The sequence below is a fragment of the Ipomoea triloba genome, chromosome 6 (assembly GCF_003576645.1).
Source record: "Ipomoea triloba cultivar NCNSP0323 chromosome 6, ASM357664v1".
Taxonomy (NCBI): domain Eukaryota; kingdom Viridiplantae; phylum Streptophyta; class Magnoliopsida; order Solanales; family Convolvulaceae; genus Ipomoea; species Ipomoea triloba.
The window spans coordinates 6,766,215-6,837,222 of record NC_044921.1 but is presented as its reverse complement, the minus strand read 5'-3'; the positions used below and the strand labels follow the sequence as shown (position 1 = coordinate 6,837,222).

At 35.4% G+C, this 71,008-nt stretch overlaps 8 protein-coding genes and 1 pseudogene across 11 annotated transcripts in view; 4 read left to right on the top strand and 5 right to left on the bottom strand.

The window, feature by feature from the left end:
- Positions 1–874: 874 nt before the first annotated feature.
- On the bottom strand, positions 875–2,158 carry LOC116023421 (annotated as a pseudogene).
- Positions 2,159–3,021: 863 nt separating this feature from the next.
- Positions 3,022–3,621, bottom strand: LOC116023420. Its single transcript, XM_031264420.1, has one exon. It carries the CDS (start codon positions 3,619–3,621, stop codon positions 3,022–3,024), a length of 600 nt encoding a protein of 199 aa, XP_031120280.1.
- Positions 3,622–17,806: 14,185 nt separating this feature from the next.
- Positions 17,807–19,644, top strand: LOC116021905. Its single transcript, XM_031262428.1, has 3 exons — positions 17,807–17,990; positions 19,048–19,126; positions 19,284–19,644. The coding sequence occupies exons 1-3, from the start codon at positions 17,839–17,841 to the stop codon at positions 19,347–19,349; spliced, it is 297 nt and encodes a 98-aa protein (XP_031118288.1). The 5' UTR covers positions 17,807–17,838; the 3' UTR covers positions 19,350–19,644.
- Positions 19,645–23,273: 3,629 nt separating this feature from the next.
- On the top strand, positions 23,274–49,701 carry LOC116022199 (thylakoid lumenal 15.0 kDa protein 2, chloroplastic-like). 2 transcript variants are annotated; one of them, XR_004099156.1, is made up of 7 exons: positions 23,274–23,537; positions 23,767–23,870; positions 24,799–24,889; positions 24,973–25,041; positions 25,147–25,256; positions 25,491–25,791; positions 49,581–49,701. XR_004099156.1 is itself a non-coding variant. In XM_031262801.1 (6 exons), exons 1-6 carry the CDS (start codon positions 23,312–23,314, stop codon positions 25,581–25,583), a joined length of 693 nt encoding a protein of 230 aa, XP_031118661.1. In that variant the 5' UTR covers positions 23,274–23,311; the 3' UTR covers positions 25,584–25,935. The 2 variants fall into 2 exon arrangements, 1 of the variants encoding a protein (XP_031118661.1); XM_031262801.1 differs by lacking the exon at positions 49,581–49,701 and having other exon boundaries at positions 25,491–25,935.
- LOC116022197 (protein SIEVE ELEMENT OCCLUSION B-like) lies at positions 29,630–33,923 on the bottom strand. Its single transcript, XM_031262799.1, has 7 exons — positions 33,710–33,923; positions 33,528–33,596; positions 32,429–32,883; positions 32,255–32,337; positions 31,991–32,175; positions 30,981–31,523; positions 29,630–30,476 (listed from the first exon to the last, which is right to left on the bottom strand). Exons 1-7 carry the CDS (start codon positions 33,896–33,898, stop codon positions 29,823–29,825), a joined length of 2,178 nt encoding a protein of 725 aa, XP_031118659.1. The 5' UTR covers positions 33,899–33,923; the 3' UTR covers positions 29,630–29,822.
- On the bottom strand, positions 35,302–40,771 carry LOC116022198 (protein SIEVE ELEMENT OCCLUSION B-like). The gene is made up of 7 exons (XM_031262800.1): positions 40,552–40,771; positions 39,818–39,895; positions 39,263–39,726; positions 38,789–38,889; positions 38,024–38,160; positions 36,841–37,341; positions 35,302–36,090 (listed from the first exon to the last, which is right to left on the bottom strand). Exons 1-7 carry the CDS (start codon positions 40,726–40,728, stop codon positions 35,425–35,427), a joined length of 2,124 nt encoding a protein of 707 aa, XP_031118660.1. The 5' UTR covers positions 40,729–40,771; the 3' UTR covers positions 35,302–35,424.
- On the top strand, positions 47,244–49,577 carry LOC116022200 (thylakoid lumenal 15.0 kDa protein 2, chloroplastic). Of its 3 annotated transcripts, none has more exons than XM_031262802.1 (6): positions 47,244–47,462; positions 47,664–47,767; positions 48,605–48,695; positions 48,779–48,847; positions 48,953–49,062; positions 49,294–49,577. In XM_031262802.1, the coding sequence occupies exons 2-6, from the start codon at positions 47,708–47,710 to the stop codon at positions 49,384–49,386; spliced, it is 423 nt and encodes a 140-aa protein (XP_031118662.1). In that variant the 5' UTR covers positions 47,244–47,462; positions 47,664–47,707; the 3' UTR covers positions 49,387–49,577. The 3 variants fall into 3 exon arrangements, with proteins under 3 accessions (XP_031118662.1, XP_031118663.1, XP_031118664.1); XM_031262803.1 differs by having other exon boundaries at positions 47,632–47,767; XM_031262804.1 differs by lacking the exon at positions 47,244–47,462 and having other exon boundaries at positions 47,624–47,767.
- A 3,742-nt stretch (positions 49,702–53,443) lies between the features above and the next one.
- Positions 53,444–57,094, bottom strand: LOC116023418 (protein SIEVE ELEMENT OCCLUSION B-like). The gene is made up of 7 exons (XM_031264419.1): positions 56,906–57,094; positions 56,715–56,783; positions 55,718–56,172; positions 55,566–55,636; positions 55,298–55,479; positions 54,333–54,890; positions 53,444–54,242 (listed from the first exon to the last, which is right to left on the bottom strand). Exons 1-7 carry the CDS (start codon positions 57,092–57,094, stop codon positions 53,640–53,642), a joined length of 2,127 nt encoding a protein of 708 aa, XP_031120279.1. The 3' UTR covers positions 53,444–53,639.
- A 7,555-nt stretch (positions 57,095–64,649) lies between these two features.
- Positions 64,650–71,008, top strand: part of LOC116023417 — a 6,437-nt gene continuing 78 nt past the window's right edge. Inside the window, exons 1-4 of the mRNA XM_031264418.1 lie at positions 64,650–64,674; positions 65,368–65,651; positions 70,079–70,368; positions 70,799–71,008. The exon at positions 70,799–71,008 is cut by the window's right edge and continues 78 nt beyond it. Coding sequence (XP_031120278.1) covers positions 64,650–64,674; positions 65,368–65,651; positions 70,079–70,368; positions 70,799–70,979 — 780 coding nt within the window. The 3' untranslated portion in view covers positions 70,980–71,008. The remainder of the gene's footprint in view (positions 64,675–65,367; positions 65,652–70,078; positions 70,369–70,798) is intronic.

Below are 71,008 nucleotides of genomic sequence, written 5' to 3'. Positions count from 1 at the left end.
AATGGAACTTCAAGCATAAATTATACCCAATTTACAAACCTTAACATCCACTTCTTGGTGATCTCTCAATACAACATGGTGGACTTAAGCAATAGAAGCAGCTGCAAAGGGTAACATTACTTGATTTATTTTTATTTGTTGCATCTATCTTAAATAATTTAATATTAGTTATTTTTTTAATACTTTCATTGTTAATTTATTTTGGACAGTCAATGTATATAAAACATTGTGGTGTTTATGATAAATCACATTATAATTAAATTCAACAAAGACTACTGTAGCAAACAATTAACAAAGAAAAATATTCAAAATCATCAAAGCTTAACATCTAAGACGATGGATGCATGCATGTTATGAATCAGGATGAAATTAAGTAGAAATAATTCGAGCCTCAGTGGCATCCGGTTGCACCCCCATGTGGAAGGGGGTGAGTTCGAGCCTCAGTAGAGGCATTGCTGTCTCTTTGTGCTTCAGTAGGTTGAGAAAGTAGTTTATGAACAGATACTACATTGTAACAGAGTCAATAGTTCAAACTATTTTACCTCTCCTAATAGTTGTAAGCTTTTTCTCATTTTTTTTGTGGGCCCTAATATCCACCTCATCATCCACTATCTCACTCAATCACAAAAACTATTCCCCACATTAGTTTGAAACTTTTTCTAAGTTCTTTATGGGCCCACCATTTTATTATCCTATATTTTAATTATTTAATTTATAAATTCATTTTTAAATTCATTTCTAATAAAAATTAAATATTTGTAATTTGAAGTTTTGACATACATACTGCCAGCATTAGTTTATTTTAATAAAAATAAATTACAAAGCAATTAAAAATAAATTAAAGTACATAAAAATAAACTAAAAATTGATTAAGTTAATTCCTGTTGTTGCTCCATATATGCTCAACCAAGTCCGCACGAAGTTGATGATGCAATTACGAGTCATGTAACTCGGAATTTCTTTGTAAATATTGTTGAAACTCTTCGGTTGAGCCTTGTGATGCTTGTGCCGTTGCTACATCTTCTTCGTTCACCCAAGTACTTACGTTTTCACCTTCATCCTCAACAATCATGTTGTGTAAAATAATGCAAGTATGCATTATTTCTCTCAAGTTTTCCCGGTACCAAAATCGTCCAGGACCTCTAACCATTGCCCATCGAGCTTGTAACACCCCAAAAACCCGCTCTACATCTTTTCTTGCAGCCTCTTGTTTTTGTTTAAACAATATTCTTTTAGGATCTGCTGGACATGGAAAACTCTTCACGAACATCAACCATTGTGGGTAGATACCGTCTGTGAGATAATAACCTCTTTTGTAGTCAGTACCGTTCACAGTAAAATTAACCTCCGGTGCATATCCCTGCAAGACATCATTGAATAAAGGTGATTGATTTAATACATTGATATCATTCATAGCACCTGCGACGCCGAAGAATGCATGCCATATCCATAAGTCTGTTGATGCGACTGCTTCTAGCATAATGGTTGGAACTCCATGATCGCCTCTTGTAAATTGACCTTTCCATGCCACCAGGCAATTTCGCCACTCCCAATGTATGCAATCAAGACTCCCGAGCATTCTCGGGAAGCCGTGTTTTTACTCATGCATGTGAAGCAATCGGGCAATGTCTTCGGCATTTGGTCTTCTCAAGTATTGAGCTCCAAAAACATCAATGACACATCGGCAGATGTTAAATAAGCATTCTATGGCGGTTGTTTCACCCATGTGTAGATACTCATCCATTGTGGCAGCTGGTGTGCCATATGCCAATTGTCGAATGGCCGCGGTGATCTTTTGTAGTGGTGATAAACCCATCACTTTAGCAGCACTCTGTCTTTATTGAAAATATTCATAACGAATTTGCAATGCATTGACAATGCGTAAAAATAATTCTTTCCTCATTCGAAAACATCGACGAAAGATGTCTTCATGGAACACCGGCTCATCAGAGAAGTAATCAGTGACTAAACGATTGTGGCCTGACTCATGGTTCCTATCGATATATCTCCGTCTCTTTCTCGGTTGGGAAGAATTTTGACGTATTTCGACTATCTTTTGAGTCAACCACATCATGCTTGCCATCATTTGTTGTTCAATTTCCTCATCACTAGTATCATTATCATCCATGGGATCCCAATTAGGAGGGAATGATGACATTTTGTGGTAAGAAAATTATAAATATATGTAGAAGTGTAGTAAAATGTAGACATACACACACATATATAGGCACAAAAAAAGTTCTGTTGCCGTAGCTATCCGTTAGACACTGGAAATGTAGGCTACTGACTAAAAGCACTTTGATGCCATTTTGACCAAAAGCACTGCAAAAAAGTTTTGATGCCATTTTGAACAAAAGCACTGCAAAAGCATTCACTTTAAATTGGAATTTGATGCCATTCACTGGAAAAGCTACATTTGATGCCATTCACTAGAATTTGATACTATTCACTGGAAAAGCTACATTATATTTAACGTATATATATAATACAATATTTAAATTATAATAATTATAATTTAAGACTAAAAAAGCTACTGACCATTATTTTTTTTTTGAAGATAGCTACTGACCATTATTAAAATACAATTTTTAAATTATAATAATACTTTAAATTGCAATAATTAAAATATAATATATTAAAACTAATACAAGAACTTAAAATTACAATAATTAAAAGTACAATAATTAAAACTAGTAGAATTTAAAAACTACAAATACAAGAACTTAAAATTACAAGAATTTAAAACTACAATTAAAGTTTCAAACATTTTTTAATTTCTTTACAATATGCTAGGTGTGTAGCAAGTTGGCCCTCCGTCATCTCCGACGTGTCTTTCATCAATATATTATATTGTTGAATCCGAAGTTCTTCTTACTTCCTTTGATCACGTTCCAATTTCATTTGCAAATGTTTTTCAAACATTTTCGTTTGTTTTTTTAACACTTCTTTGAAATCATCTTCATCATTATTGCCAGTGTAGCACTCTTTAGCTTTTCGCTTCGCTGCATTTCTCCCCATTGGTCAAGGAAAAATTTCTTCGCTACCGCCTTCATTTCCTTGTGAGCTACCGCCTCCACTTCCTTCTACACTACCTCCTACACTTGCGCTGGATATTTGATTGGTGGATGATTTACTTAATGAGGCTTGGCGAGCTACAAATGATGGTTGCCAGCTTGGAACGTCTTTGCAAATGGCCCATACGTGTTCGTAGCCAAACTTGTCTCGACCATGTTTTACTTTATATTCTTCCGTAGCACGAACAATAATATCGGCATCATTAGCATCACTAGGCCGCATTCCTTGTAACCTATAATAAATAGTATGGAAGTCATAGGTTAATCTCTTAACTAGAGTCCAATGTGACTTTAACCTATCGACATTTCTTTTTGGCCTATCATTTCCCACATTGGCGTTGCAATACTCTTCAACGCGCTTCCAAAATCTTGGACCACTTTGCTCATTGCCAATTTTTGAATCTTGTGAAATCGTGTAATAAGAGTGTGCCAACATCTTGTCATCTTCAATGCTCCATAATGTTCGACGACTACTTCCTGTGTTGGTTGGTGGTGGAATGATTGTTACATCATTCTCGGATTGTGTGGAAAATGGGGAAAATTGCATGTTGCCGGGCAATTGAGGACTTTGCATGCTTCCCGAAAATTGGCCAGCTTGAATGTTGAACAGAAATTGTGAAGCTTGTCTAATTTGAGAATTTTGAAAACTGGTTGCAAACTGTGGAAATTGAAAGTTGGGTGGAATTTGAGAATTTTGGACTTGTGGAAAAAATGAATAATTTGGTGTAGAACTAAAATTTTGTGTAGATGGTTGGGAAGAAGAGAAATTGAGTTGTGAAGTACTAAAATTGGGTTGAGAATGTTAACGTATATATTAACGTATATATTTTACCTTTCCTTCTACCTTATTATTTTACCATATCTTCTACCTTATTTAGCTTTGTATTTTTGGTTAGTTAGTATTCTTATTGATTGTCTTGATTGCCTTTCTTTTTCTTTATCTTATAGGTCGTATATATATAGGAGTTCATACTTTGTAATTGCATTCAAGAAATATACAGTTCATATTTTTCCTAACATGGTATCACAGCCTTAATATTTTTTTTTTCTTTCTGGTTTTGAAACTGATGATGCTCTCCCCGTTAATGTAGCCTGCTAGCCTCACAAGAATATCCGAAGAACTGGAGAGCTCCCCATCAGTGTAGCCTGACAACCTCATCAGAATATCTAGAACTTTCAATCCAGAATCCGTTGCGAGGTAGCGGAGTCGAAGTCTGGACGCATCTCACTGCCTTCACCAGAAATACCTCTTCTTCTCTCTGGCCTGTAATTCTCGTTTGAATTCGTTTCTTTGCTGGTTGTCTCGTTGTTCAGTTGTTCGGATGGTCTGGTCAGCAATGGTGACTGGTGAGCAAGGTCAGAGACAACAGAGTTCATAATAATCAGTTCGTAATATTCATTTTTTTTCCTGGTTTATTATTTGCTTGGAAAATTTGTTCATCTTGCTTCTTCTCTCCCTGCTATGGATAAAAGTGAGGTTTCTCTTCCTATTGGAACCATTTTGGATGGTACCAATTATACTCTATGGTCTCAACGCATGAAGAGTTTTTTGATTGGGCGCAAGCTTTGGCGTATTGTTACGGGTGATATTGTTGAACCAACTCAGAATGTTGGTGTTGAAGATGATGATGAATATGTTGACTGGTTTTCTAATACCTCTATTCCATCCATCCATATACAATTTGCAAAATTTGATACTGCAAAACAAATATGGGATCTTTTGTCTAATCGATACAAAACAACCGGGCTTGCACACTACTATCAATTGCTCACCACCCTTAACAATCTTAGACAAGACTCGGGGCAATCTGTTAATGATTTTCTTGCAACCATTCAGCCTATATGGGATCAGTTGGCCCAAGATACGATAAGTGATGATCACCTTCATCTGATCCAAGTTCTTATGGCCCTTCGACCTGAATATGAATCTGTTCGTGCCGCTCTCCTTCATCGTCATCCATTACCGACTTTGGATGGTGCAATTAAAGAACTTCTATTTGAGGAGACTCGCTTGGGTTTAATCAAGCCTTTTTTGACAGATGTTGCTCTTGCTACTACTACATCGCACTCCCTACCAAGCTCTCGATTTTGTAAGAACTGTCGCTCTACTGGACATATTTTCTCTGCTTGTCCTACTGTTGAGTGCAGGTACTGTCATGGACGTGGTCATATTCTAGAAAATTGTCCAACTCGCCCTCCGCGACCAAAAGGAAATTCAAAGAAAACTCAGTCATTCTCCAAACCAGGTTCCACATCTGTTGCAGCTGCGACTGCTCACTCCTCTTCCCCCATTACTATTAGTGATCTAGAGACACTTCTCAAACAGGTGATGTCCCCTAGTTCTTCCACCTCCGCTGCTTTCTCTGCCACTCNCATACTAAACTTGAACCTCGTGCTCGTCTTTGTTGTTTCCTTGGATATGGGATAGAGCACAAAGGCTATCGTTGCTGGGATCCTATTTCTGGTCGACTACGTATTTCTCGTCATGTTACTTTTTGGGAACACACAATGTTCTCTACTTTGTCCAAATTTCATGATTCATTGTCTACTATCCACCCCTTCTTTACTGATTCTTCCAAAGATTTGTTCCCTACAGATTCTGGCACTGCATATACACACCTTCCTACAACTGAGTTAGTTTCTACAAACTCCCCAGTTAGGTTCCATTCTGAATCTAGCACTGCACATGTTCCTACAGTTGAGTTTCTCCATACAGACTCCAATACACATGTTCCTACAGTTGAGTTTCTCCATACAGACTCCAATACTGAGCCTCCTTCTGACTTGCCATCTGCTCCTGTATCCACGAATTTGGCTTCTTCTGATGATCTTGTTCCTCCTCTTCGCCGCTCAACTCGAGTAAGAGAAGTTCCTTTACACCTTAAAGATTATCATTGTTTTTCTACTATTCTCTCTTTACAAGAACCTAATTCTTATCGGGAGGCTAGTACTAACCCTCTTTGGCAGCAAGCAATGTTGGAAGAACTTCAAGCTTTGGAGAAAACTCATACTTGGGACCTCGTAGAGCTCCCTTCAGGTAAAACTCCTATTGGATGTAAATGGATCTACAAGATCAAAACTCGCTCAGACGGTTCCGTTGAGCGTTATAAAGCCCGATTGGTCGCTAAAGGCTATACTCAAGAGTATGGCATTGATTATGAGGAAACATTTGCTCCGGTTGCTCGTTTGACCTCTATTCGGAGTCTTTTGGCTATTGCTGCAGTTAAACGTTGGCCTCTTCTCCAGATGGATGTTAAGAACGCTTTTCTCAATGGCGATCTTGATGAAGAAGTTTATATGCATCCCCCACCTGGATACTCACATAATTCTCAACAAGTTTGTCTACTTCGGCGTGCGTTATATGGCCTAAAACAAGCGCCTCGTGCATGGTTTGCAAAATTCAGCTCCACCATTGCACGATTTGGTTTCACTTCTAGTCCTCATGATTCTGCTTTGTTTGTTCGCCATACTAACAAGGGTGTTGTTTTCTTGTTACTCTATGTAGATGATATGATTATTACAGGTGATGATTCCATGGCTATTTCTGATGTCCAACGTTATCTTAATCAACACTTTGAAATGAAGGATTTGGGACCTCTTAGCTATTTTCTAGGTCTTGAAGTTTCTTCCACTTCTAATGGATACTATTTATCTCAAGCTAAATATGCTGCAGATTTACTCTCAAGGGCTGGTATAACAGATTCTAGTAACACATCTACACCATTGGACACAAATGTTAAATTAACACCTTTTGATGGCACACCCCTTGCTGATCCCACATTATACAGGCAACTGGTTGGTAGCCTTATTTATCTTACAGTAACTCGCCCGGATATTGCTTATGCTGTTCACATAGTAAGTCTAACTCGCCCGGATATTGCTTATGCTGTTCACATAGTAAGTCAATTTATGGCAGCTCCTCGTACAATTCACTTTACTGCTGTGCTCCGCATCTTACGATATGTCAAAGGTACTCTTGTGCATGGTCTTCATTTCTCTGCTCACTCCTCATTAACACTGTCTGCCTATGCTGATGCTGATTGGGCTGGAGACCCTACGGATCGTCGTTCAACGACTGGTTATTGCTTCTTCTTGGGCAACTCACTTATTTCATGGTGAAGTAAAAAGCAAACAGTCACTTCGCGGTCTAGCACTGAATCAGAATATCGGGCACTTGTCGATGCTACTTCTGAATTGATTTGGCTTAGATGGCTTCTTGAAGATATGGGAATTAAACAATCCTCGCCTACTGTTCTTCACTGTGATAATCGGAGTGCTATTCAAATTGCCCATAATGATGTGTTTCATGAACGAACCAAACACATCGAGACGGATTGTCATTTTGTTCGCCAACATATTAAACATGGGACTGTACATCTTACTCATGTTTCTTCTGAAGATCAATCAGCAGATATTTTTACTAAAGCTCATCTCCCTGGAAGGTTTCAGTCTTTACTGCGCAAACTCAAGTTGGCTTCTACTATCCCACCTTGAGTTTGAGGGGGGGTGTTAACGTATATATTAACGTATATATTTTACCTTTCCTTCTACCTTATTATTTTACCATATCTTCTACCTTATTTAGCTTTGTATTTTTGGTTAGTTAGTATTCTTATTGATTGTCTTGATTGCCTTTCTTTTTCTTTATCTTATAGGTCGTATATATATAGGAGTTCATACTTTGTAATTGCATTCAAGAAATATACAATTCATATTTTTCCTAACAGAGAAGAAGAAAAAATAGGTTGAAAATTTTGATTACTTGAATTGCCTTTATCCATTGTTGTATGCAAAAAAAAAATAAAAAATACAATTGCTTTGAAATGTAACAATTGAGAGATGAATGAATTAAGAGTAGAATAAATTGAAAGTATGAATGTAGGATACAAAGTATGGAAGATATAGTATTTATATAAAAAAATATATTAATTAATAATATTAAAAAAAAATAATAATAAAAAAATGGTCGTTGCCATATTGGCAACGACACAAAAATTTCCAGCCGTTGCTATATTGGCAACGACCGAAAATTTGGCCGCTGCCATTGGCAACGACAAGAAAATAACCGTTGCCAATGGCAACGGTCAAATCTGAGAATGGCCGCTAGCTGGCGGCCACTCTCAGTGCCCCAGCGGGCGTGTGTCACTCACGCGCCCGCTGGTTGGCTCCGCATCAACATCACTTTTTTTTTTTTTAATAAAATCCTGACACAGCAGGGGTTGTTGCAGGAGAAATATATCTCCAAAATGAAACAACCCCAATAGTTAAAAGTCAATTGGATAAACTTTAATGTCTAAGAATTTGTGCCAAGATCCCCTATTGGGGAGGGCCTAAGTGCCAGGCCACAAAGCAGCTTGTAATGTAGGGACTTAGTTCATTTATATCAAAGTTTCTAATAGAGTTGCTTTTGCAAGTTGTTCTGCAAGAGTGTGCAAACTGAGAGAGAGAAAAGAGGCATGCAAAAATAGGATTACAACACTCAGTATCTTTGACCTTTCGCGCTGATTAGACGGCCTGGTCGATTAGAAACTGATAAAGTTGTTGGCAAGCTAGGGTCAATTCCACCATCATTCAAATTTCGACCAATCTGTGTCCTCCTACTTTGCACATTATCCTCAAAGTAAAATGATGCAAAATGTGTTGTCTCTTCAACCAAGTATGCATCACATGTCGACCCTTCAACATATCTCATATTCTTCATTTTACATTTGAAATGGTTAATGAACCTTTCAAATGGATACATCCNTATGTCAAAGGTACTCTTGTGCATGGTCTTCATTTCTCTGCTCACTCCTCATTAACACTGTCTGCCTATGCTGATGCTGATTGGGCTGGAGACCCTACGGATCGTCGTTCAACGACTGGTTATTGCTTCTTCTTGGGCAACTCACTTATTTCATGGTGAAGTAAAAAGCAAACAGTCACTTCGCGGTCTAGCACTGAATCAGAATATCGGGCACTTGTCGATGCTACTTCTGAATTGATTTGGCTTAGATGGCTTCTTGAAGATATGGGAATTAAACAATCCTCGCCTACTGTTCTTCACTGTGATAATCGGAGTGCTATTCAAATTGCCCATAATGATGTGTTTCATGAACGAACCAAACACATCGAGACGGATTGTCATTTTGTTCGCCAACATATTAAACATGGGACTGTACATCTTACTCATGTTTCTTCTGAAGATCAATCAGCAGATATTTTTACTAAAGCTCATCTCCCTGGAAGGTTTCAGTCTTTACTGCGCAAACTCAAGTTGGCTTCTACTATCCCACCTTGAGTTTGAGGGGGGGTGTTAACGTATATATTAACGTATATATTTTACCTTTCCTTCTACCTTATTATTTTACCATATCTTCTACCTTATTTAGCTTTGTATTTTTGGTTAGTTAGTATTCTTATTGATTGTCTTGATTGCCTTTCTTTTTCTTTATCTTATAGGTCGTATATATATAGGAGTTCATACTTTGTAATTGCATTCAAGAAATATACAATTCATATTTTTCCTAACAGAGAAGAAGAAAAAATAGGTTGAAAATTTTGATTACTTGAATTGCCTTTATCCATTGTTGTATGCAAAAAAAAAATAAAAAATACAATTGCTTTGAAATGTAACAATTGAGAGATGAATGAATTAAGAGTAGAATAAATTGAAAGTATGAATGTAGGATACAAAGTATGGAAGATATAGTATTTATATAAAAAAATATATTAATTAATAATATTAAAAAAAAATAATAATAAAAAAATGGTCGTTGCCATATTGGCAACGACACAAAAATTTCCAGCCGTTGCTATATTGGCAACGACCGAAAATTTGGCCGCTGCCATTGGCAACGACAAGAAAATAACCGTTGCCAATGGCAACGGTCAAATCTGAGAATGGCCGCTAGCTGGCGGCCACTCTCAGTGCCCCAGCGGGCGTGTGTCACTCACGCGCCCGCTGGTTGGCTCCGCATCAACATCACTTTTTTTTTTTTTAATAAAATCCTGACACAGCAGGGGTTGTTGCAGGAGAAATATATCTCCAAAATGAAACAACCCCAATAGTTAAAAGTCAATTGGATAAACTTTAATGTCTAAGAATTTGTGCCAAGATCCCCTATTGGGGAGGGCCTAAGTGCCAGGCCACAAAGCAGCTTGTAATGTAGGGACTTAGTTCATTTATATCAAAGTTTCTAATAGAGTTGCTTTTGCAAGTTGTTCTGCAAGAGTGTGCAAACTGAGAGAGAGAAAAGAGGCATGCAAAAATAGGATTACAACACTCAGTATCTTTGACCTTTCGCGCTGATTAGACGGCCTGGTCGATTAGAAACTGATAAAGTTGTTGGCAAGCTAGGGTCAATTCCACCATCATTCAAATTTCGACCAATCTGTGTCCTCCTACTTTGCACATTATCCTCAAAGTAAAATGATGCAAAATGTGTTGTCTCTTCAACCAAGTATGCATCACATGTCGACCCTTCAACATATCTCATATTCTTCATTTTACATTTGAAATGGTTAATGAACCTTTCAAATGGATACATCCAACGATATTAGACTAGTCTACCTAGACGTGCTTCATTAGCCAAGTGTACAGGTAAATGCTCTATGCAATTGAACATTGATGGGGGAAAGATACGCTCTAGCTTACAGAGTATAAGGACAATGGAAGTATTCATTTCATTCAACGTGTCAACCTTGAGAGAAGTTGAGCATATATCTCAAAAAAAATATGCTTAACTCAACTAAAACCTTCTAGTGTGATTTTGGTAAAAATATAAAAACACTTGGCAAAAGACACTGCATAAAAATGTGACAATAATGATTTTTCATTCCACTTTTCATGCATAAAAGACACTCCAAAGCTTGTTTGCTTACTGTGGGCACTGTTGCAAAAATCGGTCGCCTAGGCCACCTAGCGCCTAATTCGACCGACTAAGTCGAGTTGGCGGCTGACTCGGTCGAATTTGACCGAGTTAACTCACCCAACTCAACAGAGTTAGCCGAGTTAACTTGGACGATTCAGCCTTGTTAATTTGTTTGTTATATATATATATATATATATATATATATATATATATATATATATATATATATATATTTTTTTTAAAATTTTTTTTATTTATATAAATAAGAGAAGAGATATATATTATATATATATAATATAATATATGACATACACCCACACATGCATTATTTTTTTGTTTTTATAGGTCACCGCCTAGGCCGCTTAGGTGCTAGGCGCTAGTCTACCGCACGACTAGCGCCTAGCGCCTACTACAACCATGATTGTGGGAATAGGTTCACCATGACACATCCATACCCAATAATACGTTTCAAATCCTTTCTTATATAAGTGAACACGGACATGATCAACATATAAGTGTACTGTATTCTTGCATTTACTACAGGGACACCTAATTGTATTTGTCAACTCGTATACATGAAGTGTACATGCATAATTAACAAATTGCACAACACCAGCTAAAAACTCATCAGTGATTCCCTTCTTTCAAAGTAACAATCAATTATACATCCATTTTCGATGTTCTGGTATACTTTCCATATACGCATAGTATTAAAGAACAAATATCTCAAAATCACAAAAAAAAATTATTATTATTATTCGTATTTTAATTTTAACATCAATTAACAATCTGAACAATTAATTAATTTAATATCAAATAAATAAATAATGTAACGAACATAAAAAAAAAAAAAAAAAAAAAAAAAAAAAAAAAAAAAAAAAAAAAAAAAAAAAAAAAAAAAAAAGAACCCAAACACAAAGAATTTGTTACGTAGTCCGGAGTAATCCTCCTACTACGTTTGCGAGGCAACTCAATGTTTACCCAATCCACTAGATGACCACCCAAGATTACACAAGTTGGAATTACATAACCAGGACACACCACGGTTCATCAACCAACATCAATCTTTTCACCTACAATTGGATCTTCAACATTGCATGCCTACAATTGTCACCATAACATCAATATGGAATTCTTCAATTTCTTTGACGTAGCAGCACCATACGTATTTCACAGCAGTAGCAACATGGAACCTTATCAACTTTGTGTCATAGCAGCATCATATAACCCTCAATTTAGCTTCATAATTTTTTCTTTCTAAACCTTACGGTAGCATGGGAGTAATTAACAAAAGTAGCCTTTTAAATTCACAAAGCAAGTGATTCCACATCACTCAAAACCCACGCCCATTTATACTCAAATTGGAAACTTCTTAATTCGAAATATTAGCTCAAACAAATCCTTTATTCATGTGATCCTCATCTGACTTGATTTATTCATCCAATAAATTCAGACCACTTATTTTACCTTATAACATTGAGTGGTCCAAAATACTTCAGGGATCCTGTGTCAGTTACATCTTGTCTGTCTCAGCCTGGAAAAAAAAAACTAAAAACATTCTAACATACCCTAACATTATAATTAATATTTTTGACATATAATCAGCCAACCAAACATAGGGTATGTGTATCATTAGAAACAGATTGCGTACGGTCGAGGTCATAATCAGTCATCATTTGTCGCATCCAAAGTAGTTTGGTACAGCAGCTACCCGCAGGCCGCAACTATATACTCAACTTCAGCCGTACTGAGATATATAGAGTTCTGTTTTTTACTTAGCCAATATACTAAGTTCTTTCCAATAAAGAAGCAGCCATCGGATGTACTTTTTTTGTCATAAGCCAACCCAGTCGGCATCGCTAAAACCTACAAGACTTACACTTGTATCAGCAGAAAACCAAATACCATAATTTAGCGTACCTTTAACGTATTTGATAATATGCTTTACAGCTTTCAGATGAGATTCTTTAGGATTTGCTTGATAACGGGCACACATTCCAACGTTGAGCATAATGTCAGGTCTGCTGGTTGTCAGATACAGCAAGCTGCCAATCATGCTTCTATATAATGTAGGGTCAACTGAAGTGCCTTTCTCATCTTTGAACAGTTTTGTAGTGGTCGAGATAGGAGTCTTGGCATCTTTAGAAAATTCTAAACCAAACTTGGCTAGCAGATTTTTAGCATATTTTTCTTGTGAAATAAATATACCCTCACCTGTTTGGTTTACCTATAAACCTAAGAAGTAGGTTAATTCTTCGATCATACTCATCTCGAATTCTTGTTGCATAACTTTCACAAGCTCATCAGTAGCACCTGTCTTGGTAGATCCAAACACAATATCGTCAACGTAGACTTGAGCAATAGTTAAGTGCTTACCTGACCTTTTAATAAAGAGAGTTTTATCGATTCCCCCTCGGTTATAGCCGTGTTGGAGCAGATATTGAGTTAATCTTTCATACCAGGCTCTTGGAGCCTGTTTGAGGCCATATAGCGCTTTTTGAAGTTTGTTAACATAATCAGGATGGTGAGGATCTTCAAACCCTTTTGGTTATGCCACATAGATATCTTCAAATAGATATCCGTTTAGGAACGCCGTTTTGACGTCCATTTGATACAACTTAATCTTCAGGGTACATGCAACATATAAGAGTAAGCGAATTGATTCTAGACGTGCCACATGAGCAAATGTTTCGTCGTAGTCAATTCCCTCGATCTGTGAGTAGCCTTGGGCTACGAGTCTATCCTTGTTGCGAGCAATATTTTCGGCCGAGTTGGTTTTGTTCCGGAAAATCCATTTAGTACCTACAACATTAACATTGTCAGGTTTAGGGACTAGAGTCCATACCTTATTTCGTTCAAACTGCCCGAGCTCTTCCTGCATAGCCTTGATCCAGTGTTCATCAGTCAAGGCCTCTTTAACAGTTTTAGATTCAATTTGCAACGTGCAGCAAGCATATCTTGCTAGTTGATATAGTCACATTTAGGCTTTTTCCTGGTTTGAATCCCGGAGTTTGGATCTCCAATTATGTTCTGGATATGATGATTCTTTTGAATGCGAGTTGGTATGTCTATGCCACCAGATTCTTGATTCGATTCTTATTCAGAGTCTGAATTAACTGGTGTTGTGACTAGCATAGGTGTAGGTGGTGTTGGCTCAGCAATAGGAGGTTCTAGAGCACTTGCTGAACATTCAGGATCTGGACCTGAATATGAGTTTTCAACTAGATCATCTGGTTGATCATCCACCACCACGTTAGTTGACTCCATGACAGATTTTGTCACCTTATTGTAAACCCGATACGCACGACGTTCTGAGGAATATCCAAGGAAAATTCCTTCGTCGCTTCTTGGCTCAAATTTTGTAGTAGGATATCTATCCTTCAAAATAAAACACCGTGAGCCAAAAATGTGAAAGTATTTCAGATTGGGTTTCTTACCTTTCCATATTTCATACGGAGTATGAGTTGTGCCAGGTCGTAGGTATACTCGGTTAATGATGTGACAGGGGAACTACTTTAGCCCAGAATTTTTGAGGTAGACCTTTAGCGTTTAGAAGAACTCGACCCATTACTTGGATTGCGCAGTTCTTTCGTTCAACAACTCCATTTTGTTGATGCGTTTTCAAAGCAAAATATTCATGAGTGATGCCGTAGTTGTTGCAGAATTCGTCAAACTGGTTGTTATCGAATTCACATCCGTGGTCGCTTCGAATTCGAATGATTGGTTCATTCTTAGTTTTCTGAAGCTTTAGACTTAGAGCTTTGAAGACATCCAGGGTTTCAAACTTTTCCCTAAGAAACATCACCCACGAAAAATGAGAATAATCATCAACACAAACAAGTATGTACCTTTTACCTCCAATACTTTCAGTTTTAGTGGGACCAATGAGATCCATGTGAAGTAGTTCTAAGAAGTGTTTGGTGTTGATTGTGCTATGAGCTGAGTGAGAAGATCTGGTTTTCTTTCCAGCTTGGCATGCACTGCATACCCCCATTGTCTCGACTTTCAATTTTGGAAGTCCTAGAACACTTTCTGTCTTTATAAGTTTGCCGAGAGATCTGAAATTTAAGTGACCCAGCTTTTGATGCCATAGCTCATACTCACCTATATTGGACCTGCAACAAAGAATGTCGTTAGTCAAAATGTAACAATTGTTAGATGAGCGCTTACCTTCCATAACACAATGGTTTTGGTTGTCCAAGACGTTGCAGTTGTCTTTTGTAAAGCAAACGTTTCAGTTCTGGTCACAAAGTTGGCTAATGCTGATAAGGTTGGCGTGAATCCCATTTACAAGTAATACTCGTTGTAACTTTGGCAAGCCTGCAACATTTAGAGTTCCAAAGCCAGTGATTTTGCTTTTTATGCCATCACCAAATGTAACTTCTCCTTTGCTTTCTTTGACATCGCTTAGAAATTTTGTGTTGCCAGTCATATGGCGAGAGCAGCCACTGTCAAAGTACCACTTTTCAGCTTTAATTTAATAAATAAATAATGTAACAAACATAAAAAGAAAAAGAACCCGAACACAAAGAATTTGTTACGCAGTTCGGAGCAATCCTCATACGTCTGTAGGGCAACTCAATGTTTACCCAATCCACTAGATGACCACCCAAGATTACACAAGTTGGAATTACACAATCAGGACACACCACAGTTCATCAACCAACACCAATCTTGTCGCTTATGATTGGATCTTCAACATTGCATGCCTACAATTGTCACCATAACATCAATATGGAATTCTTCAGTTTCTTTGACGTAGCAGCACCGTACGTATTTCACAACAGTAGCAACATGGAACCTCATCAACTTTGTGCCGTAGCAGCATCATATAACCCTCAATTTAGCTTCATAATTTTTTCTTTCTAAACCTTACAGCAGCATGGGAGTAATTAACAAAAGTAGCCTTTTAGATTCACAAAGCAAGTGATTCCACATCACTCAAAACCCACACCCTTTTATACTCAAATTGGCAATATTAGCTCAAACAACTCCTTAATTCATGTGATCCCCATCTGACTTGATTTATTCATCCAATAAATTCTAACCACTTATTTTACCTTATAACATTGAGTGGTCCAAAATACTTCTGGGATCCTGTGTCAGTTACATCTTGTCTGTCTCAGCCTGGAAAAAAAAAAACTAAAAACACACTAACATACCCTAACATTATAATTAATATTTTTGACAAATAATCAGCCAACCAAACATAGGGTATGTGTATCATTAGTACACTTACATATACAACCATGATACAAGATATATAATAGCATTGCAAGAGTATGCCAATATATATATATATATATATATATATATATATTCATTTTTTTATATCCATTTAAAAAAAAATACATACCTGAATGAAGAAGCAAATTTGAAACAAGAGAATAGGGTAATGAAGAAGAAAGTTGGAAAAAAGTGAGCTCAAATACGCTGGACAAATCTAAAATATTGTCATTTCCGTCCAACATGAAGTTGCACGGAAATTAAAATACCTATCATCATTTACTTTTCACCTACCAGTCAGTTCAAATTTACCGACCAACACTACATGTTAGACGAAAATTCATTCTACATAACTTTGGCGGCATAAAGTTGAGATTTTTATTAAAATACCGACCATCATTAATGTTGAACAGAAAACGCGAGATTTACAGCATTGTGTATAGGTAGGCGTTTTTCTTAGAGATTGTGCTAGTCTCATCAGTTCCATTAATATTTGTTCAGTAACCTTTATTAAAAGATCAACGAACAACAAACTAGTTTTCTCACGTCTAGCAGTTGACTCTCATTCTAGTGTAATTATATGGAAGAATACTCCCCCCTGAATGTTTCGTTATCTTTTTTAAGTAATATAGATCACTCGTTTTCTTTAAAAAAAAATTATTAGCTAATTACAAATCATTATTTTGAAATATTTTTCTGAGGAGTATATCTTTTTTTAGTAGATTTGTGTTTGCCTAGTGAGTGAAAAAATATGATTTATCTTTAATGTTGACGAAGAAAGGACCCAAGGGATGAAAAAGAAAATGAATTTTTCACACGGGCTTAGTTTACTGGTTCAGTAGATAATATTTACGACAAAAAATTAGGATTTGAAACTCGACAGTCGCAGCGTGCAGATTATCATAGTTCAATTTGAACCGAACTGGACACTATAACAATTGAACTAAAACAGTAAGAACGATTCTTGTTATGATTCAAAATTTGAATAAAATAAAATAATTGTTAAATTTAAGCTATTTTTAAATAGAAAATAGAATTTACAAAAATAAATAAATAAATAAATTTTGAACCGATGATTCAAACCGAAATTGAAATCAAAATATATGTGAACCGGAACCAAATAGATTTATCATTTACAAATAGTGTGTACAAATATGTTCGATTCTAGTTCACATTTATTATGATTCTAATTTCGGTTTGAACCGCCAATTCAAAATTTATTTATTTATTTATTTTTGTAAATTTTATTTTCTATTTTAAAATAGTCTAAATTTAACAATTATTTTATTTTATTTCAGATTCTTAATCGTAATAAGAACCATCCCTACTATTTCAGTTCGGTTTCTATAGTATCCGATTCGGTTCAAATCATACTACAGTCATCCCTACATATAAACAATAATTTTTTGGAGAAGAAAAATAAATGAATTAATTATTTTAAGGGTAAAAATATTTATTTAATATCAAAAGAGAAAAACTGTCACTTTAAAATAATTGAGAGAGTAAATGTGAATATATGAATAACTCGGGCAAAAATGCTATAAGTCTATAATTTTCCCTTCGTAATTATAATTTGATGGAAAAGCAAGGGTAAAGATGTAATAATACTTCATATTGCTATATATATACATAAACATTCGGATAAACGGAGGAGCACAGCCACACAGCACACAGCACGGGCGGAGATGGAGAAGTATTTCGGAAATGCTTACCGGGGAGACCCGGGAGTCCCCCACTGCAACCCGATGGACTTCTGGGGCGCTTGGGCCGGCGCCGCTGCCTTCTCTGCTGTCACCTGGGTTAATCCCTACATTTGGCATTTCACCACTGATGATAAGTACGCATACGAACCCTAAATTACATTTCATCAGTTTGCAAATAAGAGTTTCCTTTGGAAGATTTATTGACTTTTTGTGCGTTTATTTTTAATTTTTTAAAAAAATTATTATAATTATTTGGGTCTTAGAAGTTTTTATTTACCTAGACTTTGAACAACATTGGGTAATTGGAAATCTGCTTGATCATGCTTTGACATCTGATATGTTTTATCACCTCTGATTCTTGATGGTGGCTAGAGAGTAGTGCTTGGTAGTTATTTATTGAGTAGTCAATCACTAATCGATGTTGATAAGGATCGAAGGGTTGGAAGTTTGAATGGACAGAGGGTGGATTCATAGAGTCCAGGAAGCATGGGGGTTCTGTTGTTACACAGCTGACCAGTGTAATTAGTAAAGAGTTGGTTTGTAGGCTCTTATGGCTTGGAGGATTAGACAATTGCCTCTAAGAACCTCAGTCATAAAGTAGTCATCATACATGGGGTTTTCTACAAGAGTTATACTAACTCCCATTTTCTACTCCCTCATTTTTACCTTCCTGGGTCTTAAAGAAAGTGTCATCTTCATCTTGTGGGTCTTAAAGAAAGTGTCAACATAAGTAAAAGTAAGGAGTATAATTTGGGAGTCCAAGTAGTATTTTCCTTTCTAGAGTGACTCTTGTTTGACTGTATCGAGACGGGTTTGGGTTGGGCCGAGATGTAGTTGTAATACTTATACCAAAAAATGTAATACTAATCAGAAATAAAGTGTCTCTATAAGGAAAATGTTATACTTTTGAGACAAAATACTTTTCATTATAAGTAACAAACACTTTATTCCTTATTAGTATTATGTTGTTCAATAAAAGTATTACATTTTTAATTTTAAGTATTATATTTTCATCTTGATCTGATCCTGGATCTCGTGAGACAGTCTCACACAAGTCTTTGCCTTAATTCAAATGTTTTTGTTTTGACTGATTATTGAGATTGGACGCATGTGACTAATATTTGCAATCCTACCAAAAGAGGAACTTCTGTTCTGGAACTTTGATTAGATGCATTGGCATTTTTTGTGCAGTTATCATGATAAAGCAATGCTTTATGAGCATCATCACTGGAAACGAGCACGCGATAAGAATAAGCCACATAGGTTTGAGGTACACACATGCCATATATGGCTCATATCTAATTTTGTACATTATTTAAATCTCGTATCTTTAAGAGCATGCAGAAGTGAGTTTTATGTTTGTGAGGTGTGGATGGTTTCTTGAAGTCTAGGAAGCATTGATGATGGGGTGTTTTTGTTTTTGGCAGTGGAATAAAACGTCGGAGGAATTTAGAGAGAACTACTACTTCAACTGGCCAGTGTTCTTTAAATAGGGTTCTTGGATCCAAAACAATTTGAGACCTGGGAAACAACTGTTTTGCATTGTGGGATCTCTTTAGTACTAAAAGGTCAAGACAAATACTGTGATGGTTTATGAGTACATTTGTTATGTTGCACTTTTGGCCTCTGGTTTATATACTAATACTCTCTTTTCCCCCCATCTGCTGTCTGCCCTGCACTATTTGTTCTCATGATTGAAGAATTGCCTCAGCTTGTGCTCTAATCAACAATGTAAAGACTGCAGTATTAGTTTGTAGTGCAACAAATAGTACAACATTAGTTTATTAATACATCTACTCTAAAACATTACTAAAGGAATGGAGACACAATGAGAAAACACCTGAAAATGCATGCAAAAGCTTTGAAAGAGATTCTGCTTACTCACCCCATGAATTCTCTGCAAACTAATTTTGGAGAAGGAAAGAGAGAACCTGATATTGATTAGTCCAAAGTAGCATAACATTTATACTGGTTAATTCATAAAAAATATTAAAGGATAGTTTTGAAGTCATGAATTTGAATTGTTATCTATAAATATAAATAAATAAAATTTAAAACTTTATTTAAAAAAAGGCAAAGTATACCATGGATTAGGGTCTATTTTGCATTGTAGACCATGGATTGAAGATGCATAATTTTTGTATCATGATTCACAATGTAATATGAACCCAGGTCCATCGTATAATAATTGTTAAAAATAATCTTTAGCTATCTTGTGATCACTATCAATAGTCTAGATGTATTTCTAGTGATTGTGATATGTCATTAAGGATTAAGCACATGAAGGAGATGAGTTATTCCACACCTTTTGATTTCTTGACTCCCAAATCTTCCAACATATAACAAGCATCAAACAGAAGGAATCTACATTCATGGCTTTCATGTTCATTATGATTCAATCAGTGAAGATATCAGAATTGCTTGTAGGTACCATATTAAGAGTCTTCCAACAATCCCTGGCGAACTTGTAATTAGTTAGCAGATGCATCACTGTTTCATGGTGGTTTGAGCACAGGCTGCACACTGGAGAACATTGAACTTTCCTAAGGTTTAGATTTACAGCAGTGGGCAGTTTGTTTGTACAGGCCTGCCAAATAAAGTTCTTAACCTTTGGGGGGATAGGCATCTTCCATATATGAGTCCATTTATGACCTTCATTCAGCTTTCAGCCTCAACTCCTTCCCTAGCAATCTGTAACATCTCCTAAGTGAATATATTCCTTTTTCCTCTCCCCTCCAAATCAGTTTATCCTCATGCTTGCTAGAAGAGATAGGGATTTTAAGAATCTGATTCCTGTCATTCTCTTCAAATAAATCCTCTAGGATTTCTTTGTCCCAGCTGTTACTTGTTAGCTAGGGAAGCTGTGTTCATTGTTGCTTGCATGGTTTGGGCTACTTCGCCAAAAAAAAAAAGGAAATAAAATTATTTAAGCGGATCTATCTTGGGAGAATAATATTGAAGAACAAAAAAGGAGTTTTATAACTACTTTCTCAACCTATCGCCTCCACTAAGGCGAGAACTCACAAACTCCCATATGTGAGTTCAACTTAGTGGCACTAGTCTTGGCAGGTTTATTCCACTTTATTCCTTAAACTAACCAAATATTAGAATACAACTTCTAAATTTTATTATGTTTACAAAGCAAACAATTGATTCTACCTTTTACAAACCAAACAATTGATTATATCTATTCCTTATTTATTTTAGAGTGAGTCTCCTATGAGATTGTCTCATAGATCCCTATCTGTAAGACATGTTAAGTCATGATTGAAATGTAATACTTATATTTTTTTTTGAAAATGTAATACTTATGTTAAAAAATGAAATATTAATTAGGAATAAACTGTTTGTTACTTATAAAGAAAAATATAATACTTTTGAATCAAAATATAATATAGGGTTGAATAGTTACTTATGAGAAACAATGTAATACAAATTATGGATAAATTGTTTATTATTATGGATAAATTGTTTAATTGTTACATATGAGAGAGTGTAATACTTGTGGCAAAAAGTGTGATAATTTTGATGAAAATGTAATACTTTTAAATCAAAATGTAATATTAATAGTTGAAGACTTTATGAAAATTGTAATATTTATATGAAAAAATGTAATACTTATAAAAAAAAAAAAAACTTGACTCGTTTTCTGTGAGACGCTCTCATAAGAGAATTTTCGTTTATTTTATTCCTTTTGGAGAATGAGAAAAGACTTCTATTCTTCCAAAATTCATTCTTCAACCATACCTATTAGAGTACAAAGAAATATGAAGGCCCTGTTTGGTAAATGGCTATTAGCTGATTGGATTGGTTGGTTAGGTTAGAAGGTATGATTAGTTGATAACATTAGCTGATTGTAAAAAGTTGCTTGGTAAATTAGCTGTTAACTGATAGTTGTTTGATATAATTTCTTTTCTCAAAAAGCTAATTGAAAAGTAAAGCTGCTTTGAATAGCCTTTTGAATTTTAGTATTTTAGAGTTATAAAAAGTTTATTAAAAAACATTTATATTGATTTTTTAACCAAGTCAAACAACTAATAGTGGTCAAATAAGCCAAAATCGACTTATAGGCTGATTATTTACCAAACAGGTTCGAAGTATTTTTTTTTTGAACACCAAAACCAACAAAACTTCATTCATCATTGGAAATGTAAATATTACAAATATAAAAAATAAAGAAATTTTTAAAAAGATATTAGAATTGTCTTCATTTTTTTTGGTTAGATATTCATTTTGTATCACTTTACATATCATGTTTATAATTTACTATATTTATTGATCAAACAAGCTATTTTTTATTAACTAATTTTTTAATGTTTTTTAATAATAATTTCAAAAATCAATTATGTGTATTTAATAGTAATTTTTAATTTAGTTTCTATGTAAATAAATTATATATGCTAATGTTACATTAAGGAGTTAATTCCATTTTTGGTCCTAGATTTATAGATGACAATCCACTTTCAGTCATTTTTTATTAGAATATTTTTATTTGGTCCTAGTATTATTGTGGCATGACCAATATTAGTCCTTCAACAACAAAATTGTTGAAATATCGTTAAATATAAATACATTTCAATCTTTTTTATACAAAGTATGTTGAACCGGTATATTTTTATGTTTATTTTTTTGAAAACATTCATAATTGAAGACCGAAATGTCCTTGTATTTAACGATATTTAAACTAATTTGTTGATAAAGGACAAAAAATGGTCATGTCACAATAATACTAGAAGAAAATGGATGTTCTAATAAAAAAGGACTAAAAGTGGATTGTCACCTATAAATCTAGGACAAAAAATGGAATCTTTTTCCTTCTCTCTTCCAGTTCTCTCCCTCTACTTTATTTGAAAGGGGCGGAGAACTAAGATCATCTAAGATTAGGGATAGTATATCTGAATTGGAGATGGATGGAGGCGCTATATAAAACCCGGGTTTAGCACCTGTGTAATATATACGAACTCTTACATTAAGTATTACTTAAAATTAAATTATAAATAACTTGTCAAGTAGCTTTTTTTGAGTACTACTGACTCTGTTACAATGTAGTATCTGTTCATAGTTACCTTCTCAACCTACTGAAACACAAAGAGTCAACAGTTATCACTAGACCACAAGGTCTTTAGCAAGTAACTTGTAGCTAAATGACACCTTTGTGGCTCTCTTTACTCATTAGATTAAGAAAATATGTATAAAGCACACCAAAAAAAAAAGAAGAAAATATTTATAAACAAATATTACATTGTAATAGAGTGAGTAACACTAAAACATTATAAATAACTTTTAAGTAAAAACATTTTTAAAGGAATTAAATAAATAAAATGGTAGGGGTGAAATATTTGTAATGGCATTTAATTTTTAGTTGAAAAATAAAATTTTGGTAGTTGACATTTAACAATCTTTGTGTTGTAAATTCGTGTCGCATCAGCACATCACACAAAGTCTGGATTTTGGAATGGCCTCTTCGCATCATCATCTTCTTCTTCCTCCCCTCTGTATATCTCTTTCAGCTCCACACCATTTCCATTCCAGTAGCCCAAGAAAAGCATTTTTTTCCCATTCCAAACACAAACAGGCTATCCAAACCCAGAAGAAGCCAATCAAAGTAAATGCTAGTTTGCAATCCAAGACTGTGAATTTCTTGCTCTCTGGCTCTCTGGCTCTCGCTCTGTCTCTCTCAGGTTACTAATCCTCCCTCCCTTCTCTTTAACCCTCTTAGTACTTTACTCTTGATAATCCTAATTATATTCTTAGTCTTGAGTTAGTGTTAAGTTAATCTGTTATTCTCTATGCTTTTTCTTTGTTTCTGTTGCTTCTGTGTTTTAAATTACATATGTTTTCAGAGTTCATTTTGTGGGAAATGCTTTTCTTGGATTAGGATGCAGTAAGTAAACCGACTGAAATTTGTAGGAGTTGGATTTGCGGAGGGGAAGGTAGGGGTTAACAAGCCGGAAATGCTTCCTAAGGAGTTTACTACTGTTATTGATGTTGCTGGATTTCTCTCAGATGGCCAGGTCTGGTCTATACCCCTCCCTATTCAATTGAATTGGGATTTCTTCTCATGTTTTTTGGGTAGGGGAGGCCTTTTCTTTGAGTAAATATGCTTAGCATTTAGGGCATAATCTATCCGTCGCTTTTTTTTTTTTTTTTTTTTTTTTTTTTTTTTTTTTTTTTTTTTTTTTTTTTTTAGTGACGAGGGAAACCTCAGTAACTATATGAAGGTTTGCATTGCATAAACTCTGCCTTGTGACCCTAATAAGCAAAGGACCACAAGAAGGTAAACCAGTTTAGGTTGTCAATACCTAACCGGCTGCTCAAACCATGAAGGCAAATGGCTGCTCCTATTGGAAGTCGAACTTGTAATTTTGTGGTTACGAAGCCAATAGCCTAACCAATTTGGATGGGGTTGCCTGGCATAATCTATCTTTTCATGGTATAGGTGCTTGCTCTTCCTAATCTGCAGCTACGATAACCTGCTAAATCTCTTGTTTATTAGTCATGAGGACTTTTGTGATCAATGTCAACTGTGTTTTTCTAAAATAAAATGGGTGATCTCTTTTTAGTGACAAATACTGAAGGGATAACTTTATGAAGTGAAGGGGGTGGGGGGCACTCTATTCTCCATAATCCAGCATCGAGTTATTTGGCGTGCAAGGTTTGATCTACTCGATGCATTATCCAGAGCTCATAGAAATATAGAATGTCTAGATATGAATTAAGAAATAACGCTGTCAGTAAAGTGAGACAAAAACCCTCGTAGTCACTGTGGGCTGTGGCCAGCATTCTACTTGACAGTTTTTGATATAGTTTTTGAGTGTCTATGAGTCGTATCCCATTCTGTTTGTATGCCACATTTCATAAAAAATGGTTTTGGATATGAAGTGCGCATAAAATATTTGGAAACGTAAAAAAGAACTTTCATAGTTTATGATTTATCTGCAGGAGAAAAGACTTGCACAGGAGATTGCAGATATCGAAAAGGATACTGGATTCAAGTTGAGAGTTTTGGCTCAGAACTACCCTGAAACACCAGGTACAATGTTTTACATCTTAGCATTTAAAATTCACCCAAATCTTTATCTAGGAAACCATAATGTTTTAGACCAATATCTGCAGGATTAGCAATCAGGGATTTCTGGAAAGTGGATGACAGGACTATAGTTTTCGTTGCTGATCCTACTTTTGGTAAAAGGACTGGAGATCATTACCTCTTCACTTAGATCTTACTTCATCAGGAAACACGTTTGAGTTTCTTTATCAGGCAACATGCTAAATTCATCTTACAAACAGGCAACATACTAAACTTCAATGTTGGAGCGTCTGTGGATCTAGACATACCGCGTAGCTTCTGGAGCCGTTTGGCTGGGAAATACGGGAACATATTTTATTGGAAGGAAAAGGTTAGAGTATATTGTTGTCTCATGTTTTTTACGTTTCACTTGAAAATTATTAGGGCTCTGATACCATATGAGAACAAGAATTTCTAGAGAGAGTTTTGCTGTTGATCAATCGTGTTTACATGAAGGGATGTATTTATTGCCGAGATGGAGTAGGAATCCTAAAGCTGATAAAATACAAAGTCCTAATAAAAATCACTACTTACTATACTTATTCGCTACCTGATGGGTGAACAGGGTGAAGATGCGTCTATTGAATCTGCTGTTATGGCAATATCAGCCTGCTTGAGAGAACCAGTAGGTGCAAATAATTGCTCAGAGGTAAAGTAATTCCATGATTTTGCAATGCATGTTAGGATGTGATGTAGATTTTGTAGCTCGATCTCCATGTCATTTGAAGCAATAGTTAATTATTTTCTTCAAACTTAAACGAGAAATGTTTAACTCAAAATTCTTTCTTCTCAACCTCTATTGTAAGAAGGATTTACAAATCCTTAGACTATTGTAAAAGACTTATCAACCAGGGGTATTCGTCGAGGTTGGTAGTGGTGCCAACGTAACCAAAGAACAAGAGGACCAAAATAGTGGATTTTCGAATTGTATTGAATAAAATCCTTTCTTCTTAGGTGGTGGATTAGCATTGCCAAACCACTATAAAATCTGGGTTCATACTTTCCCTATCTATTTACTTTAATTGACATCCATTTAAATTAAATTTTAGTTGCCATCAAATTTTTCCCAGTGCTACTATATTCAAAACATCTCTATTTGCATCAAAACTTGTTCATAATCATTGTCCCTAGAAGATATAAATGTATAGTTTAACTATCAACTTAAGCTTTTATTTGAGGCGGAACACATCCTTCAATTCTTAGGATATTTGTTAGTTTTTAACCTCAAAAGAAAAACCTTAATTAAGCAAACTTGAACTACATTTATACTGAACTCACACATTAAAAAGTGAATATATATATATATCATAACAAAGAAACATATGGGGGAGAGAGAGAGATTATTAAAGTGAGGAGAAACTGCAACACTAAAGTTAAAGAATGGACTGAATGAATATAACTCCACCTGATATTCATCTCATTTGTCTCCGGCCTGCATCCCTTTCTGTGTCTGTCTGGATTTGTTAGTTTCTGCATGCATCTGAAGTGAGCATTCATTGTTCGTCTGAAGCAAAACATCCATTATATTGTTGCATTTGCAATCCTCGGAGTGACAACTTCCTCTGTATTATATCTGCAGCATGGTCTATCCTCTGTATTATATATCTCTCTGCATCATCTTAACCATTAATATTAGTGCAGCATAATATTCAATTGGAGCAATTCAAATTGCACAATTTATTTATGTTGTTCTTGAAGACAGTTTGAATCTTTCGAGTCAAGGTAATTTTTACTCATATTGCCATGTAAGATGGTGAAAAATTTTGATCCTTGTAGCTTCATCCTTCACAATAACCAATGAGTTTTATTGTCAACTCAAATGATGAAGGATTTTGGTAAAAGTTTCTGGTCCCTTAACTTTATCCATTATGAACTAAAGTATTATCCATCAATTCTTCTTGATTAGTGCATGTAATTGTCATCTATCCATAGCGCCCCTATTTCTCAGTCATTATACGGTGGACCATGGTATTGTGGACCATAGTCACAAAACGACACCGTTACATTAAGTAAAAGAAACGACTGTCGTAAGTTTCAATGGAGGTCCGTAAAGGATACCACAGTTCATCTCAAAAGATATTGACTCACATTTGTTTTTGTATTATCAAATGAAACTGTAGTTATATCAAAATGAAACTGTAGTTGTGTTGAAAGAAAACTGCAGTGTATATGAAATGAAACTGAATAACAATTTCACATATTTGAGTGTATATTGTCTAATGAAACTGTATTTATATCGAAATGATATTGTAGTTATGTCGAAAGAGAACTGCATTGTATTATAAAAGAAACTGTAGTTGTGTTGAAAAGAAAACTGAATAATAGTTTCACATATTTGAGTGTATAATATCGAATGAAATTGCAGTTATATCGAAAAGAAACTGCAGTTGTGTTGAAAGGGAACTGTAGTTGTGTTGAAAGAGAACTGCAGTGTATATGAACTGAAAGTAAACGGCGCGGAACGAAGGCCGTTTGAGCCGTTTGTTTTCATTAATCAAAACGACGTCGTTTTGATGCATGGTTCACAATCCATTGTGGATTGCGGTCCACGGTAAAATTTGCGCCTATTTCTTGGCACGTATTAGTAGAGATGCCAATCTTAGTTCAAACTCAATGGGTTGGCCAGATAAAATCATAAAATTGAAAAATTTTAGGGTTAGAGCTGAACTCGATAAAAAACAGTTTGATAAACTCAAAACCGATAAGCTATGCATCTTGTGTCCTGAACGGGCTAGCTCGATAGCTCGAGCCATTTATTAAGGTTATTCTTTATTATAGAAGTGACGTGGAACATAACATACATATAATTTTTAGGTAAGCTCATCTTTAGTATTTTATTAAATTTTTAATAAATATATTACAAAATAAAATATTTTTTATGAAAATAAATAATGAAAAATTAAAAACGCAACTTACTATAAATATTATATTATAGTGTAGGTATATTAAGTATTTTTAGTTATAATTTAGAAATGAATGTTTAAATTTACTGCATGATGCATAAGTTTATGTTTATTAGTGTTGATGAGGAAAACCCTTTGCTCATATATGACTCTGTGCTTGGTATCCACGCCTAGGGTTGAGAGGAACATCTCCCGAGCACATCCGACCTAAAAGTAATAGTTAATTTACCAAACATTTTTTTACCACCAGTCAATTCTATTAGCTAGTCAAACCAGCTAACCCAATCAACTATCAACTACCAGTTATCAACTAGCTTAATCAACTATTAGCCATTTACCAAACACCTCTTATTATGTTACTAATTATGTCTTATCTTGATAAAAAAAAATTAGTGGTAGATTAGTACTCTTTTCTTCTCATTTTATGTGTCTTGTTTGATTAATGAGACTTAACTAAAGTTATGTAAACTTCAATTTTTTTATAATATTAAATTTAGTATTAATATATAAAATTTATATATTTAGAAACTATGTTAAAAGTATTATTAAACACAAAAAAAATTAATTTAAAACTTACGTACAAGGAAATAGTAAAAAAAATAAGTCAAGAAAAAAGAGCTCGTTTGATTAATGAATATAGTAAACATGACAGGTAAAACGAGACAAATGAGTATTACTTATCATAATCCAAAACAAAGGGTCCATTTGGAAACCTTAAAATGACTTTTGGATCGGATTTCATTTTCTATATTTTCAAATGTTTGGCTATCAACGAAAAATACTTGTTATGGTTAAAAGAAAAATGACTTCTAAGATTTTTACTCATATGCAGTCAACCGTTCCCATGCGGTCGTATGGCCTGGTGCATTTACATATCTTGGTGGTGCATCCACTCCTAATGCACCACAGGACACTCATCACTCATAAGTGCACCACACCTTAGTATTTAGTGCACAACCGAAATATACATGGTACAAGAAATTATTAAAATATCACCACGTTTTTTGCCATTAGTGTACCACATACCAGCACTTTGAGGTACACCACAGTTAACTCACAAGTGCACCACAAAGTACTCACAAATGCACCACACCCTAATAGTTAGTGCACCATCGAAATATATATGATGCAGGAAATTATCAAAATGTCACCGCATTTTTCCCATCTTCATTGATTTTCAACCGTTGATCTGAGGAGATCCAATAGTTCAGATGAGTTCGCATTACCGCATTGGAAAACAATGCTGCATTTGAAGCAATATATACATATATATATATATATATTCTATTTTATAGTATAGACTATAAGCCTAGTAGCCACTGTAGAGTGTCATAAGGGTGTATCCTATCTAGATCTAAAATTATAGTTCAAATTTAATTTTTAACTTTCCTATACTTAGTATAGAAATTTAGGCCTCTCTTTATGATTTTCTGCATTCTTCATTCTTCATGATAGATTTGTTCTTCTTCACAATGTTACAATCACAAGCTAAGTTCAACATTATGTTGGGGTAATTTAAATCTTCCTGAATTTTAAATTTATTATTTGTATTTTAAAATAGAATATTTGATTGTTTCTTTAATGAGCTAAGATGCTTAAAAATTTGTGATTTTGATTTTTGAATACTTGAAATCTTGTATTATACTTTATTTTATTTTTAAAACTTAAAACCGATCTTCCAATCTTTCAAATCCACCATTATTGAATTGGATGGGTTTAGATTTGATCTGATCTTTACCTTAATGGATGTGGATGCAAATGAAAATTTTCAAATCCGCATTTAATGGAGTAGTAATAGATGTAAAATCACTCCAAATCCACTCTGTGGTCACCCATATATATTAGTATTATTACATTTAAATGCATTATATTAGTTGACAATATAATTCACCCATATATATATAAGACACCGGCCCCTGGGCTGTTGTTTGGGAGAAATGAAATGATAAACGTAGAGATGAGCATGCAGAAGCAAAGCACAATAATATATGTTGTTAGAGATGGTGGCAGCACGACAATACAGTGTTCTTCTCCATGACGGATTGACAGTGTAGACACCTCATCATATTTCCACACAGAGTCTCACCAGTAGTAGTGTAGAACTGCACCCGCGGGGGAGGTCCCAGGTTATGCAATTCACTACTACTGTCTCCAAGTATATTGATGCATTCTTCCCATGTCCCCTTTGAAACTACTGCATCCAACGTGGTCAACCCATCTTCAATTACATAACATTCATTCCTCCATCCCCCCTGTGACTCCTCCTTCTTCACACAACAAAATATGAGCCATGGTTGAGGATTATTATGCTGCTTGTTGAAACTCAGCAGCTTCTTGAGAGTTTTTGCTGCTTCGTCCTCATTCTCATCATTATGCCCTGATGAACGTTTCAGGAAATGAAGCCTGGAGAGGAGCATGCTCTCAACTCGACCCCAAAACAACCATGTTTTGTTCTCATCATTATCTTCCCAGCTATGGCGATATTCCTGCTGCTTGTTACTCCAGGTAACTCTGCTTTTCCCAATGTACACAATGCCAGAGCTGGTTTTGTAGGTTTGATCAAGAGCATTGATTTTGGTCTCCAATCTTTTAACCAATTCCATGTTGTCGTCCCCTCCAATTATCCACGCATGTTTTGTTTTAGAAATCTAACAATAATATAATAAAAACAATAATGTAAGCCCTTACCACTATGTCAAAAGCTATAGCTCTAGTAGCAAATTGAATTGAATATAATGATGGCACAATTTTACTTTCTAGTGTTGGAGTTGGCCTGGCCCTTCAAGCCTCACCCAACATTTCCAGCAAATTATTATGTGGACCCGAGTTCACTATGCAAAGTGAACTCACGTCCAAAATACACAATTTACATACCAAATAACTGAATGTTCATAATTTGAATTGTGAACACTCAGTATTAAAATTGTGATGAGTGCACCTTGCGAGGTAGACCCGGGTCTATGGTATAACTATTGTATATTTCCTAGTGCCTACATATGTATGCTGGACTTGACCAGGCCTTTGCTAGCCTTGGCCCAACAAAAAGGGTACGGTATGGTGTATATACATATGATGAATATGTAATGAATTGAATTGAATGTTTGCAAATTAAAGGAAAAGCTAATTAAGGCCGGATGGATGGGTGGACATACCAAATCTATTGTCTTGTCATCAATGCCCAGAAACAAATCCGTGAAGCTCCAATGATGGGTTTTCCAATAGTATTCTTGCAGTAGTTCCATTGAAAGAGGAAAGGGTGCAAGTTTACTACTGGGGGTGGGGTTCTCTGTCATGAAACTTCTTGCCATGGCTGTCCACATCCATAACACATGGAATGCATTGTGATGAAGAATCTTGCCAACGCCATCCATTACAACCAGCTGGATACTCTCTCTTTTCAAACCAAACTTGTCTTTCATAAATTTAATGGTGGTTGGATGTATGCATCTGGGATCACTTGTTGAATAGAATGGCATTTTGGAACGCATTTCTTCAAACTTGTGCTGCATGGAATCATCCCATTGTTTAACAATGGGGAACCATATCAATTTGCACTCATCATTTCCGCCTTCCAATTCACAGATATCATTCCAGATTTTTGCAAGGTTATCAAGTATTCTCTTGGAGATAATGTTGTCTATGCCTGATGATAGCATCAGCACCACATTCTTCTTCTTCAAACTTACTAACTCAACCTGTTCACACAAATTGCATACCAAATCATATATATGTGCATTCAATTCATTTCTAAACATCCTGGGATCAAAAGTGAGAAAAAGAAAAAACTCTATAATTAAGTAAAATAGAGTTAATCACATAAGAGATCCTCCGAGTATACTGATTTTGTCATGTTTAGTCCTAAACTTTCAAATTGACCACTCGCGCGTCGTCTTTCGACTTTCAAATTGTTATCCTCCGTGGTCCAAGTTAACCACTCATGATCTCTCAACTTTTAAAATGTGACCAATTGTGGTCGTCCTAGAAAGACCACAGCTAGTTAAATTTGATTGTTGAATGATCATTGATGGTTAACTTGGACCACGGACGGTAACAATTTAAAAGTCGAAGGACCACATGTGGTTAATTTAAAAGTTTAGGACTAAATGTTGTAAAACCACCGTACTCGGATGGCATGTAATAGTTGAGAATGGAAGAGGAAGACCCTTTGGTTGGTTGAGCAATCAACAATTGGTGCGAAATCATTATTATTATTGTTATTGTCTTTGGACTTGAACAACAATTTGAGAATCCTCATATTGTCAGCATGGTCTTCCTCAAAAGCACACATCATTTCTCTGTACCGTTTCTCCTCAGCAATACACTGCTGTTTCTCTAAGCTTTTCTTTTCTGCATATTATATTTAAACATTAATTACTTTTCACTGATTGAAAACTATATATAATTTCAAGTGATTTAACATACGTACCATGATTTTGAAGACACGTGAGTAGAGCTCCAAGTTTCCTAGTCATGATACGCAGTTCCCGTTCCTTAGAAGCAGAGGCGGATCTGAAAAGAAATATATATCATATCATATCATATCAAGTTTTACTGTGAAAATGAAGCATGGCAGAAATTGAAATAAATAAATGTATCCTACGGCTCATAATCGTTTGCGAAGAGGGAATGGATGTAAGGTGCAGAGATAAGAATAGATCTGACGGTCCAGTAGCTAGCAATGACAGTAATGGTTGTTGCTATAGAAATTGTGGGTTCATAATCATAATCAGAGGAGGATTGCAGCATGAAGTCCTTAATCTTCATGATTCCTTTGATGACATCCAACATGGATTGGAATAGAGCATGGAGTACATCAAAGTGTGATTTGTGGTCTGCAAGATTAATCTCCCCCATTTGCCTCAGAAACTTCATCATCTTGGTTAGTTCCTTGTGGGGATTATTTGACTGAGCAACAACCCAATACTCCCCATAGTTTGTAACAATGGCTGCCAGTGCCAGTGTGAGCTTTGCTTCCCATTGGTAGTTTGATAGCATGTTGAACACATCCACTGTCTTTTCATGCACATCCCCAACTTCTGAACTCAGGTATGCTACCTGGAAACACCATATATAAATCCTTCAACAATATATTATATACATAGGGAGTAATTCACAAGCAATTCAAGCTAAGTACTTTTAGTTAACAATTGTTATACGGTGACCATGATCATCAAATGAAACTATAGTAAAATTAAAACGATATTTTAGTGCTGCTATAATAAAATTAATGTGTTTGAAAAATGAAACTAAAAAACATGTCATTTAATAGCATATATTGTAAAATGAAAATGATACTTTAATATTGTTATAATGAAACTAGTGTGTGTGGAAAATTAAATGAAGATGAAAACCAAAGAAATATTGTTATGAAACTGAAGTGTAATTAAAATGATACCTATTTCATGATCAAAGCTGCTACATGGACTATGGCCCACAATAAAATTTGTCTTTAGTTAATTAAGACGGAACACATTTTTTAATTTGGTGTAAGGGCCAAACCATACAAGATAAAAAATGACTATAGTTCAAGTTTGAATGAAGCAATCTCCCATCATCCATGTGGGAGTGTTAACCGGGACACCGAATGCCACTAGACCACAAGGTCTTTGGCAGCATATAGTATATATAAACATAAATGTGCAGTCTAATTATCAGTTTAAATTTTTACTTATGGATCGGAGCACATCTAATTACCATACCTTGGGTGAAAGTTTGTGTATTTCATGTTGCACCACCTCATCCACAGTTTCTGCTTCATCTTCTGAAACCTAGATATATAGTGTTTAATTTGCACAGAGTGAAGGAAGTATTACTATTACTATTACTAGCCAAACAACTAATTAAAGTAAAAGTTAGGCAAAAAACATTACAAAATTCCAACCTCTTCTGATGAAGAATCATGATGAATGGCACAATCTTTTAAAATGTGGGTAATGATAGAGAGAATAGAGTGGACATTGATCTCTCTTCCATCTGGAAAATGTGTGATTTCAATTTGCTCAACAATTCCACTCTCGTCACCGATCATCCAACCCCAGCTTTGCATGGGAGCTTCTTCAATTGTCTCCATTAAATTTAATTATTATTATATTATTACTACTGATATTCTTAGATTGAGTGTTGAATGAGTTATTTATACTCTAAAAGAGTATCTATCAATTCAATTATATATACTATATCAGGGTATGCCTTACAGCACACTCCAAAACATATATTGTTTTTGAAGGGGACGCATTATTATTATTATTGCATCTCTTTAATTTTAGCTTTTTCTTCTTTAATTTGCAACTTTTGAAAACACATATTTAATGAAGCAAGGAAAGAATATGGCAAAGCAAAAGCTAGTAACAACATGGGAGAGGAAAATGTATACAACCTTTGAAAACATATGAAGCAAGAAAAGAATATGGCATCATCATATAAGCTTATCAGAACTAATGAAAATTGGGAGAAGAAGAATTAATGAAAAATGGAACAACTCCAACCAAATTAGTCATTAGTTGGCTTGGTAGTTACAATTACTTACAAGGTTTCAAGTTCGACTCAATATGAGAATTGTTTATTAATTTTCTTGTTTTGATCAAGTCGATCAACTATGGGCATTCTAGATTTTATTGTTTTTTTTTCCTGACTATAGTAAAAAAGAGCAACTTGGAAGTATCATAGCATGACCCAAGGACCCAATGGAATAAAGGAAATGAAGAAATATGCATTTTGGAATGAAGATGAACGCTCACTCTTACACTCAACTCGCACCATGAGTGTCAGCGTGACAACACTCTACTATGCTTTTCTCTGTCAGGCAATGCATGTCTAGATATTTTAAGCATATCTCATCATAGGAATGTTTAAATCAAGTTATTCAAACGCCATTGGAAATGTAATTGAAAGAGAATACAACTTCCATTAAGACAACAAAGTTCATTTCAAATGTCTAGAGTAGATGGTCAGAGTCATGATCACATTAGCATAAGGACCACCGTCAAGAGTAAAGACGTACGTTATTTTAGAACGTTTGTTATCCATATCACAAGTATAATCATAATTTGCGCGAAGAAAAGGATCGGCCGAAGTTAATTAAAAATAGAATCGCGTAAAATGGACGCCTCCTCACTTCCGCAGATTTGAAAACACTGCTCTCCTCGCCTCCTCAGATCTCATCTCCTATCCTCTCATCTGTAAAAGCCTCTGGCGAGAAACATAGATCCATGCCGCTGCTATTATGTGTGAATTAGCTTTAAGAATTACTCCACAACTATTACGTGATTGCACTGCAATGGTTCACTTCCAGACATGCTTGGAGGACTTTTGCAGTGCAAGTGCGGTACAATCTTTCAATAGTTTGCACGTTAAGGTCAGTTCGTACTTGATTATAGACCTACACATATATATTAGACTATTAGTAATTTATATATAAAATTAAAATGTATATACAAGTTACTGGACCCGCCCCTGTATATATAGGCAATAACATGTGCAAATTGTATTTTTATTTTTATTTCACAAATAGAGATGGAGTTTTTTAAAGTTTAGTAGCCAATTACATTTCTTGACCATTATACTCAGCTCAAATCTTGGGTTGTACATATGTTAATTTCATGCTATTTCACTCATCAGGTTGTGGCATAAGAAAGCAGTGGACTTCCCCAATCTCCGATGACACTCTGGACACTTGATGTTCTCTACCATCTCATCACTCAATTCATGCTGGAAGTGCAGGTGGCAACATGGGCGATCAGAAGGGCTACCTTCAACCCTTTCCAAGTGATCTTTCAACGCTCCCTCGAAACCCATCCGCTCTAAATTTCCCTTCCATTTTGTAAAATCACTCAGGGTTTTCATGCTCACATCCTCGTCTCCGATCAAAGCTATGTGGTTCCCTTTGATGAACATCGCCCATCCTTCACGTCCACTCTTGTCCACCAATTTCCCCAACCCTTGCAGCACTTCATCATCATCAACACTAGTGTTTTTCTTGCTAAGATATTGCGCCCTGGAGAGTAGCATGCGCTGGAGGTTTTCCCAGAATGACAGCATCTTGGCGCCGGAAAGCTTTGGAGATTCGGAAACCAGTTTATTTGAATACAGAAATGGGGCTATCATCTCCATTTTGGGCACACTGTCTGTGCTTTTTCCCAGAAAGAACATCTCCAGAGTCACACGGAGGGAATTAGCAACTTCTTTTGCCTCGCTGGCGAACCTAAGAATCCACTCCTTGTTATCCCCTCCGAATAAGCAAATAGATTTTTGGCCTTCCTTAACCTGTATGGGAATATTATATCCAAGAAAGTGTTAGGATAAGCGCTTAGTAGTCACGCCAAGACATAACTTTATTTTCTTGTACCGTCACACATTTTTTAAAGGTTAGGTGTTGCACTAAGACTTGACTTTTTACCGATCTCTGTCTAACTATTCCTTTGCCACCACCGGATACTAGACTTGGCCTTCCGACTTCTACCCAACCAGAGTTAAATGTTATTTGAATCCGTGAGCTTTGATATTACTTGTTAAATCAAGCGATTATTACCACTTAAGCCAAAAGCTATAGTTAGTTGCACATTTTTGAGACACTGGGTGCTGACGGCCTTTTAACGGCCTCTGCCCAACAACATTCTCCAGCCACCGGGTGTTGCACTTGGCTTTTACCGACCTCTGACCAACAATTCCTCCTTCAAACACCAACTAGTCTTAAATGTTATTCGGACCTGTGACCTAGCTCTAATACCACTTGTTAGATCAATCACTTACCACTTATGCCAAAAGTTATAACTAGTAGCGAATGTGTAATTTTATTTGCTAATATCGTACACGTAGTATTTCCTTATACTGTCACACATTTTTGAAACGTTAAGCCGTTAGGCCTTTACCCAACAATCCCCTAACCACCGGGTGCTAGACTGACCTTTATCAACCTCCCCCGATATATAGCTAGTGTTCAATCAGACCAACATACCATTTAATATTTTAATATAAGATTTATGTTTAAAAATTTAGAAGATCAGACGAACATACCATTTCCAGTAATTTGTCGTCGAGGTCTTTTATGAGCAGCTCAACCTTCTTGGATGTCTCGCTGTTCCGGAGGGATTCTTCGTTTTGGGATGTAAGAGGAAAGGCCTTAGATCCCCATGTCCAAATCATGGGCAATGCATTAGGATGGACAACTCTTCCTGAAGGGCCAACTGCAACAACAATTGGCGGCCCTTCTTGGAAATTGATGAGGAATTTCTCTTTAAGGACGCGAATGACGGTTGGATCTATGGATCGAGGATCATCTACCATGTAGAAATTAGGCACTCTAAACATTTTACTTATCATGGACGACTGATCAGTCCATTTCTTGGCTTGGCCTCGTGTAATGGGAAACAAGATGATCGCATGCTGCCTCCTTTGGACTTCATCGCATTTCGCGTACCATTCTTGGAGAAAAGGAAGTTCCTTCTCCAACAAAATGTCGTCTGTGCTTGATATCAACAGCAGCACAGTCTTGTTCTTCAAAGTTTCTAAGCTAACCTGCCACAAGCATAACAACACAAGTAAGGAACTGTAATCTAGGTGATGGATATATTAGAGACGGGTCTAGAGCAAACTGATTTGATGGGCAGAACAAGGCGGGTCCAACCAACCCCGAGATTCCAAGGCCGAGCCCAGTGCTCGTTCCCCAATGGCCAAGGCCGAGCCCAAGGCTCGGTCCCCGACGGCTAGGTCGAGCCCAGGGCTTGGCCTGGTAGAGTACGTAGACGTGGTCAAGAGGGGCATAATCGCCCACCCTTTTTTGGGGGACCGTTAAGAGACCAATCTAGTATATAATTCCTCTATTTGTCTTGTTGATATAACATAATCTTTAATACAAAACATTTATCTTTTTCGCACAATATCGTGTCTTTACTGTTTATCTTTTAATTATTGATTTAATTAATTCGGGCCACCCGGATTAATTTATTCCATCACTGAGATCGGTAATATTCATAACGTCTCATCCTATGAAAACCTGCAAAACTTGTATATAATTTAAATGCAAAGAATCTCATATTGCAATGTATAATATACACAATCTGTCCTTGCGCACAATCAAATATTACAAAATGCATCATCGTAATTACATAAATGCATGGTTTCATATGCTTCTCACAGAGGATAGATCAAATATATAGATATATGATGACAGAAAACATCAAAAACTTCAAAATCAGACCTGTTTTTCACTGGAGAGGTCAAAGACTGATGTCTGTTTGTCGTCCCTGGCACCAACTAACAACTTAAGGACTTTCATATTATCAATATCATTAGTCCTCAAGGTTCGCCCCACCACTTCAATCTTGTCAATAACATCTGTAACAATGCTGTCTTTGTTAGTCTTCCATCAATAAATATATATATATATATATATATATAGGGTCAGGTTCAGGTGCGGCCGTGCTCTCCCGTGCGACCGTGCAGTTCACACCACTCAATGTTACGAAATACACCACTCAATGTTAAGAAACACACCACACAAATATGCACTGTGGTGTGTTTCTTAACATTGTGGTGTGTTTCTTAACATTGAATGGTGTATTTCGTAACATTGAGTGGTGTGTGACCGCACGGGAGAGCACGGCCGCACCTGAACCAAAATCTATATATATATATATAGAGAGAGGGAGAGTAGAGTTCAAGTGTAGTTATGCCTTCTCGTACGATTAGTGCGGTTTAGATCACTAGTGTTAACAAAATACACCACTCAATATTAGGAAATGTACAACACAAAGATGCACCACACAGTGTTTAAAAATGCACAATTAGGAACATGGAAGTTATGCAGTATTTTTGTGCATTTTCATTGTTGTGCATTTTAATAATACTAGTGGTGCATTTTGTTAACAGTGTATACCGTACCCGACTAAGCGGAAAGGCGCAATCACATTTGAGCAGATTTATATATATATGTATTGTTTGTAGGAATTTCTACTGCATTAACCTAGTGTTTTGTAGCATTTGAAGAGTTGATCCGTTAGACGATTTCGCAGTGGTTGAATCTTGCGAGCCAAGCTGTCTAGCTCTCCATCCATGGAGGTGGTCCTAATAGAAAATAATAGTAAATAAAACTATAAAATCAAAAATAATGGCATGACACTAACAAAAAATAGGATGAAATAGGGCAATAACTCCAGCTAAGTTTTTTTTTTTGGTGTGCAAGAGGAGCAACGCCAGAAAAACAAACTCAACGAATCTTCCTGGTTGCGACGTTTAAGCCTAACCTATAGGCATTGAACAATGTAATCTATCCAGCTATCAACTATGGAAAATATAGTCTGTTTGATTTACCTCCTTATTGTTCTATGGCAGTTAGGGTCACAATATAAAATTTACTCTATACACTTTTTAAATAATGACTATGAATTTTCTCATAACTCAAAAAAGAAGAAAAGAAGAGAATGAAATACAATCGTACCTAGGATCCTTTACGATGAGGGAATGCATATATGACGTGCAAATAACAGCAGATCTAATGATCCAATAGCTACAGATGATAACCGTGGCTCTTAACCCAGGAAATCCTCCTCTGGTGTCTGAAGAAGCAAAAACAGATAAGAAGAATTTCTTAACCTCCACGATGCAGTAGCACAAATCTAGGATGGGTTTGACTAGTTTATGAAGAGGTTGGAAGAGTGTCTCTAGTTTCTTGTTGTCGTCTATTAGCAGGTCAGACATTTGCAGGAGAGCTACCATGCCCATGGCTACTTGATCTTTATCTCTGTATGTCTGGGCAATAAGCCAATATTCTCCATAGCTGGAAACATAAGCTGCAAGGATGAGTGCCACCTTAACATCCCATGAGTAGCTTGAGAGCATGTTGAAGAGAGTCACAGTCTTTTCCTGCACATCTTCTCTTGCTTCCAAACTCCTGTACGAAAGCTGGTGATCCAAAATATGACAAACTTCATTTTTTGGTATTAATATATTCTAACACTTTAATTAATTCCATCCTTAAGCTAGTTCAAGTTACCTGGACGGAAAGCCTGTACACTTCAAATTGCAGCTCTGGTGTCAATGTGGCACTGTCACCTTCTCCTTCTTCAGAAGTCTAAAATTAATAATTTGAAACTATGACATCGTGTTGTATGATGTTTCAAAAATATATTTTTGCCCACAAAAGACAAAATTCTCTGGCCTTTAAGACCTCGACACCTTCTCCCAATAGAATAGTGGAGGGGTAGGTGGGAGGAGCAATGTTCTTACAAAGAGCTCACCATTTTGTGTATAACTCCAACACTTTCATTGCTAAGACTCAATTAATCTTGTGTTCTTGTCTCAGCTCGAATCCCCAATCCTAAAGGCCCACACACCCCGATCTAACAAACAATGTGAAATGAGGTAAATCATGATAACTCAGTGACTAAACTGATAAGGTTAAATGACAGTGCGCACAAAGAATCTATCTAATCCTTATAGTGATGACTCTGTTGAATTTTAAACCTTGATCTCTTCTCCCAAGGGCACTATGATATTACAATAACATTTTTTTTTAACACACAAAAACAAAGTAGGGTAGGTAAGAGAACCACTGCCTTGTTCCCACCATATTAGGTGTAACTCCAACACTAGCTCTGTCAGGACTGAATCTTGTGTCATTGTTCACAATCTATCTTAGGCCACTAACTGAGCATGTGCTGGCTACAAAAACGTTTTCTAATTAAATGTATCGATGAGGGAGTATAAATGTGTGGAGTATGTACCAACCTTAGTGGGTGGAGTACTCTTGCAGTCATCCAAAATGCCTTTGGCGATATTGAGGATAGACAGGGCGTCGATCTCTTCTCCATTAGGGTAATGGGTTTTCTCAATTTGTTTCACCACCGCAGAATCATCGGGAGTGGCCACTGCACGGTGGACAGGGGCGGCCGCCGGTGACTGCATCGCTGCTATTAATACTACTTGATGTAGCTTGAATTTAGATAAAGAAGATAATGCCAGTTAAGTGTTGGAAGCTGCTTATTGGGCCTCATTTATAGCACAGAAAAGATTACAAAAGGAATACAAATCAGTTTCAAACAAATTAAAGGCAAAAAGAATATAGAATTGTGTATGTACATCTTTTGTAGTTGGCACACCTCTGCCTTTCATTCAATAAATCACTTTGAAAAAAACAAAAATAGATTAACGAAGCAAGCAAAGAATATGACTAGAGTGTGACATAATTAAGCGTGCATTGTCCGAATAAATGAAAAGGAAAATGTGATGAATATGGAAGAAAATATTGCAGTATCATCTGGAAGAAAATATTGCATTGCAGTATCATATAAAATATTGGAATACCATATTTTAGAGATCACACCAACTGTTAATATTATGTATTCCTTGTATATAGCTTATTGTTTACTTTTCTGTAGCTTACCTTAAATATTTCTTCTTGTATTTATATTGCATTTGTCAGTAATGAAATATAACCTTTTCCCTACATTCTCTTTTCACTGTATTATTCCTTTTTTGTTTTTCAATCAACCACGCCATTTTCATCATGGTATCAGAGCGAGGTGACGATAAGGCAAAAGAGGTTACGCCAAAGACATCAGATGAAGGTGGCGAAGAAACAGAAAAGGTCCAACATGGTAAGGCAACATCAAATGCATCAGAAGTTTTGCCTGGTTGCATAGATGTGATGTCGCCTTATTTTTTACATGCTTCAGATGCTCTCGGACACGTTCATGTCACCGAACTCCTTCGTGATGGCAACTACGGGGAGTGGGTAAACGATATGCGTGATGCATTGTTTGCTAAAAACAAGATGGGGTTCGTTGATGGATCCATACCTATGCCAACACCCGATTCACCATATTTACAACAATGGATGCGTTGTAATGCTATGGTGAAAGGTTGGTTAAAAAATGCTATGGAAAGGGACATGAGGAATAGCGTGAGATACGCTAATACTGCCAGCGACATTTGGGTTGATTTGGAAGAAAGATTTGGAAAGGGAAGTGCGCCCAGAGCCTTTGAAATAAGGCGAGCAGTTGTACTCCTGCAACAAGAAAAGGCTCCAGTTTCAACATATTACACAAAAATTAAGAGCCTTTGGGATGAGATGATGGCCATCTCACCACTACCAAAGTGTGTATGTAGGGGATGCACATGCAATATATCAAAGCAATTGGCTGAAATGAAAGAGATGGAACAACTATACGATTTCCTCATGGGATTAGATAATGAATTTGCTGCTGTGAAATCACAAATCCTCAGTTCAAAGCCAACACCCAGCATTGGTCGGGCATATCATATGACATCTGAAGATGAGCAACAAAGAAAAATCTCATCCACTCATAAACCCATTGTTGAAGCTACCGCATTCCAGACACAAAAATGTTCCAGTGAGAAGGATGGAAAAGGACGAAGAAGGGACAAACCTATGTGTGGACATTGCCAAAAGATAGGACATACGGAGGACCAATGCTATGAGATCATTGGATATCCTGCACACTGGCGGAAGGGCCCTCGTGACAAGAGAGGAGGGCAATATGCAGAGCATAAAGCAGCACCAAAGGCAGCCCATGTTGATACAGATATCAACCCCTTGCGAAATCTTACACAAGCCCAGTTGACAAAACTTTTTCAGTTCCTAAACACTGATGAAGACAAATTCAAGCATGGAGGGACATCGACAAACCCGACTGTCAACATGGCGGGTAAGATAGATAATAGGAATTGGTGGGTGATAGATTCTGGAGCTACAGACCACATAGTATGTGATGGGGATCTATTGAATAGAGTGGATGTTGAACGTGGTGATTTTCCTGTCACCATACCAAATGGAGACAAAGTTGCAGTTAAAAGCATAGGAAGTACTAAACTTCCCAATGGGGTGCAAATAAATCGAGTCTTGAGCATACCGGACTTTAAATGCAATTTAGTCTCTGTTGGTAGGTTGACAAAGGATTGCAATTGTACACTCACATTTTTCTCGGATTTTTGTATAATGCAGGACTTACCCTCGAGGAAACTGATTGGAGTGGGTAGGATGCGCGATGAACTTTACTACCTGGAGCCAACATCTCATGAGGGTGTGGCAATGTCAGTTAAGAGAAAGGACGACCCGGACATCTGGCATAAAAGACTCGGTCATGCTTCTGCTACAAAAATTCAAAAAATACAATCAGATTTTGTGGCTTCTTCTGAGAATGGTTTTTTTTGTGATTCATGCATGCGTGCTAAACAAACTCGATTGCCTTTTCCTGTTAGTAGTATTAAAACTAAATCATGTTTTGATCTTATACATTGTGACATTTGGAGTGGTTACAAAACATCTTCTTTTTCTGGTGCTCACTATTTCCTCACTATTGTGGATGATTTTAGTAGAGGTGTATGGGTGTATCTGATGAAGCACAAGTCTGAAGTTAGCCACCACCTTGTTGCATTTTGCAACATGATTTGTACACAATTTGGAAAAAGAGTTAAGCAAATTCGGGCTGATAATGGCATGGAGTTTAAATCAAATTACATGTTACAGTATTATAAAGAGCATGGCATTGTTTTGCAGAGATCATGTGTAGACACCCCCACAACAGAATGGGGTAGTTGAGAGAAAGCATAGGCATATCTTAGAAATGGCACGAGCATTGCGATTTCAAGCACATTTGCCGATTGAATTTTGGGGGGAATGCATTTTAACTGCTGTATACATCATTAACAGATTACCTTCTAAGGCCATCAAGGAAAAAATACCTTATGAGATTTTGTTGGGAAAAAAGCCAGACTACAGTCATTTGCGTGTTTTTGGGTGCCTAACTTATGTATACAATAAAAGGGGAGACAAGTTTGATGCAAGAGGGAAGCCATGCATATTTGTAGGGTACCCAAGTGGACAAAAGGGATATCGAGTGTATGATCCTGAAAATGGAAACTTTTACACCACCAGAGACTTAACATTCTTTGAAACTAAGTTTCCTCTCAAGAACAGTGTTCAAGACCTGGAGCCACAAATTGAACAACCATGTCAACTAGCAATAAATGATGAGTGTGATGATATCCTAAGGATGGTACAAACCCAAGAAACAACAAATACATACAGTATAGAACATGGCCAGCCTGATGCAGAACAAAGTTGTGCTATATCGACAGAGATAACTGAGTTGACAGATGTAGATGTTGTTGAGAATCATGAACCACCAGAGCCTGTTAATGACATGCAGCAGCGTAGAAGTATACGTAATAGGCATGTACCAAAATATTTGGAGAATTATGAGACGACATTGCCACCCTCTCTAGCAGTAACGCCATCTACCCCTCCTTCGGCATCCTCAACGGTACATTCCATATCTCATTATGTCTCTTATGATAATTTCTCTAATTCTCACAAAGCCTTTTTAGCGGCCATCACTGACCATGATGAGCCAAGAACATTCAGGCAAGCAGTCAAACATAAACATTGGCGAGATACGATGCAAAAGGAAATTACAACTCTTGAAGCAAATGGAACCTGGGACATAGTTGTGCTTCCACCAAATAAAAGAGCAATTGCCTCCAAATGGGTTTATAAGGTGAAGTATAAACCCAATGGAGAAGTGGAGCGATACAAAGCGCGCCTCGTTGCCAAAGGTTTCACGCAAATAGAGGGCATTGATTACCACGAAACCTTTGCACCAATAGCCAAGCTTGTTACCGTCCGTTGTTTACTTGCTGTTGCAGTAAAAAGGGGTTGGGAGATTCACCAGCTTGACGTAAATAATGCATTTCTCCATGGTGACCTGCACGAGGAGGTTTACATGCGCATCCCTGATGGATTTGGGCAGCATAATGAGACAAAGGTTTGCAAATTAAAGAAGTCATTGTACAGATTGCGACAAGCCTCACGCAATTGGCATCAAAAGTTTACAAAGGCACTTATTGACGTGGGATTTAAACAGTCCAGAGCTGATGATAAGTGCAAAAGATACCACTTTTATACGGTTGTTCGTGGATCGTTTAGTATACAAGTTAAAGCTTTTATGAATGTTTTAGTGTTAAATTGCGTTAGAATGCTTCATATTGCCATTGGACCCCGTTCCACACTTGGTTAATCATTTTGTAGGTAAAAAGATGGGCAAAAAGGCAGAAAATGGCTAGATTTGGAAGAAGGATTCACGAGTCGAAGTTGGAGTGCGAAATACACCATGGACGCCCAGTGGACGCCCCAGTGGACGCGCGTCCACCAGGCGTCCACCCCTGCGTCCAATTTTTCACTCTCTGAAGTTTGAAGTCTGTGCAGCAGTCTGCTGTGGACGCGCGCGTCCACCTGGGCGTCCATCAGAACGCTCGCAGAAGTTGAAGTCTGGATGCATTTATCGCAGTGGACGCGCCCGTGGACGCGCGTCCATCGCGGAAAATTGGCGGTTGGGCGAGATTTAAAAGGGGAATTGAGCCATTTTGCAGGGGATCCATCACATTTTCATTTTAGATCAGTTTAGAATATTTCTCTCTCTAGGATTAGCCTAGAGAGATCTCCCCCAATTCACTCCACATTCCCAATTCACTCCACATTGCAATTCTTAGGTTTAGATTAGATTTAGAGAAGAATTCCATTGGTGCAAGATTGTAATCTACATTCAAGTTCAGGATTAAAGTTCAATTTCAAGTTCAAGATCAAATTCTTCCTTCAATTCCTAGCTAAGTCTTCCTTTTAATTTCTTGTCATTACTTTTGCTTTTGCTATTTCAATTTCAAGTATGATTAGATAGATCTTTGTGGATTTGGATTGAGCAATGTTGTATGGATATTCTTGAGCTTTGAATTGATTAATTAGGTTTTGCAATTGCTTTGACTATGAGTTTGATTGTGTGAATGGTGATCTTCTTTGACTCTTGTGTGGGAATGATCAACCTATATGAGAGGTGTTTGGAGAAGGAGTCTCACCTACGAGAGTAGGGATACTCCTTAGCCTAGCCTAGCACGTTTCCTTCCCACCTTTGAGAAAAGGGGGATTGGAAGGCAAATAGCACACCATGTGTTCGATAATTTGCCTCACCTAGCCTAGTTGCCATGAGAATGGGACTATGGACTAGATGATAGGCCAATGACCACGAGAGTGGCGTTGGCATAGTTGTCTTGCCTCATTTTCATTATCTAAGTGTTGCTAGCCTAGTATCTTAGGAAATCAAGGATACCTATATGAGTTGCAATATCCAAATCCTCCTTTCCACTTAATTGTTTCCTTTGTTTGTTCCTTATTTTCCTTATGTTTCATGCACCTTTCTTACCTATGTTTGGGTTAGCTTTCAAACACTAAACACTCTTGTGCTTAATCCCCTTACCGCTTGAATTCCCTCCTTGCCATCCTTTGAGAACGATACTCGGGAACTTCTTCCCGTTTTACCACCTATTACTTTCCATCCACCGCGAAAACTACACCCTTCAGCTGATCATTCCTTGTTTTTATATAATCATGGAGCAAAATTTCTTGTTGCTTTAATATATGTCGACGATGTCATTCTGGCAGGTGATGACTATGCAAAGATACAAGAAATCAAGTCCTACTTAGATGTTGGATTTGGGATTAAAGACTTGGGCCCTCTAAAATACTTTCTTGGTATAGAAGTTTCACGGACTGCTCAAGGTTTATTTTTGAGCCAACGAAAGTATGCCTTAGATATTCTTCGTGAGAGTGGTATGCAAGGCTGTCGTACTAGTGGATCTCCTATTGAACAAAATCACCGGCTTCGAGCAGATAGTGCAGGCTCTCCAATTAACACAGCTCAATATCGGCGATTGATAGGACGTCTCTTGTATCTTACTGTCACACGGCCAGATATCACATATGCCGTTAATGTTCTTAGCCAATTTGTTGCATTACCACGGCAAGAACACATGGATGCTGCCATTTTATTTTATTTGTTCCATTTTATTTGTTTTATTATTCATTGGTCAAACCAACTCTTTCTTCTTTGGTTATTTTTTTTTAAAATTACTTTTTACTTATTTTTAAATTTGATTTTTTTTTGTGTTTAATAGTATTTTAGTGTAGTTTCTAAACATATAAATTTTGTATATTAATACTAAACTTAATATTATGAAAAATTGAATTAAAAATAACTTCAGTGCCTCGTTAATCGAATCAGACATATAAAATGAGACGGAGGGAGTAGCTTTTAGCTCAATGGCACCTCTGCGACTCTTATGACTCTTTGTGCCCTTATTAGATTGAAAAAGTATGTACGAACATATATTACATTACAATATAATCAGTATCGCTGAAAAATTATAAATAACTTTTAGTTAAACATTTTTAATCGAAATAAATAAATAAATAAAATGGTAGGGGTGAAATATTTGTAATGGCATTTAATATTTAGTTGAAAAATAAAATTTTGGTAGTTGACATTTAACAATCTTTGTGTTGTATAGTTGGATTGTAAATTCGTGTCGCATTAGCACATCACACAAAGTCTGGATTTTGGAATGGCCTCTTCGCATCATCTTCTTCTTCCTCCACTCTGTATATCTCTTTCAGCTTCAAACCATTCCCATTTCCATTCAAGTAACCCCAGAAAAGCATTGCTTTCCCATTCCAAACACAAACAGGCTATCCAAACCCAGAAGAAGCCAATCAAAGTAAATGCTGGTTTGCAATCCAAGACTGAATTTCTTGCTCTCTGGCTCTCTGGCACTCGCTCTGTCTCTCTCAGGTTACTAATCTTCCCTTGATAATCCTAATTATATTCATAGTCTTGGCTTGAGTTAGTGGTAAGGTAATCTGTTATATTTTATGCTTTTTCTTTGTTTCTGTTGCTTCTGTGTTTTAAATTGCATATGTTTTCAGAGTTCATTTTGTGGGAAATGCTTTTCTTGGATTAGGATGCAGTAAGTAAACCGACTGAAATTTGTAGGAGTTGGATTTGCGGAGGGGAAGGTAGGGGTTAACTAGCCGGAAATGCTTCCTAAGGAGTTTACCACTGTTATTGATGTTGCTGGATTTCTCTCAGATGGCCAGGTCTGGTCTATACCCCTATTCAATTGAATTGGGATTTCTTCTCATGTTTTTTTGGGTAGGGGAGGCCTTTTCTTAGCATTTAGGGCATAATCTATCTGTTTTTTTTGAGTGACGAGGGAAACTGAAGTAACTATGAAGGATTGCATTGGGTAAACCCTGTCTTGTGTACCTAACCAGTAAAGGATCACAAGTAGGTAAACCAGCTTAGGTTGTTCATACCTAACCGGCTAAAACCATGAAGTCAAATCGGCTGCTCCTATTGAGAGTCGAACTTGTAATCTTGTGGTTACCAAGTCAATAGCCTAACCAATTTGGATGGGGTTGCCCCGCATAATCTATCTTTTCATGGTATAGGTGCTTGCTCTTCCTAATCTGCAGCTACGATAACCTGCTAAATCTCTTGTTTATTAGTCATGAGGACTTTTGTGATCAATGTCAACTGTGTTTTTCTAAAATAAAATGGGTGATCTCTTTTTAATGACAAATACTGAAGGAGTAACTTTATGAAGTGAAGGGGGTGGGGGGCACTCTATTCTCCATAATCCAGCATCAAGTTATTTGGCGTGCAAGGTTTGATCTACTCGAAACATTATCCAGAGCTCAAAGAAATATAGAATGTCTAGATATGAATTAAGAAATAACGCTTTCAGTAAAGTGAGACAAAAACCCTCGTTGTCACTGTGGCCAGCATTCTACTTAACAGTTTTTGAGTGTCTATGAGTCGTATCCCATTCTGTTTGTATGCCACATTTCATAAAAGTGGTTTTGGATATGAAGTGCACATAAAATATTTGGAAACGTAAAAAAGAACTTTCATAGTTTATGATTTATCTGCAGGAGAAAAGACTTGCACAGGAGATTGCAGATATCGAAAAGGATACTGGATTCAAGTTGAGAGTTTTGGCTCAGAACTACCCTGAAACGCCAGGTACAATGTTTTACATCTTAGCATTTAAAATTCATCCAAATCTTTATCTAGGAAACCATAATGTTTTAGACCAATATCTGCAGGATTAGCAATCAGGGATTTCTGGAAAGTGGATGACAGGACTATAGTCTTCGTTGCTGATCCTACTTTTGGTAAAAGGACTGGAGATCATTACCTCTTCACTTAGATCTTACTTGATCTGGAAACACGTTTGAGTTTCTTTATCAGGCAACATGCTAAATTCATCTTACAAACAGGCAACATACTAAACTTCAATGTTGGAGCGTCTGTGGATCTAGACATACCGCGTAGCTTCTGGAGCTGTTTGGCTGGGAAATACGGGAACATATTTTATTGGAAGGAAAAGGTTAGAGTATATTGTTGTCTCATGTTTTTTACGTTTCACTTGAAAATTATTAGGGCTCTGATACCATATGAGAACAAGAATTTCTAGAGAGAGTTTTGCTATTGATCAATCGTGTTTACATAAAGGGATGTATTTATTACCGAGATGGAGTAGGAATCCTAAAGCTGATAAAATACAGAGTCCTAATAAAAATCACTACTTATACTTATTCGCTACCTGATGGGTGAACAGGGTGAAGATGCGTCTATTGAATCTGCTGTTATGGCAATATCAGCCTGCTTGAGAGAACCAGTGGGTGCAAATAATTGCTCAGAGGTAAAGTAATTCCATGATTTTGCAATGCATGTTAGGATGTGATGTAGATTTTGTAGCTCGATCTCCATGTCATTTGAAGCAATAGTTAATTATTTTCTTCAAACTTAAACGAGAAATGTTTAACACAAAATTCTTTCTTCTCAACCTCTATTGTAAGAAGTATTTACAAATCCTTAGACTATTGTAAAAGACTTATCATCGAGGTTGGTAGTGGTGCCAACGTAACCAAAGAACAAGAGGACCAAAATAGTGGATTTTCGAATTGTATTGAATAAAATCCTTTCTTCTTAGGTGGTGGATTAGCATTGCCAAACCACTATAAAATCTGGGTTCATACTTTCCCTATCTATTTACTTTAATTGATATCCATTTAAATTAAATTTTAGTTGCCATCAAATTTTTCCCAGTGCTACTATATTCAAAACATCTCTATTTGCATCAAAACTTGTTCATAATCGTTGTCCCTAGAAGATATAAATGTATAGTCTAACTATCAACTTTAAGCTTTTATTTGAGGCGGAACACATCCTTCAATTCTTAGGATATTTGTTTGTTTTTAACCTCAAAAGAAAAACCTTAATTAAGCAAACTTGAACTACATTTATACCGAACTCACACATTAAAAAGTGAATATATATATATATATATATATATCATAACAAAGAAACATATGGGGGAGAGAGAGAGAGATTATTAAAGTGAGGAGAAACTGCAACACTAAAGTTAAAGAATGGACTGAATGAATATAACTCCACCTGATATTCATCTCATTTGTCTCCGGCCTGCATCCCTTTCTGTGTCTGTCTGGATTTGTTAGTTTCTGCATGAATCTGAAGCGAGCATTCATTGTTCGTCTGAAGCAAAACATCCATTATATTGTTGCATTTGCAATCCTCGAGTGACAACTTCCTCTGTATTATATCTGCAGCTCTTATTTTAAGTTAGTAGTTTATTTCGGAAACATACCAAACAGAACTTATAACTTATTAATAGTTTAAAATAAGTTATAAGCTCCTAAATAAGCTTTGCCAAACAGAGCTGAAATTTATTAAGGCTATAAATTAAAACTAAGCAAACCCTATCAGTTCGTTCTTCATCTTTGACTTCTTTTTTCAGCTTCGTCTTTTCAAATCCATCTTCAACTTTAAGTTAGTTGCATATTCAATAGACCATTTAGTTTAAAGATATATCTTATACTTTGAACTTTTCTTGTTTATATAATGTTAGAGAAGTTGTAAAAGCTTTGTTTTTTCATCTTTCCTTGCAAGGTATAAACTAGAATCCATACTAAACTAAACTAAACTAAATGGACCAGTTAGTTGCATTTCCAGTTTATACCTGGAAATGGACATGCAAGGTATTCTAGTTTCCAATTTATATATGGATTCTAGTTTATACCTTCTGTTTTTTCAATATCTATTTTATATATGCTCCATTTTCATCTTTCCTTGCAAGGTATTCTAGTTTCCTTCCAAGAAGGTATTTTATATATGCTCCATAAACTTTGAAACATGCATGTCCATACTAAACTAAAAACACTAGAATCCAAAACTGGAAATTGGAAGACAGAGAGAAATGGAGCATATATAAAATAGATATTGAAAAATGTAGCTATGGAAAAAAAGAGATTACACACATATCATCACTCATTATTTCTCTTTTCTTCTTCTTCGACTTGCTCCGCGGGGAAACAAGTCTTCAAGCTTGTGTTTTTTACGTATTCAAAATACAAATTGAGGCTATTAGTTTGTTTGTTTTGTTTTGTTTTTTTGTTTGTTTGTTTTTTTTTGTTTGTTTTTGTTTGTTTTTTTTTTTGTTTTTTTTTTTTAAAGTTTGGGGCATTTTTTAAAATTATTTTCAAACAAAATAAAATTTTATTGAATGCCATGTCAACATTTTTTTTAAAATTTTGCTAGGAACATCAGCTTAACTAGACGCCATGTCATCAAAATCTGATGAAACTTGAAAATGGCAAAATGCAAGAATTTTAGAAAGTTTGTGTATCAAACTGAATCTTAGTTTAGATCAATGGGTTAATTGAGCAATTGTTAGTAGATGAGCCTATTTGACTCTTCTGCCTAAAAGTAATTTTTTTTTTTTGAATGCTGCCTAAAAGTAATTTAAGTTAATAAATTAGCAAAATATATTTATGTCCTTATATGTCATATTTTCAATTAGAAAGTAAACAACTAATTTACCAAATTTTTTTACAACCAGTTAATTCTATTAGCTAGTCAACGCAATCAGCTATTAGCTACTAACTACCAGCTACCAGCTATCAACTAGTTTAATCAACTATCAGCCATTTACCAAACACCTCTTATTATGTTACTAATTATGTCTTATCTTGATAAAAAAAAAAATTTAGTGGTAAATTACTACTCTTTTCTCCTCATTTTATGTGTCTTGTTTGATTAATGAGACTTGCCTAAAGTTATGTAAACTTCAATTTTCATAATATGAAATTTAGTATTAATATATAAAATTTATACATTTAGAAACTATGCTAAAAGTATTATTAAACACAAAAAAATTTAATTTAAAACTTACGTACAAGGAAATAGTAAAAAAATAAGTCAAGAAAAAAGAGTTGGTTTGATTAATGAATAAAGTAAACATGACAGGTAAACGAGACAAATGAGTATTACTTATCATAATAAAAAACAAAGGGTCCATTTGGAAACCTTAAAATGACTTTTGGATCGGATTTCATTTTCTATATTTTCAAATATTTGGCTATCAACGAAAAATACTTGTTATGGTCAAAAGAAAAATGACTTCTAAGATTTTTAATACGCGGTCAACCGTTCCCGTGTGGTCGTATGTGCACCATGCACACCTTAGTATTTAGTGCACACCTGAAATATACATGGTGCAGGAAATTACTAAAATACCACCGTGTTTTTTGCCATTAATGTACCACATACCAACACTTTGAGGTACACCACAGTTCACTCAAAAGTGCACCACAAAGCACTCACAAGTGCAGAATGCAAATTTTGAAGAGTTCTGCATATAAAGAATTCAAATGAATATACACGAAAATTGTTGTATATAAAAAATGCATATAAATAATGAAAATTTTAAATAGTTGTTGCATATAAAGATTTAAATGAACATACACAAAGAGAAGTTGAAGAATAATATACGCTATAATTTAGAAGAGAAGGGAAGGTCAGATAGCAATTTTATGTTAAAAAAGGTAGGGATAATTTTGTCTCAAGGTTATCTTTTTTTCTTCCCAAAATCCATGCAATTCCCTCCAACCAAACAAAGGAATTTAGTAGCATTTGGAATTAGGTGGGAATTAAGTGGGAATGGAATTGAAATTCCCTCCAACCAAACACTCTGTTAGTGCACCACCGAAATATATAGCAGGAAATTATCAAATATCACCGCATTTTCCCATCTTCATTGATTTTCAACCATTGATCTGAGGGGATCCAATAGTTCAAATGAGTCCACATGACCGCATTGGAAACAATGCCGCATTTGAATCTATATATATATATATATATATATATATATATATATATATATTATAGTATAATAGACTATAAGCCTAGTAGCCACTGTAGAGTGTCATAAGGGTGTAGCCTAGATCTAAAATTATAGTTCAATTTTAATTTTTAACTTTTCTATACCTAGTATAGAAATTTAGGTCTCTCTTTATGATTTTCTGCATTCTTCATTCTTCATTATAGATTTGTTCTTCTTCACAATGTTACAATCACAAGCTAAGTTCAACACTACGTTGAGGATTAATGAAGATTTGTAATTTAAATCTTCCTGAATTTTAAATTTATTATTTGTATTTTAAAATAGGATATTTGATTGTTTTTTTAATGAGCTAAGATGCTTAAAAAATTGTGATTTTGATATTTGAATACTTGAAATCTTGTACGGAGTATTATATATAATTTATTTTATTTTTAAAACTTAAAATCCGTCATCCAATCTTTCAAATCCACCATTATTGAATTTGATGGGTTTAGATTTGATCTGTACCCTTAATGGATGTGGATGCAAATGAAAATTTTCAAATTCACATTTAATGGAGTAGTAATAGATGTAAAATCACTCCAAATCCCCTCTGTGGTCACCCATATATATTAGTATTATTACATTTAAATGCATTATAAATAGTTGACAATATAATTCACGCATATATATATAAGACACCCCTGGCCTGTTGTTTGGGAGAAATGAAATGATAAACGTAGAGATGAGCATGCAGAAGCAAAGCACAATAATATATGTTGTTAGAGATGGTGGCAGCAGGACAATACAGTGTTCTTCTCCATGACGGATTGACAGTGTGGACACCTCATCATATTTCCCCGCAGAGTCTCATCAGTAGCAGTGTAGAACTGCAGCCGCGGGGGAGGTCCCAGGTTATGCAATTCACTACTACTGTCTCGAAGTATTTTGAAGCGTCCTTCCCATGACCGCCTTGAAACTACTTTATCCAACGTTGTCAACCCATTCTCAATTACATAACATTCATTCCTCCATCCCCCCTGTGACTCGTCCTTCTTCACACAACAAAATATGAGCCATAGTTGAGGATTATTATGCTTGTTGAAACTCAGCAGCTTCTTCAGAGTTTTTACTGCTTCGTCCTCATTCTCATCATTATGCCCTGATGAACGTCTCAGGAAATGAAGCCTGGAGAGGAGCATGCTCTCAACTCGACCCCAAAACAACCATGATTTGTTATCATCATCATTACCCCAGCTAGTAACTCTGTTTTTCCCAATGTACACAATGTTGGTTTGATCAAGAGCATAGATTTTGGTCTTCAATCTTTTAACCAATTCCATGTTGTCTCCTCCAATTATCCACACATGTTTTGTTTTAGAAATCTAACAATAATATAATGAATTGAATTGAATTGAATTGAATTGAATATAATGTTTGCAAATTAAAGGAAAAGCTAATTAAGGCCGACATACCAATTCTATTGTCTTGTCATCAATGCCCAGAAACAAATCTGTGAAGCTCCAGTGATGGCTTGTCCAATAGTATTCTTGCAGTAGTTCCATTGAAAGAGGGAAGGGTGCAAGTTTAGTACTGGGACTGGGGTTCTCTGTCATGAAACTTCTTGCCATGGCTGGCCACATCCATAACACATGGAATGCATTGTGATGAAGAATCTTGCCAACGCCATCTATTACAACCAGCTGGATACTCTCTCTTTTCAAACCAAACTTGTCTTTCATAAATTTAATGGTGGTTGGATGTATGCATCTGGGATCACTTGTTGAATAGAATGGCATTTTGGAACGTATTTCTTCAAACTTTTGCTGCATGGAATCATTCCATTGCTGCACAGATTGTTTAACAATGGGGAACCATATCAATTTGCACTCATCATTTCCGCCTTCCAATTCACAGATATCATTCCAGATTTTTGCAAGGCTATCAAATATTCTGTTGGAGATAATGTTGTCTGTGCCTGATGATGATAGCATCACCACCACATTCTTCTTCTTCAAACTTTCTAACTCAACCTGCATGTACACACAAATTCATATATATGTGCATTCAATTCATTTCTAAACAAATGTCAATAATAGTGGGAGTAAAATAAAGTTAATGACATATGACTATATGAGATCCTCCGAGTATACTGATTTTGACATGTTTAGTTCTAAACTTTCAAATTGTTATCCTCCGTGGTCCAAGTTAACCACTCATGGTCCCTCGACTTTCAAAATGTGACCAGTCGTGGTCCTCCTACTAGAAGGACAATTTGATTATTGTTGATGGTTAACTTGGACCACATATGGTAACAATTTGAAAGTCGAAGGACCACACGTGATTAATTTGAAAGTTTAGAACTAAATGTTGCAAAACCACGGTACTCGCCTCGGATGGATGGTATGTAATAGTTGAGAATTGAATTGAAGAGAATGACCCTTTGGTTGGTTGAGCAATCGACAATTGGTGCCAAATCATTATTATTGTTATTGTCTTTGGACTTGAACAACAATTTGAGAATCCTCATATTGTCAGCATGATCTTCCTCAAAAGCACACATCATTTCTCTGTACCGTTTCTCCTCAGCAATACACTGCTGTTTCTCTAAGCTTTTCTCTTCTGCATATTAATTATATTTAAACATTAATTAATTTTCACTGAAAACTATAATTTCAAGTGATGATTTAACATATATATATAGGTACCATGATTTTGAAGACACATGCGTAGAGCTCCAAGTTTCCTAGTCATGATACGCAGTTCACGTTCCTTAGATCTGAAATGAAATATATATCATATCATATCCATGCATGCATGATATGGCAGAAATTGAAATAAATAAATGTATCCGGCCTACGGCTCATAATCGTTTGCGAAGAGGGAATGGATGTAAGGTGCAGAGATAAGAATAGATCTGACGGTCCAGTAGCTAGCAATGACAGTAATGGTTGTTGCTATAGAAATTGTGGGTTCATAATCATAATCAGAGGAGGATTGCAGCATGAAGTCCTTAATCTTCATGATTCCTTTGATGACATCCAACATGGATTGGAATAGAGCATGGAGTACATCAAAGTGTGATTTGTGGTCTGCAAGATTAATCTCCCCCATTTGCCTCAGAAACTTCATCATCTTGGTTAGTTCTTTGTGGGGATTATTTGATTGAGCAACAACCCAATACTCCCCATAGTTTGTAACAATGGCTGCCAGTGCAAGTGTCAGCTTTGCTTCCCATTCGTAGTTTGATAGCATGTTGAACACGTCCACTGTCTTTTCATGAACATCCCTAGCTTCTGAACTCAGGTATGCTACCTGAAAACACCATATATAAATTATATATATATATATATATATATATATATATATATATATAGGGAGTAATTCACAAGCAATTCAAGCTAAGTACTTTTAGTTAACAATTGTACGTTATACATGTCATTTAATAGCATATACTGTAAAATGAAAATGATACTTTAATATTGCTATAATGAAACTAGTGTGTGTAAAAAATTAAATGAATTGAAGATGAAAAGCAAAGCAATATTGTTATGAAACTCGATCAAGTGTAATTAAAATAATACCTATGTCATGATCAAAGCTTCTACATGGACTATGGCCCACAATAAAATTTGTCTTTAGTTAAGATGGAGCACATTTTTCAATTTGTTATAAGGCCAAATCATACAAGATAAAAAGTGACTATAGTTCAAGTTTTACTTGGAACCCATCAAAAAAGTTAATCGTCCCGCACACTTGAGTGGAGTGTGTTGAGCATATAGTATATATAAACATAAATGTACAATCCAACTATCAGTTTAAATTTTTACTTGATGGATCGGAGCAGATCTAATTACCTTGGGTGAAAGTTTGTGTATTTCATGTTGCACCAGCTCATCCACAGTTTCTGCTTCATCTTCTGAAACCTAGATATATAGTGTTTAATTTGCACAGAATGAAGGAAGTATTACCATTACTATTACTAGCCAAACAACTAATTAAAGTAAAAGTTAGACCAAAAAAGAAAAAAAACCTACAAAATACCAACCTCTTCTGGTGAAGAATCATGATGAATGTCACAATCTTTTAAAATGTGGGTAATGATAGAGAGAATAGAGTGGACATTGATCTCTCTTCCATCTGGAAAATGTGTGATTTCAATTTGCTCAACAATTCCACTCTCGTCACCGATCATCCAACCCCAGCTTTGCATGGGAGCTTCTTCAATTGTCTCCATTAAATTATTATTACTAATTGATATTCTTAGATTGAGTGTTACATGAGTTATTTATACTCTAAAAAGAGTATCAATCAATTATATACTATATCAGGGTATGCCTTACAGCACACTCCAAAACATATATTGTTTTTTAAGTGGACGCATTATTATTATTATTATTGCATCTCTTTTAGCTTTTTATTCTTTAATTTGCAACTGTTGAAAACACATTTTTAATGAAGCAAGGAAAGAATATGGCAAAGCAAAAGCTAGTAACAACATGGGAGAGGAAAATGCATACAACCTTTGAAAACATATAATTAATGAAGCAAGAAAAGAATATATGTTGCATGCTTATCAGAATTAATGAAAATTGGGAGAAGAAGAATTAATGAAAATTGGACAACTCCAACCAAGTTGGCAAATTATGCTGTGGACCTGGGTCCAAAACTACGTGGTTTTTGTCTTTTTTTTTTTTTTTTTTTTTTTTTTTTTTTTTTTTTAGTAAACATATTGCTGAATATAGAGTTGTCTAAAAATGTGTGAATGTAGATTATAGAAATCGTGAATGTAGATTTATGATTGTGTGAATGTAGAGTTTCCCAGAGATGTATGAATGTGGAGGTTTCAAATTGTAAATATGGAGTATAGAAATCATGAATGTAGAGTTATGCATGTGTGAATCTGTAATAGAGTTAAGAAGTTCTAGCAACTTGTATCCCTGTAATGTGTGAATGTGAAATTCTCAAGTTGTGAATGTGGAGTATAGGACCTCTGAATATAGAGTTTTGAATGTGTGAATGCATAACAGTGGTAATATAGTTACTAAACATATAATCCTGTAATGTGTGAATGTGGAGTTTACAAATTGTGAATATAGAGTATAGTGTATGTGAATGTAGAGTATAGTGTATGTGAATGTAGACCTAAGTCCACCTTGCAAGGTGGACCTGGGTCCACGGCATAACAACCTAACCAAGTTAGTCTATAGTTGGCTTGGTAGTTACAATTACTTACAAGGTTCCAAGATCGACTCTACATGGGAGTTATCTATTAATTTTCTTGGTTTGAATCGATCAACTATGGCAAAAACTTGTGTGAGACCGTCTCACCATGAGACGGGTCGGGTCGGGTCGGATCAAGATGCAAATGTAACACTTATATGCACAAATGTCATACTTATATGCCCAAATGTAATACTAATCAGGAATAAAATTTTTGTTACTTATTAAGGTAAATGTAATACTTTTAAGGGGAAATACAATACTTTTACATTTTGATTTAAAAGTATTACATTTTTCTTCAAAAGTATTATATTTGCCCTTATAAGTNTTTTTTTTTTTTTTTTTTTTTTTTTTTAGTAAACATATTGCTGAATATAGAGTTGTCTAAAAATGTGTGAATGTAGATTATAGAAATCGTGAATGTAGATTTATGATTGTGTGAATGTAGAGTTTCCCAGAGATGTATGAATGTGGAGGTTTCAAATTGTAAATATGGAGTATAGAAATCATGAATGTAGAGTTATGCATGTGTGAATCTGTAATAGAGTTAAGAAGTTCTAGCAACTTGTATCCCTGTAATGTGTGAATGTGAAATTCTCAAGTTGTGAATGTGGAGTATAGGACCTCTGAATATAGAGTTTTGAATGTGTGAATGCATAACAGTGGTAATATAGTTACTAAACATATAATCCTGTAATGTGTGAATGTGGAGTTTACAAATTGTGAATATAGAGTATAGTGTATGTGAATGTAGAGTATAGTGTATGTGAATGTAGACCTAAGTCCACCTTGCAAGGTGGACCTGGGTCCACGGCATAACAACCTAACCAAGTTAGTCTATAGTTGGCTTGGTAGTTACAATTACTTACAAGGTTCCAAGATCGACTCTACATGGGAGTTATCTATTAATTTTCTTGGTTTGAATCGATCAACTATGGCAAAAACTTGTGTGAGACCGTCTCACGAATAAGGATCCGTGAGACGGTTTCACACAAGTGTGACCCATCAACTATAGGCATTCTAAGACCTCATTGTGTTTTTTTTTTCTCTAACTAGGGTCATAAACGAACTTCATCCATATAGCACATCTTCCAATAAGAGTTTTCGGCTTTCCTGTAAATCAGAGGAATTAATGAAAAATGTGTACTATATACGAGCTACTCTTTTTTTTTTTTTCCCCCTTTTTTTTTTAGCCATTTTATTTTGTGGAAATTAAACCTATTCTACCTTCGATTTTATTTACTAATTATCTATTAATTATTTGTGTTAGTGTAATTATATTTTTATGCAATTAATTAGTTGATTCATATATTTTTAATCATGTTAGGAATAATTATATTATTAATATATCTTGATGATGCATATATTAAATATTAGGATTGTAGCTAGGTTTGACAAGTGTTTATTTGTGCTTTTTTTTTAGAGTAAATATTTAATGCACCGCCGATGTATATATGCTATACAACGGCGGTGAATAAAAAGATGCCACCCCATTAAAAAATATTCAATATTAAGTAGACCCTTTTTTGCAAAATATAATACTTCCTATATTAAACATTACTTAATTTAATCACAAGTAATTAATGTTATTATAACTCTTTTTGGTTAATTACTAAAATCTATCAAAACTGCTAAACAATTTCACCCCTCCCTTGAGCCACTCCTGTGAACATGATCTCCACTATGGCTATTCTCCCAATAACTCTGTTCATATCAGAAGGTAAAATCCATGTACACACATGAGAAAAGAATTAGTCTTCTACGAAGCTGACCAAAATGGTAGCAAAGTAGATATGGAATACAGAGTGTGGAGAATCCAATCCACATCCCCTCCCAGCCGAACCACACTCCTTCCTCTTCATCATCACACTCCTCATGTTGTGAGGTTGGTGGTGACAAATCCTTCCGCGGACAAGGCATTTGAATTTGGAATTCGCGTAGTCCACTGTTATTGGCATAAGAAACCAAATCCATCACTAATCATATATGTTCATTTGGCTGCTTGTTGGGATCTTGTCACTAAGGTGGTTATTGCTTAAATATATTTACTATAGTGATCTGCAACAGCTTCAATTCATGAATGATTCTAGTATGAAATTGGATAAGTTGTTGTACATGCGACATGTCTAGGCTCTCCATGTACTCAAGATTCTCAAAACTACTTGAGGGTATTTGTCTTGACAAGTGTTGTGAGTTCAACATTTCTGTGCCTTTGGGTTTGCCTAAAGAAGTTGGAATAATTTCTACCCGAGTTGATTGTCAAAACAAGTCCAATAATGAATAGAAGTTGATGCTCTTTGGTGAGAGAGCTTGCTTTGATCTTTTCTAGTTCACCATCCACTACAAGTAGCGTATGGCAGAACTAAGCACGTAGTTGAGCAATAATAAATTTGAAGGGTGAAAAATGAAATTAACCTTTCTGTCAGTCCGCCGGCTTTACTCATGCCTGCAAGATTTTGTAGTTCTGCAGGATGCTTCTTGTTAAGCTGTTGACTGATAGGTCAAGGATTTGGAGACGACTGAGGTTACATTGGAAATTGATAAGTGCAAAAGATGCCCAATCATAAGGTTATTCTTGGATCGTTTAGTGCATAATTCATGGCTTTTAGGAGTAATTTGTTCCTAAGTTGCATTAGAATACTCTATGTTGTCATCGGATCCCATTCCACACGTTGCCGATTGTTTTGTAGGTAAAAAGAAGTGTTTAAAGATAGGAAATGGCGATATTTCGGAGAAGAATTCACAAGCCAAAGTTGGAGGACGAAATAGGCCTTGGACGCGCGTCCAGGCTAGCGTCCAAATATTCACCCTCTGAATATTTGAAAACAGAACAGAGGCCGGCCTTGGACGCACCCATGGACGCGCGTCCAGGCCGGCGTCAAAAATTTCGCTCTCTGAAGTTTCCACAGCAGAACAAAAGCTTGCCTTGGACGCGCCCATGGACTCGCGTCCAAGGTGGTGTCCAAAAATCATCCCTCTGAAGTTTTGAAGACAAAGCAGAAGGACGCCTTGGACGCGCCACTGGACGCGCGTCCAGCTAGGCGTCCATCGCGGAATTATTAGCGGTTATTCACTTTTAAAAAGGGATGAAGGGATCATTTGAAGGGAACATTTTTTGGAGTTTGGAAGAACACTTGGCTCCATCCTTTCTCTCTCTAGGTTTTAGCTCTCAAATTCTCTCCATTCCATAGCTCAATTGCACTCCAAAATCATGTTCCGTAGCTATATTTAGAAAGGAATTCACATTTCAAGATTGTATTGAACAAAGTACTCAAGGATTCTACTCCACTTTCAAGCTAAGTTTCATTTTCTATTCTTGCATTTCAATTCCTAATTGTTGATTTAATTCTATTGCTTTGTTAATTCAATTGCTTTTTGATTTCAAATTTCACTATGAGTAGTTAGATCTTTTGAGGATTTGAATCAATTAGTCTTGCACGATCTTCCTTGAGTTCTAATTTCTTAAATCTAGGATTGGATAATGCTTGTTTGATGATTGATTGTGGATTGGGATGCTTGTCTTGACTCTATGCAACTAGGATCCGGTTGTGATAGAGGTTTAGGATAGGAATACTCACTTACGAGAGTAGGGAGTATACCTAGCCCTCACCATCACATTTCCTTCTCACCTTTGAGAAAAGGGAGATTGGAAGGCAAGAGGCACACCAAGTGTTTGACGAATTGCCTCTTCTAGCCTAGCTCTTATGAGAATAAAGCTAAGGCATGGTAGAGAGGCCACCGTCCACGAGAGTGGCGTTGGCATTAGTGAGCTTGCCTCAATCTTGTCCAATAAGCATTGGTAAGTCCTAGCACCATCGGAAATCGAGGGTAAACATGCATGATGAGTTGGTTCGAATCCTTTTCTCCTTAATTGTTTACTATTCTTTTGCATTTGCTTGTTTCGTTCTTAGCATGATTCACTACTACATACTCTTAGGACTAGCTTTCAAACACTTTTAGCCCTTGTGCTTAATCCGCTTGCTTGCCAATTCCCTTACGCCTTCCTAGAGGACGACACTCTTCACACACCACTATACACCACATCCATAACATCCATCACACATGTTGAAAAACCGTTTTTCAGAAATCTTGTGGGGCGGCGAGCCAACGAGATGATTATTTCTTAAACGACTCAAACGCTAGAGGGTAGAAATTTGAGTGATGAACTTTGGAAGTTCTCCATTTATCGTGTTGTCATGAAAATCAAGGTGTTCAAGATGGAAGATGTGAATTAGATTGCTAGGTTCTGAGAAAAGCTATTTTCCTCCAAGGAAAGGAGGTAGTCTGGTTTGAGTAGGCAAAGATGCCAGTGGGACTTCACCAGATAATTCATTTTCGGACAAGTCTAGGCACACTACTAGTCTACTAGTATAGAAATGGGTTTTGTCTAAGATCTAGAAATGTTTTGTCAAAGAATATGCTTTGATTTCTTGCAGAAAAGTAGGTTGGCAATGGAGGTTTTGATAAATTTTGCTCTGTAGTAATTAATGAAAAAAGAGTTATAAATGCATTAAATAATTAGTTGTATTTAAATTAATTAATATTTAATATAATAATTTAGGAAGTATTATATTTTGCATCAAAGGGTCTACTTAATATTGAATTTTTTTATTAATGAGGTGGCGTCATTTTATTTACCGCCGTTATATAGTATCTATACACCAGCAGTGCATCAAATATATTTCTTTCTTTTATATATATTTTGGTGCATGAATAAATCAACTATGTGCTTTAAATGTAAATATTATGTTTAAAAGGATTCTCATATGCTCCATTTGTTCAATGAGGTACAATATAATTTCTCTTGTTTAAGTAAGAAAGATCGATTTTGCATGTGGTTTGGAGCTCAATTTGATGTTCTAAAGTGATCTTGACACAAAGGCGTGTTCAGGGAGGCAATGAGAGGTCAATAAAGTAAATAATAGCAACTTGAAAGTATCATAACATGACCCAAAAACCTAAAGGAATAAAGAAAATAAAGAAATATGCATTTTCGGGTGAAGATGAACGCTCACGCTCATGCTCGCACCATGCAGGCCCGTCCCTGGGCAAGGGCAGGCTGGGCCCTTGCCCAGGGCCCATCTCTAGGTAGGGGCCCATAGGATATATTGTATGTATATATATGTTATATATTATATTAAAAAAAATAAAAAATTGCTTTTATTGTTATCTGATGAACGCGAGAGAGCGAGAAGGTTACTGCCGACTGCCCATGCCGATCAGGAGTCCAAGAGTCCAAGCGTTGCCGTTTCACCTTCGCCATAGTAATCATCTAACCTTCTTAACGTCTTTCTCAACGGTAAAAATAAAAAATGGAGTCGATAAAAGCTCAGGAACAAAATGCAAATCCACCATTCACCATCCACACTCACAGGCCGCCCTGTCTACAGACTACAAATCCACCATAGCAAGTAAGCAGTAGCAACCACCAGGTCTTCACTCTTCAGCCCTTCACCTAAGCCTAATCACTTTCACCAGGTTATAAATTTTTCCTTTGCTAGTATTCTATAATTCTATTAATTGTGTTTGTGTACTACTGCAATTAGGGTGCAATTTTGATTTAATTTGTGATTTAATTTGTGAATTCTAATTAGAAATTGTGATAATTGTGTTTGTGTACTACTGCAACTAGGGTTTAGGGTACTGGCGTACTGCTATACTAGGAATTAGGTATGTGATAATTTGTGTACTGCTAGGAATTGTGTGCTGCGAATTAGGAATTAGGAATTGTGTATTGCAAATTAGAAATTGTATACTATTAGGAATTGTGTACTGCAAATTAGAAATTGTATACTATTAGTATTGTGTACTTAAGGAATTAGGAATTGTGTACTGCAAATTAGAAATTGTAATTAGAAATTATATACTATAAGGAATTAGGAATGCTGCAATGAAATTGTATATGAAGATTGATTTTATTTTGTAATGTGTTTATTCATTTATTTATGCAAGGATTGAAGGCGCATGTTTACCTGTTAGGCAAAATAAAGATTGTTGATTAACTGATTAACAAGTGAACGCTTCACTAGTGCTTTTTTTTTTTTTTTTTTTTTTGGGTTAAGATCAATTATAATTTTTATACAATGTTGCCTTAAAACATTTATCTGGAAGTGAAAAAAAAAAAAGAAAACAAAGAAAACAAATTGAGCAGTTAATAGACTCACAAAGATGAGCTATGAATAAATTTATTAAAGTAATAGGATCCTCTAATGAAAATTTAGAGAGACCAAACGTAGATAATCTTGAACAATGGAATGAAAATTTGAGTAATCAATATCATATTGGTGAGGATATTGGTAATTTGAGTGGACGGGATAATGTAATAAATAATACTCCTTTGGGTGAGCATGATAATTTATCAAATGAGTATAATGTTGAAAATATATTGGTTGATGAACAAACTACTCCTTGTTTTGATATTTGTGACCCTAGAAATTGGTCTAATCTTGATAATAAATCAAAAGATATTTTGTTTGAAATGGGGCCTATAAGAGATTTAAATATTGTGTTTCCTTTAGATAATAATTCTAGGCATTTTTCATATGCTTATTATACTAGAAAGTTGAGTAATGGAGAAACTAGTGATCGAATATGGTTAGTTTACTCAAAACATGTGGATAAAGTATAGTGTTTTTGTTGTAAGTTGTTCAAATCTAATAACAATACAAGTGCTTTAGCAAATGATGGATTTAGAGATTGGAAACATCTTAGTGCGAGACTCGAAGAACATGAGAAATATTGAACATATGACTAATATGACAAATTGGAATGAACTAAAAATAAGATTAAATAATAATCAAACTATTGATAAAGATTTACAATATGAAATTTCAAAAGAAAAAGAACTTTGGAGACACGTTTTACTACGCATAATTCTGTTGTAAAATGTCTTGCAAAACATAATTTGACTTTTTGAGGATCTAATTCAAAAATTTACTATGATAATAATGGTAATTTTTTGGGATTGATTGAGATGATTGCAGAATTTGATTTGATAATGCAAGATCATATTAGGACGTATTCAAAACCATAAAATTCATCATCATTATCTTGGTCCCAAAATTCAAAATGAGTTAATTTCTATTTTGGCCCAAAGTGTTAAAAGTTCTATTATAAATATTATTAAAGAGACTAAATATTTTTCTATAATTCTTGATTGTACCCCAAATGTGAGTAATCAAGAACAAATGAGTTTAGTAATAAGATGTGTTAATGTGTCTAGTAATAAAATAAAAATTGAAGAATACTTTTTAGAGTTTTTAAAAGTGGACAATACATCTGGTTTAGGACTTTTTAATGAATTGTTAGATGCAATTAAAGCTCTAGGTCTTAAAATTGAAGATGTGAGAGGTCAAGGTTATGATAATGGTTCCAATATGAAAGGAAAGCACCAAGGTGTTCAAAAAAGATTACTAGAAATAAATCCGAGAGCATTGTATATGTCATGTGCTTGTCATAGTCTTAATCTTACTGTTAGTGATATGGCACATTCTTGTATTAAAGCAGTTTCATTTTTTGGAGTTATGCAACGCATATATGCTTTATTTTCAAGTTCTCCTAAAAGATGGAAGGTTTTACTTGATAATGTTTCAAACTTAACTGTAAAATCTTTAACAATACACGTTGGGAGAGCCGAATAAAAAGTGTCAAAGCTATTTGTTTTCAAACTCCTCAAATAAGGTTAGCTTTATTTGTTAGAATTGTCTAAATCTTGTGATGATGCCAAATCAAAGAGTGAAGCGGATAGCTTGGTTAGTGCACTTGAGAGTTTTGAATTTTTACTTGGAATTGTTATTTGGTATGAAATTTTATTTGCTATTAACATGGTAAGTAAAAAGTTGCAATCAAAATCTATGTGCATTGAAACTACTAAAAATCAAATTAAAGGTGTAATAGAATTTTTTTGAGAAGTATAGAAATGAAGGGTTTGTTTCTAGTATAAATATTGCCAAAAGTATTGCATGTGAGATGAACATAGATCCTACATTTCCAATTAAACGTCGTATTATTAGGAAAAAACAATTTGATGAAAGTGATCATGAAGAGGAAATGCAATCACTTGAAGAATCCTTTAGAGTTAATTATTTTTTAGTTGTTGTGGATATGACAATTGGTTCATTGAATACTAGATTTGAGCAATTGAAGACATTTGAAAATATTTTTGGATTCTTATATGATTCAAAAAAATTGAAGTCATTAGATAATAATGAATTAATAGAATGCTGTAATAATTTTGCAATTACTTTTTCTCATAACAATGTGTCGGATGTAGATTTAAATGATCTATTTTCTGAATTGAAAGTGTTACAAATGACTTTGCCAAACAAGTTGATGCCAGCAATCGAGATTCTTGAGTTTGTCAAAGTTGCAGATTGCTACCCAACGGTTTCTGTTGCTTATCGGATTCTATTGACTATACTTGTGACTGTAGCATCTGCAGAGAGGAGTTTCTCAAAATTAAAATTGTTGAAAACATACCTAAGATCTTCAATGCCACAAGAAAGATTAAATGGATTGTCAAAATTGTGTGATATCTTAGACAATATTAATCTTGAGGAAGTCATTGATGACTTTGCATCTAGTAAAGCACATAGAAGTTTTCTGTCATTATTAGTTTTGTATTAGTATTATATTTGTAAAATGTCACAAATTTTTAAATTTTATTTCAATTTAGTTGACATTAGTATTTTTGTACTAGTATATAATATTTAAAATTTAATAATAAAAATTTATGTTAACTTCGAAATGCGGTATGGGGCCCTTTTTTTTTACACTTGCCTCGAGCCTATAAAACTATAGGAATGGCCCTGGCACCATGATAGTGTCAACGTGAAAACATTCTACTATGCTTTTCTCTTTGAGGCGAAGTCTAGATATTTTAAGTATATTTCAAAATAGAAATGTCTAAATCAAGTGATTCAAACGTCATTGAAAAAGTAATTGAAAAAAATACAACTTCCATGAAGACAACAAAGTCCATTTCAAATGTCTAGAGTGATGATCACGACATAAAGACCACCATCGAGAGTAAAGACATACCTCATTTTAGAATATCAGTTATCCATATCACCGGCATAATAATAATTTCCGCGACCCTTTCTGGGAGAAAAAGGTCGGCTGAAGTTAATTAAAAATTTTCTAAAAGGTCGGCGTCCTCCTTACTTCCGCAGATTTGAAAACACTGCTCTCCACGCCTCCTCAGATCTCATCTCCTATCCTCTCATCTGCTTCGTTTACTGCCCTAATGCTCTACCATCATCTTTCGTTATGCTCGGATTTAGATTTGAAAACATATCACGAAAAAAGCTTAGCTCTCATCTCCTCTTCACACTGAAAAACAATCTGTGGATCTTGAATGCAATAATTATCTAATTAGTTCCTACTCAATTTTAATTGAATTAATTACTTATCTGAATTATGTTCTATGTCAAACATAGAGTCAGACTGTGAAAATAATAAAAAATAAACTAATACTCCGTAAAAGATAAGTAAAGAAGGGAACTAAGGACACAACAAATTGTTAATGCAATTCGGAGAAACATTATAACATTATAACCCCAAATATATATAATTACCAAACTCTAATAACACTCCACCTCCAAAATTTCATTCTAAATTATGATTCAACTATAAACATTGATGATAATCATGCTATAAGTGTTCTTATTGTTTAATGTTTTATTAATTGCTCTTATTGTAATAATATTTAATGAAATGTCGCAACTTAATTATGTGAGTTGATTGTTAATTATTTATGATATTATATAGGATAACACATAATAATAAAATTGAATTTATTTATAAACAAATNATATAGGATAACACATAATAATAAAATTGAATTTATTTATAAACAAATTAACGAGCATGCTAAAGTCGTGACTTGTTTTATTTTATATTTTAATACTATTATGTTTGCATTGTGGTTATATACATGTAACTATGTTTGCATTGTGGTTATATACATGTAATTATGTATTAGTTTTGTATTAGATATATTTCTTAAATTATTTATATATATATTTATTAAAGTTTTTAAAAAATTTTAACATGTAGGCTTTAAATAAGCTCAAAGTAAGACTTACTTTGAAACCTTTTTAATGTTCTAAATACTAAACAGTCTTTTAAAAAGGCTTTAGGACAGGTCAGACTAATTGTAGGCTCAGACTTGAGCCTAACAAAAAGCCTACATACAGGCTCAGACCCAAGCCTGGGCTTTAGATTTTCGTAACAGGCATGCCTAATTTTCTGGCAAATTATACTGTGCACCACGGTGCACATAGCAATGTGCACCACGTACGTAAACGACGTTGTTTTGAACATTGTAAACTAACCGTCCGTTTTTTGGAAATCACGTTTCCCCGTTTGGCCGGTGTCTGTATTTATGTTAATATTCTGTGTATTCTAGGCAATCATTCTGTGTATTCTAGGCAACCGTTCTATGTATTCTAGGCAACCGTTCTCTGTATTCATGTTAGTAACACATGTTGTGATGTGTTTGTGCATTCGAATGTTTAGGAGGATGAATTCTGTGTATTTTGTGTCAATATTCTGTGTATTCATGTTATTAACACAGGTTCTGATGTGTTTGTGCATTTTAATGTTAGGATGATGAATTCTGTGTATTTTGTGTCAATATTCTATGTATTATGGGCAAAATTTCTGTGCATTCTAGGCAAACGTTCTGTGTATTCTAGATAATGATTATGTGTATTATAGATAATGATTCCCTAGAGTCATTCGCGTCCGCGTCCGAGTCCACTAACATCTGTGTATTTTGTGTCAATATTCTGTGTATTCTGGACAAACATTATGTGTATTCTAGGCAAACATTCTGTGTATTCTAGATAATGATTATGTGTATTATAGATAATGAATTTCCTGGAGTCATTCGCGTCCGAGTCCACTAACATCGAAACGATGTCGTTTATGTTCGTGGTGCACATTGCTATGTGCACCGTGGTGCAGGGTATAACGATTGTAATTTTCTAAAGCTCGGCTCGGCTCAGCCTTAATTATGTTTTATTAATTGTTTTTACTGTAATAATATTTAATAAAATGTCGCAACTTAATTATGTGAGTTGATTGTTAATTATTTATGATATTATATAGGATAACACATAATAATAAAATTGAATTTATTTATAAACAAATTAACGAGCATGCTAAAGTCGTGACTTGTTTTATTTTATATTTTAATACTATTATGTTTGCATTGTGGTTATATACATGTAATTATGTATTAGTTTTGTATTAGGTATATTTCTTAAAATATTTATATATATATATTTATTAAAGTTTTTAAAATTTTTTAGCATATTATGTATTAGTTTTGTATTAGGTATATTTATTAAATTATTTATATATATATATTTATTAAAGTTTTTAAAATTTTTTAACATGTAGGCTTTAAATAGGCTCAAAGTAAGACTTACTTTGAAGCCTTTTTAATGTTCTAAATACTAAACAGTCTTTTAAAAAGGCTTTAGGACATGTCAGACTAATTGTAGGCTCAGGCTTGAGCCTAACAGAAAGCCAACATACTGGCTCAGACCCAAGCCTGAGCTTTAGATTTTCGTAACAAGCCCATGCCTAATTTTCTAAAGCTCGACTCAGTTCAGCCTATTTTCACCCCTAAGTGTAGTCAACTACAACAAATTTGCTCTCTTTATGGTCTTAAATGGTATTAGATTGATTTTTTCATACGAGAGGGAGTTTGAACTCTGACAAGAGTGTACGACCACTCACACCTAGAGTCGTCAAAACGGACTTAGCCCGCCGGGCCGGGCCGCCCCGCCCCCTACCTAGGTAGGGGGTGGGTTTTGAAAACATAGGCCAGCTAGCTAAATGGCGGGCTCTTTTGGCCCGCCCTGCTTAGGCCCGCGGGTTGGTGGGGCGGGCCTGGCGGGCCACGGGCTAAGCCCGCCTATTTATTATTTTTTTTATAATATATATATATATATAATATAATTTTAGAGAATTAGGTAGTGTAAAATAGAAAGTAACCCTAGACTCTCGTCTCCGCCCCCTCGTCACTCTCGTCTCTAATTCGCCAAATCGCCAATCTTCATCTCTGGACTGTGATTCGCCCACCGCCACCGAGCACTGGCCTCCGCCCACAGCAGCCAGCAGCGCTGCCGCCCGCAGTCGCAGCAACAGCCAGCGGCGCCGCCGCCCACAGCCCACTCCGCCCTCTCTCTCTGGTTGCCGACTTGCCGTTTCCCACAGCCCACTCCGCCAGTCCGCCCTCTGCTCTCCAAGTCTCCGGTTGCCGTCCACAGCCCGCAGGTATATACGTAATATGCCTACTGTATTTATATATATTTATTATTTATAAATATTTGTGTTATTGTATACTATATTTATATATATGTATTTATGTATATGTATTTATATATTAATGTATTGGATGTCCATATTATTGTGAATTGTGATATATTAATAGCAAACAGAGTTTTATACTCCGTATGTAAATTCTAGTATGTTTATGTAATATTATGGAATAATTTGTAATATAATTGATTAATTTATGAATATGTTCATTATTGGCTTATTGCTCAATGCTCATTATAATATATTTTTGACAAGAAAAGCTACTGTACCACTTACCAGTACCATAATATAATTTATATGCTATAGGTATTGTTTACTGTATTTTTTACTGTATTATTATATATATTGTATACTCAAAAGGTGTAAATTGATTTATTATTTGCAGTGAAAAACTAAAAATTAGATGGAACCAAATCAAGGTGATGCTACTGCTGCAAATACGGTGGTTGTGTATGTTCAATAAAGGAGATGAAGGAGATGATATGAATGAAGATGAATTGAATGATGGAATGTCAACTGTCAAGTTGTGTATGATCAATTATGAATTTATGATGACTTATGTTTAGGTTATTTTAATTATGTTTTATGTGAGTTA

Bases quoted from the DNA above. Each gene is read 5' to 3' on its own strand.
- LOC116023420 (XM_031264420.1), bottom strand. From the start codon at position 3,621: ATGCAATTTTCCCCATTTTCCACACAATCCGAGAATGATGTAACAATC.
- LOC116021905 (XM_031262428.1), top strand. From the start codon at position 17,839: ATGGAGAAGTATTTCGGAAATGCTTACCGGGGAGACCCGGGAGTCCCC. The intron at 17,991-19,047 runs GTACGCATACGA...TTTTTTGTGCAG, and splicing joins CATTTCACCACTGATGATAA to TTATCATGATAAAGCAATGC. The intron at 19,127-19,283 runs GTACACACATGC...TGTTTTTGGCAG, and splicing joins ATAAGCCACATAGGTTTGAG to TGGAATAAAACGTCGGAGGA.
- LOC116022199 (XM_031262801.1), top strand. From the start codon at position 23,312: ATGGCCTCTTCGCATCATCATCTTCTTCTTCCTCCCCTCTGTATATCT. The intron at 25,042-25,146 runs GTAAAAGGACTG...TCTTACAAACAG, and splicing joins CGTTGCTGATCCTACTTTTG to GCAACATACTAAACTTCAAT. The intron at 25,257-25,490 runs GTTAGAGTATAT...ATGGGTGAACAG, and splicing joins TATTTTATTGGAAGGAAAAG to GGTGAAGATGCGTCTATTGA.
- LOC116022197 (XM_031262799.1), bottom strand. From the start codon at position 33,898: ATGGAGACAATTGAAGAAGCTCCCATGCAAAGCTGGGGTTGGATGATC. The intron at 33,597-33,709 runs GTTGGAATTTTG...CTATATATCTAG, and splicing joins ATGATTCTTCATCAGAAGAG to GTTTCAGAAGATGAAGCAGA. The intron at 32,338-32,428 runs GTAGGATACATT...ATTTCTTTTCAG, and splicing joins TTCGCAAACGATTATGAGCC to ATCCGCCTCTGCTTCTAAGG.
- LOC116022198 (XM_031262800.1), bottom strand. From the start codon at position 40,728: ATGCAGTCACCGGCGGCCGCCCCTGTCCACCGTGCAGTGGCCACTCCC. The intron at 38,161-38,788 runs GTTAATGCAGTA...GCATTGTTACAG, and splicing joins CAAATGCTACAAAACACTAG to ATGTTATTGACAAGATTGAA. The intron at 36,091-36,840 runs GTATGTTCGTCT...ATTCCCATACAG, and splicing joins ACGACAAATTACTGGAAATG to GTTAAGGAAGGCCAAAAATC.
- LOC116022200 (XM_031262802.1), top strand. From the start codon at position 47,708: ATGCTTCCTAAGGAGTTTACCACTGTTATTGATGTTGCTGGATTTCTC. The intron at 48,696-48,778 runs GTACAATGTTTT...CAATATCTGCAG, and splicing joins GAACTACCCTGAAACGCCAG to GATTAGCAATCAGGGATTTC. The intron at 49,063-49,293 runs GTTAGAGTATAT...ATGGGTGAACAG, and splicing joins TATTTTATTGGAAGGAAAAG to GGTGAAGATGCGTCTATTGA.
- LOC116023418 (XM_031264419.1), bottom strand. From the start codon at position 57,094: ATGGAGACAATTGAAGAAGCTCCCATGCAAAGCTGGGGTTGGATGATC. The intron at 56,784-56,905 runs GTTGGTATTTTG...CTATATATCTAG, and splicing joins ATGATTCTTCACCAGAAGAG to GTTTCAGAAGATGAAGCAGA. The intron at 56,173-56,714 runs GTAATTAGATCT...TGGTGTTTTCAG, and splicing joins TACACAAACTTTCACCCAAG to GTAGCATACCTGAGTTCAGA.